We start from the raw sequence: 71,849 nt of genomic DNA on the forward strand, positions 1-71,849 counted from the left end.
AAGACTCCCTGGAAAAGACCCTGATGTTGGGAAAGATTGAGGGCACAAGGAGAAGGGTACGACAGAGGACGAGATGGTTGGACAGTGTTCTCGAACCCACAAACATGAGTCTGACCAAACTGCGGGAGGCAGTGGAAGACAGGAGTGCCTGGCGTGCTCTGGTCCATGGGGTCACGAAGAGTCGGACACGACTAAACGACTAAACAACAACAACACATGAAGTTGGGGCACATTTGTTAACTGTTGCTCCAGAGGCAAGAAGTAGAAATGATGGACAGAAGTTTCCGGAAGCAAATTTCAGCTAAGGATTAAGAGAAGCTTCTAATGGTATGAGCTGTTCAGCAATGGAACAGGCAACCTCAGGAGATGTAGGCCATTTTTTCTGGAGGTATTTAAGCAGAGGCTCAACAGCCACCTGTCTGGGAGTGCTGCAGTTGCATCCTGCATTGTGGATACTGGACTCAGTAGGGGGCTGGACAATGACTGCCAAGGTCCTTTCATGTTCTGTGGTCTTATGAATAGAGGGTGTGCCATAGGGGACTGCTGAGGGAAATTCCTAGATCGAACAGAGAGCTTCCTGGCCTTCCAGAGGGGATTTCAAGGGGGAAAGAAAGGGATGGGACATTTTCCCTCCTTGAATTTCCTTAACTAACTTAGGATCCAACCCTGTCTCTTCCTAGAATGGATTTATCATAGTTCTTCTGTTCCTTCCACATACCCCTATTTCTTGGTGTTCTCTATACTTGGTTATATGATTCTTAACAATACTTTCCATCAGTTTCCCCAGAAACATGAAACTAATTTCCAGGATCCTCCTGCCTCCCTTTTAAAAATTGCTGTTACATTGGCTACTATCCAGTCCTCAGATGTGCCATCTGATCTGAAGGACAAGTTATATATTTTCGTTAGAAAATCAGCTATCTCATATTTGAGTTCTTTGAGAACTCTTGCGTGGATGTCATCTGGACCCAGCAATTTTTTCAGTTTATATTTTCTCTGTTGATGCTACTGTATTTAAATAACTTTTTTTGGTCGGTTCTAATATTTTTAGCAATGTGTTCCTGTTCCACAAATTCTTTTTTTAGGATCCCTTACTGTCTGCTTACCATTTTGTGGCCTAATTTTGTGTTCCTTTTCATTCCCTTCATTTGAACAGTTTAAAACCTCCTTAGATTCCACTTCTTAACTGCACTGGCACCCTCTTGGTCTTCATGTTACCTTTGCTGATCTGTGGCTTGCACTCCAGTTGAGTTTCTAATATTGTTTTTAAACAACTCCCTAGCATTCTGGAGCGATTGTTTCAGTTTCTCATTGGGCATAGGATGTTAACTATGCTATGCAGTGTGAGCCCTGGTGTAGCAGCTGCTAATTTTGTAAATTGTAAATTTTCTTCCCGTCCCAACTGTTAGGATATTTCCGTTCCACCTTAAAAGGGAGCAGGATGTTTGTGTCACAGTCTGCGTATTTCCTGTTCACAGGATGTTTCTGTTGTGTCTTTGCTTTCGTTTCTCTGTGTGCCTGAACACGCAAGCAGGCAGTCATGTTTTTTCTTTGTTCTGATCAACGCTGAATAAACTTGGAAAAATGCTCTCCTGCTGTGCATCTTTCGCCGTGTGAATTCTGCTGATAGAGCGTGCATCAGCCCAGGAATGTGGGAAGCTATTTTCTGGAGCTCATGTCGCTAATTGCTGATACTGCGTGTCTACGGGAGATCGATGGACGTCCGGAGACGACGTGGGACCATGATGGGCTTTATCTCCCTGGCAGTATCCCAACACCAACTTCCAGTCCCACCTTACACAAAAAATACATCCATATATGCAAGATAATTTATTTTTCAATTTTAAAAGCATGTTTACAAATTTCATTTGGAAAAGATCATTAAAAGATGCTGAAGGTGAGTTTGTGGAGTTCAACGAAAATCATAAGTGCCAAAAGGAGACCTATTTTATTTCATTCTTACACAGGCAAGAAGCAGTGCAGTCTTTCAGCATGTTTGGTTTCGTACATCCTTCTGACTTCACTAAGTCAGGGCAGTTGGTGAACTTATCAGTATGTTTGCAAGGGTTGGCTGAAAGTGAAAAGAAGAACACACTACCATCAGTCTGGACATTAACAAAAGCAAAACATCCCCAATAGATTCAAACTCTAGGGACGCTTTCATTTTTAGTTCATATACTGGAGCTTAAGATCAAAACTGAAGATTATACAAAAGAAAAAAGAACACTGAACATATTATTTAACAGTTGTTCTAATGGATGTAATAATTAAATGCATAAACAGTTTAGCAACCCTGACCATAACTCAGAAGAAAAGGCCTGAAAAACAAGCCTTATGAGGAATGGTTGAGGGAGTTGGGCATGTTTAACCTGGAGAAGAGGAGACGGAGAGGTGATATAACAGCTAACTTCAAGTATCTGAAAGGCCGTCACATGTAAGATGGGGCAAGCGTGTTTCCTCCTGCTCCAGAGGATAGAACCTGAACCAATGGAGTCAAATTACAAGGAAGGAGATTCTGACTAAACATCAGGAAGAACTTCTGACAGGAGGAGCTGTTTGACAGGGGAATGGACTCCCTTGGGAGGTGGTGGACTCTCCTTGCTTGGAGGTTCTTAAGCAGAGGTTGAGTGGACACCTGCCCTGGCTGCTTTGGTTGAGATTCCTGCAATGCAGGAGGTTGGACTAGATGACACTTCCAACTCTACAATCCTGTGATGCTGTGAAATTGGGCAGGCTTTGATTGCCACATCTTATGAACATTATGTAGAAATCCCTACATTCACCTTAAAAATAAAAAAGGTTATTGTGACTTAGGAGGCAGAAGCCTTTCTGCAGGTGGTATGACCTCCCCACCATCGATGGAGAAGTGGTACTGCCATCAGTGCCAGTTTTGGGCAAGATGGTGTCCATTTGGGGCAAGATCTTTGGTGCTGATGGGAGCGCTGCTTCTCCGCCTTTGGCAGATGCGGCAGGGTGTGCGGTAGCGGCAGGAGCAATTAGGTGGTGGTGGGAGTGGTGGCAAGGCAAGGCAGAACTTCTCATTTCACCTCTAGTGGTGAAACGGGATGTGCTGCCTCGGCTTCCATCAAATTCAGTGGGATTTTCTTCTGAGTAACTAGGTTTGGAATATGCTGGTTTTAGCATTCAAATTTAGAATATAATTGGCGATATCCCTTCCATTCTACAAAAAACCTTGTAATCTTGGGGGAACAGAGATATCTATATATCTATATGGATCTTCATAAGCAGCAGTGGATCTCTGCCTGCCCATCTCCTGCTTTCTTCCTGGCTAAACTGTCCGGGCCGAGCATCTCTTTGGCAGTGCATTGTGCATGCAGCGCAGAAGTATCATATCTGGATGCAAGACTTCCACATCACACCAGCGCTGCTCCCAGTGCACATTGGGGCAGATCCAGAAGTAGGGCCTCTAAGCAGAAATCAGCACAGCTTTTCCTACTATCCCTTATACTAACTTGGTGACAGTTAACAGGCCCAATGAGTTCTGAATTCTAACTGAGTGCCCTTTCTAAAGAAAAGATGGAGAAGCTTTAATATTTGAAGTTATTTGTACGTACTGCATAATTTGTTGTCACAAGCATGACGGCAGTCCCCACAAGATGGTCCAGACTTATATGGGGTTTTAAGTAAGCCTTGTATGTTCCCTCTGGAATGAGAAATGCAAAAAAGTGCACAGGTTTTTTTATTAATTTCATGAAATTTATATAAATATTTTTTTTAAAAAAAACCCAAAGCAGCTCAGTCCTGGTATGCTGTAGCCGGTTGTTTGTATTCAGAGGGAGCAATCTAGTGGTGTCAGTTCAGTAATGCTGTGCTCTAGGTGCTAGTGGGAATGGAAATGAGGCTGGGATGCCTTGGCTGGAGAGTGAAGAAGTTTTGCCTGTAGAATTACTAGAAAGGCAGGACATCACATTGGGAGGGATAAAACACAACTCACTTTATTTTCCTATGTGCAACCTAAGCTGCTTGCACAACACCACATCCCTGTTTCTAAAGAGGGAAGGGTGACAACTCAACATCCAGAACAAGCCAATGCAAATGAACTTAATGAACACAGCATGTTGTAATTTGGATTATTCTAATGGTCTGTGAAGTTTATTCTGTCCGTTGACAATCTGCTATTAACTCCCTTTATCTTCTGCACCTCCCAGTGTTATGTAATCTCTCAGGAATGTTAATAGCTGGATACCTCTTCCAAAGGGCTGGGGCTGTATCATCGGTAAAGAGAATCTCACGGGCGTTATTCACAGACTGTATCATATGTGCTCACTAGCAATGCAACAAAATATGATCAAGGGGTCCCTGTATCTCAACACACTTTTCAAGAGAATCTTTTACCCTCCTGGGTAAAACTTCCTGGGTTCTGAACTTTTAAGAATTTGGTTCTGCATTGCTTGTCAAAGATGGCAGCTTTTGTTAAGCCCCTTTGAACAGGGCTTTGCAGCTGCCACTGGTCCGCCTAACAGAGGTGCCTGAAAATCTTTTTCAGCTGAGCCAGGTCTTTGTCTGCCCCCATCTGCTCCTATATGACATCAGGTGTAGGGCAGGCAGGTGTGGCTTGGCTTGGCTGAAATATCCTGGTGGGTCAAACAGGGAAGCCAGGTTGGAGGTTCCCAGCCCTTGTTTAGAGCAAACTTAATAAATATGTAAATGAATAAAAAAGAACATTCTTTTCTGAGGCACTGTGGCTCACTTAATGCTGAATATGCTGCTGGTGTGAATTGGTGGATGACGGAAGCTATGGGCACTAAGAGAGGAGGATTGCAAGGAGTGGGGGCACTGCCTTTTGTGCCTTTACACAGTATTAAAGCAAGGTTAAACCATAGCTAAGGGACTCGGGTGGCGCTGTGGTCTAAACCACAGAACCTAGGGCTTGCCAATCAGAAGGTCGGCGGTTCGAATCCCTGCAACGGGGTGAGTTCCCGTTGCTTGGTCCCTGCTCCTGCCAAACTAGCAGTTTGAAAGCATGTCAAGTGCAAGTAGATACATAGGTACCGCTCCGGCGGGAAGGTAAACGGCGTTTCCGTGCGCTGCTCTGGTTTGCCAGAAGCAGCTTAGACATGCTGGCCACATGACCTGGAAGCTGTACGCCGGCTCCCTCGGCCAGTAAAGCGAGATGAGCGCCGCAACCCCAGAGTCATCTGTGACTGGACTTAACGGTCAGGGGTCCCTTTACCTAAACCATAGCTAAACTGGTGCACCAAACCTTAACAGGACTAAAGGTCTCCAACTGTTGCCAGAAAATTCTTTTGGGATTTTGACTCAGCCAAACACAACACAACACAACACAACACCAGCTGCTGCCACCTGATTACCCAAGGTAATAGGAACAACCCGGCTGTTTTTGTTTACTAGTTGGCTAGCAACCATTGACATTCCGAGTTACTGCTTTACTAGTGTGCAAACTTCCTGTGGCTGTTATGAGAGTTGTTCCATTCCATTTTTATAGTCTAATGTATTTCATATTTATGTTTAAAATGTGTTGTTAAATCCCTTGAAGACGTTGTGTAACAAACAGCTAACAAGCTCAATAAATAATTAAATAGTACATACGCAGGACAGTAGTGGCAAAAGTAGAGGTATTTCAAGCGGTTTTGAGGGCAGTGGGCAGCATAACAACCCATTTTGTAAGACCTGTACCAAACCACCTGTAGATATAAAAACATCCACACAAGAAAATACGTTAGAATCTAACTGTTTTCATAATGAGCCAGAAAAACATACATTTAACATCAGCATTAAAAATAAAACAACCCCTAGATTTCATCACTTTGTGTTGTGTTATTAGGAGCACCTTGAAAAGGGGGTATGATACTAAAGAATTTAACAATTTCCAAGTAACAATTCCAATAATTTTCTTCCTCTGGGAGATGCAGCTCAGAAATGTATACAGCTGTGAATGTGAATGGCATCATGGGGGTCTGAAGAAACCACAGAAATAAACGCACAGCAAAGATAAAGACAATCCATTGTCTGGACTTATGTGTGAAAAATATGGAAAAAGTACTGGGTGGAACGCGAGGGAAAAACCCACCTCTTTTCGGTTTTCTTCCTTCCTTCTGTGAGGTCCCAGGCAGCAGCAAGCCAAGATGTGAGTGGGCTGTCAGGCATGGATTGACTAGCTGAACCATGCGCTTGAGAAAGATACAAAACGGTGTTTGAGTTACCTGAGTGTAATGGCCAATTACGGCCCCTGGACGGACTGCTCCAACACCGTACTTGAAATCTTTCACCTCGTTGTACCAAGCTTGAATCACGTCATTCCATGAAGTAGCATGAGATGATGCAAATATATTTTCGCCGCATGAAAAGCCATCTAGAAGTTGAGACGGGAAGCATTAACAAAACTCATGATTCCTGACCTAGGAAATTCTGTAAACAAGAGGAGTCATGCAATGCTTCAGAGGAACATTCTGCAACAGGTAAAAGCTTGTTTATTCAAGCAGAATTTGTTCACCCGCAAAGGAGAGATTTTATTTACCGTATGTAACCCATTTGAGCCAGTGCTTGAACAACACAGAATCTTTGCTTAATTGGGAATGATAAATCTTATAACTTCTTTGATACAGTTCTATTTGGGATACCTTTTGATGTTCCATGTTTCTTGCTTAGCGTTTAGGAGTTACCTATATCTGATTAAACTGGGAAGCAGCTGTTCAGTTTTAAACTATGGGGTGAAAGGGGGGATATAAAATATGAACTGGGCACACTAAGGGTGGTGATTGATGTATAATTGCCCAGGTATTTGTCTTTATATTAAATTTTTGTTATACAAAAATATCTTTATTTCAACCAATATTATAACCCCTCTTTAGAGACAGAAGTCTTTGTTTCAGTAGGGTACATTCTTAGCTAGAAGTGTTTCAGTTTAAAGCATTGTAACCACGTCAGTGGCACAATGTGATATCACATATACAGTGCATATAAATCACTTTTTCTTTACCAGTCTAGCTGAGTCCCAGATGTGGGCAGAATTTGTGGTTTACATTTGATATGGAAAACTGAGTTGCAATGAAAGGTAGAGGAAGAAAGAAGAGTCTGCATTTTGGTACAAGCAATAAATAATGAAGAATTAATTTTAATGAGTAAACTTATTCAAAGGTGTTACCAGAAAGAAACATTTGTCAGTTACTTTTAGTAAATGTTAAATGAGCTTCCTTTTTCATCTGATTCTGATTCTTTGGTGATTATCCATAGGCTTACTAGAGCAAATTAAAATATTCTGAATTTAGAACCTGTCAGCGTATAAGACATTAAACATATCTATTATACAGCCCAAAAAGGCTAATCTCAGCTGTGCTGTATAAATTGCCCAATAGCTGGCATCCTTTGATGAATTCCAAAGTAATACCTTCAGTGGAAGAAAGTGGAAGCTGAAAGGTCTTGTTTTAAAATGTTACCATTTCTGAATTGTTAGTGACTGCAAAAGATTTATTATTTTAGTGATTAACTACATACTTCCAGGATCCGGAATGAACATGTATGAACTGCTGTGTGGTGCTTTAAAAATTGTATGCATCTAAGGTGGATGCTGCATGTATAGAGGCAAAGGTATGCTGATTTCTGAGTTTGGATGTTAGAAAGAACTCGAACATTCCTCTGTATTATTCCCTTTTTGTGGCATTCTTCCAGTGTGTTTTTAAAAAAATATGCTTTATAAAATTATGCTCAGACTGACGACTGCAAGGTTGTTGAAGGAATAAGTGAATGCTGATTGAATGTGGATTATATTATAGATCTCTCTAAAACATTTCTACAGTGCTTACTGACAGCTCTACTTGCCAGCAATTCTTTGGTCTGGTGGGCTGTGGGCAAAACGACATTTCTTTGCCACGCGTTCGGCATTTGCTCTCGCAGCAGGACTCCATTCCTAAATGAAAAAAGATGTAGCAAAGGTGAGAATGGAGGCATACTGTAAAGATGGAGAAGATAATATCTGTCTGATCGCTTGTCACCTTTCAGCTTTCTTCAAAACCTTGATGTGTATGTCCATGTGTGCATGCTTGTTCCCCTTTAATGATAGTTATTTTGTGGCTGGGTCATGGCTTGAATATATGAAGGAAAAACAGAACTGCCGTCCTTTCCCATCACTCTTTCCAGTCCCAACCCAGCACTTGCCCAAGATATCTTGGCACCTGAGACAAACCACAAAATGGTGCCCCCCACTAGGAAAGAAGGGGGGGGGGAATGAGGTTCTACATCAGAAAAAATGGGGGGGGGATAAAGATCAACAATGGGAACAAGCAGGGAGTGAAGAACTACATTGGGAACAAGGGAGGGAATCAAATCAGCCTTACCTGATGGTTGAGCTGGTAATCACAGGCTCTCCTGGGGGGAAAGGGGCCATCTCTGAATCATGCCAGGTGGGTGCAGACCCCAGGAGACCCCAGAGGGCAGTCCCAGCTATTTCCTCCTTAGAAGTGGGAGGGGATGAGCAGTCCCTCCTATTTGCTGAGGGGGAAGCGGCATGGGGGGTACCAAGGTGGTAGCAGACCTGTCCTCCGAGGAAGGCACCACTGTGGCAACAGTGACAGGCAGCATGTTCCTTGCAGTCAGAACTGCTGCCCCTGTGGATTCTGCTGCCTGAGGCGGTTGCCTCAGTTTGCCTCATGGGAGGGCCGGTTCTGCCCCAACCCCAACGCCTGGATGATCTTAACCATGGTTTAGCATCACATCTGCCTGACTCCTGTCAGCCCTGCTTAATGGCAGTAACCATTATTCAAACCCTGATTAAGAGACTGATGCGGGTGGCACTGTGGTCTAAACCACTGAACCTCTTGGACTTGCCGATCAGAAGGTTGGCAGTTCGAATCCCCACAACGGGGTGAGCTCCCATTGCTCTCTCCCAGCTCCTGCCAACCTAACAGTTTGAAAGCATGCCAGTGCGAGTAGATGAATAGGTACCACTGTAGCGGGAAGGTAAACAGCATTTCTGTGCGCTCTGGTTTCCGTCACGGTGTTCGGTTGCACCAGAAGCAGTTTAGTCATGCTGGCCACATGACCCGGAAAGCTGTCTGTGGACAAACGCCAGTTCCATCGGCCTGAAGTGAGATGAGTACCACACCCCATAGTCGCCTTTGACTGGACTTAACCATCCAGGGGTCCTTTACCTTTTACCTAGGAGACTGAGTTAGGCACTCTCAGCTACTACTAAGTTACTACTGAGGTAAGTGCATATTCCTAGCCCACTACATGGACAAGTGGAGGAAGGGAAAGCATACATGGTGTTTTTTCTCCTGATTGGACAAGAACATGTAGGAAGTTAAAGCAAGCAAGGGCTGGATTATATCTGTCCAAGGGAACACAAAGCGCAGAGGTGAGAAGCGGCATCAATAGACTCTGAGCCTGCACTATTATTACTAATGATTACCACAACTCATTAAGCTGAACCTTGCTTGCTGAACATGAATCGGCATGAATTCCTTAAGCTGACTCTAATATCACAAGCTAAGAACACCCAGCCAGCCAACTGAGGAGGCACCAGGGGTAGCCTGGTTACAGTCTGGTTCCCCATTTGCATTGTATTTCTGTTGAAATCATACTGATTAGTTCTAAATTCGCACTTATACCTATGAATTAGCATATGCAAATATCATGTGCCTGCTTGTCCTTTTTAAATTAAAAAATGATGTTTAAATGGCATTCCCTTGTGAAATGCAAATCTGCTTGTGAGCCTCATTCTTGAAGTGATCAAGAACAAGTTTTCTGCCTGCAAGAAAGTGTAGTAAACATGCAAAACACTTGCCAATGCACCTGGAACTATGAATTTCTCCTCTTTCTATCTTACCATCTTCAGCATGTTGCTTGCAGTGGGCTTCACTTCTCTCCGCAGGGCATTGTGCTTGTCAAGAATTTGCTTTTGGTCACCTGGTCCAACCCCTAGTGCATGTGCCTAAAGTGAGAGAGTGATTAAATTCCTCTTGCATTTATTCATAATATATTACACCAATATAATTTTAGCACTGTTTCTGTAAGAATCATGGCCATGGTGAAAACATGCCATAAATGAAATCTGACATAAACAAAATCTCAGTTGTAAGCTGTTGTAAACTGTTGGGCAATGCCATGGCATTAACGTCTCTCTGACGTACTCTGGATAAATCCACAGTTATTGAAATCAACTTCCTCCATTAAGTATGATCTTCTTAAAATGTATTGTCTTTACAGATGAAGCAGTGAAGCACATTTTGGCTAATTAAAGAGAATGTTTAGGTTGACGAAGCTCCAATCCCGTATTTGAAAACAACCCCGCTAAATTTAGTAACTTTTCATGTCCCACTGCCTGAGATACGAGAGAGTTAAGCATCTCTCAGTATTGCTACACTACACGACGTAAAAAACAACAACACTTTACCCTTGAAGCAGGCTGTTGCAGCAGAGCAGCAAGACTCAGCAACACGATGAGCAGGATCATCTCTGAAAACAAAATAACACTGGAGATATTATCTTAGAGTTTCTGTTTAGATAAAGAACGTACTTATTGAAACATGGTGCCACTCTTCTGAGTAGTAGTTTAAATTTCAAAATGCTCATGTGGCACCAGCTGAGAAGTAGATTTGTGCCTCCTAGAACAGGGCAGGTGGCAGATCAGAACCTGCTGGAAGATCTCTGGATGCAATGGATGAATAAGGCTTGTTTAAGAGTGGCAATTTATTTTAGCAGATTTATACCACACCCTCCCAATGAATGCACAATGCTTAAAATAGCTTACAACTTGCTGAAACCCACCCCCACCCCAAAATCAGGCAGTTAGAAATAATTATTGACCTGTAGTAACTCGGATGCAGATTTGTATTTACACACACTGCATTTACACATACAACGCGGGTGGCGCTGCGGTCTAAACCACTGAGCCTCTTGAGCTTGCCAGTCAGAAGGTCGGCTGTTCGAATCTGTGTGACAGAGTGAGCTCCTATTGCTCTGTCCCAGCTCCTGCCAACCTAGCAGTTCGAAAGCAGACCGGTGCAAGTAGATAAATAGGTACCGCTGTGGCAGGAAGGTAAACGGCATTTCCATGCGCTCTGGTTTCCATCACAGTGTTCTGTTGTGCCAGAAGTGGTTGAGTCATGCTGGCTACATGACCTGGAACACCAGCTCCCTTAGCCTGAAGCTAGATGAGCACCACACCCCATAGTCACCTTTGACTGGACTTAACTGTCCAGGAGTCCTTTACCTTTACCTCCCACGAGAAAGCATGACAGTAAACTTTTGTAATACATACATTAGATACACCCCCAGCATTACAGCCAATGAAGACAGATGGCTTAAGTGCAGATTCTTCAGTAGGAATTTGATCAATAAGATGCATGCTCCTGAGCAATTATTTTTATACAATTTATCTTAACTCTCCTAGCAACCTTCATGTAGGTGGTTATGGGATACAGCGGGCTAATGTATAGGTTAACAAACACCCCCCCCCGCTTAAACCTTACCTTATTATTTCAAGGAAGACTTGAAGTACCTTCTTTGTAGCTTCAAAGAGGTTATGGAAATCAACGGGCGATGTTATGCTTATATACCTCTCCTGTTTCCTGCTTTGCAGAATGACTCAGTGTCCAACCGTAAATTACACACCTCATTGACCAGTCAGAAGTTTGAATCTGTCACATGTCTTTTTAACACTGTTTTATTTCCTGAAAAATTCCAACCAGCATCTTATGATGGATTGATATCTGTGCCTTTTCTTTATCCTGTGGCATCATTTTATCGCTGGTAGATCTAAACACATCATTGACTCAATATACATTGCAATGAGAGGAATTCACAAGCTATTGCTGCTACCAAAGAGGTTTCTTCCTTCCTTCTTTCTGTGTATGAAGTAATGCACTGGTGGTGCCATAATCTAGTAAACAAGGATGTACGGTAAGTGTTTTTAACCTGTTACTGCAGATGTTGAAGTGATAGGAAATCTTCTTGTTTTGAAAGTTGGACCCATTCCCTCCCTCCCCTGCCCCACTCATTTGCTGTTTCCCGCATCTATTGAGGCATTGATGCCACTCAGCTGGTATTCCTGGAGATGATGTTATCACACGCCAACGGCCATTTAAATCTTCAGTATTTGCTTATGTTCAATTAGCATCACAGTGGAGATATAATTTCTGCAAATACTTCCTGTTGCACGTGCTCAGTTCTGGATTACCCAATAAGCAGACTAAGAATGTCCTTACGGAATCAGCAAAGCAGAGGCACCATAAAATAAATAATAAACGAGAGGATTTTTTTGTTGTTGAAAACTTTAATACAGTGGTACCTCGGGTTACAGACACTTCAGGTTACAGACGCTTCAGGTTACAGACTCCGCTAACCCAGAAATAGTACCTCGGGTTAAGAACTTTGCTTCAGGATGAGAACAGATATCGCGTGGTGGTGGTGCGGCAGCAGCAGGAGGCCCCATTAGCTAAAGTGGTGCTTCAGGTTAAGAACAGTTTCAGGTTAAGAACGGACCTCCAGAACGAATTAAGTTCTTAACCCGAGGTACCACTGTATTTCATATTTTTTTAAAAACACTGAAGTAGTCACTGCGGGGAAAATGTTTGATAGACTTCCTTACACTCCACCCACTTTTCTCTTCCTTTTTTATTACTTCCCCCACCTAAACCACAGGGCGTCTTACTCAAGTAGATAGCGGTAATGTGACGAAATCAGATCCCCATCATGTGTTGTAACAAAACTATGTCTTATTATTGATATAGTCCTCTGAGTTATGGATATAATCTTATTGAGTATTTGAAGAAACAGAAAATCAAGTGCTACATTACCTGTGCTGAGTTTGCAGAGGTCAGTTTCACGCTATTCTCTGTGGCTGCCCCTAAGCACATGCCCCCGACCGGCACATTCATGATACAGAATGCTGAAGACACACCCCTTGACCCCGACTTATTTTTATGGTTGTAACACAAACAGGCCTAAAGTGGCTGGGAACAGAAGAGCAAAAATGTATTATCATTACAAAGTTTAACGCCACAGTGGTACCTCAGGTTAAGAACTTAATTCGTTCTGGAGGTCTGTTCTTAACCTGAAACTGTTCTTAACCTGAAGCACTACTTTAGCTAATGAGTCGATTTCTGTTCTCATCCTGAAGCAAAGTTCTTAACCCGAGGTACTATTTCTGGGTTAGCAGAGTCTGTAACCTGAAGCGTCTGTAACCTGAAGCGTCTGTAACCTGAGGCACCACTGTAATTCATTTCAAGACACAATATGACAATCCAGTTGATTTGTTTTGATGATACAGACATCCATTCATTGTAAATTAAACTTACAAAATTCTGAAATAGACTTTAAAAACAAATCACTTGATACCAGTTGGCTAATGCATATAAATCTGACTCTGGTTTTATAGATATGGGTACAGCCGCCCACAAACCTGACCAGGCTGTGACAGGTGTGGAGGAGATGTCTGAAGTTACTCCTTTCTCCTAAGATGGAGGGGACACACAGAGAGACACCTTGTTCCCCATATTGTTCTGTCACCAAATGTAACCCAGGTCCAACTGTACAGTGAAACACACCCTTGTAAACCCCTCCATGGCCTTCTAACATCTTTCTGTTCTTTTTAAAATCTGAAGCATTAATCAGGGCAATGCCTTTTCTCTTCCTGATGCAGAACTGCAGAGAGAAAGAAGCACTGAGGTGCTCATTAACATTTCAGACTCCGCCAGCAGATCACAGGGATCACACAGATACCGATCCAGGAGCCGGCTATTGAGCCTCTTCCCATAAGTGAGTCCTGGAGTTCCCGGATTGATAGTGCCAACTCTATGTCTCTTAGAAGGGAATTCCACAAGGTAGGAGGCTTTAAAAAAAATGGTTCCACTGAGAAAAGTGAGAAATTTTATGGCTACTGCCGACTTGCCTGCAGAAGACATATCAAAAGATATATTGCCTTATACTGACTGCAAAGAAAGCCCAGTACTGCGAGAAAATTATGAAAAAACAAGCCAATGGCAGTGCGATAGGAACAGCACTGCACTTCAAAGACAAATTTCTGATATCTATGCTGTAATTGAAGTTGAAGCTAATATGAAGAGTAGAGGTGAAGAAGCACCCGGTAGATTTTCTTTTCTAAAGCATATGCACTTATCTGATGAACAATATATTCTCACAATGATGCAATATGGAATGATGGAACACAGTGTGTATTTCTAAGTGTGCGGAGGGTGTACAATGTATTTTTCTAACAAGTGCTCTGCCCTTTTTCTCAGCTAAACAGAATAAAAAACTCTCAGGACGGACTTGATTCCCTTTCTGTGCTGTGTAGGGAAGCAGACATGCAGCGGCGGAACAAGCGGATCGGGTGCTTGGGGCGGTGGGTGGGGCCAGCTGCCCGTGGGGTGAGCCGGGGCAGGACGCTCCGCGGGGCCTCCAAGAGAAGAGTTTGGATTTGGTATCCCATTTTATCACTACCTTAGGGAGTCTCAAAGTGGCTCACAATCTCCTTTCCCTTCCTTCCCCGCAAAAAAACACTCTGTGAGGTGAGTGAGGCTGAGAGACTTCAGAGAAGTGTGACAGGCCCAAGGTTACCCAGCAGCTGCAGGTGGAGGAGCGGGGAAGCGAACCTGGTTCACCAGATTGTGAGTCTACTGCTCTTCCCACTGAGTGGAGGCAGAGGGGGAGGTGGCGGGAGGACCATTTAGGCATCGTGGAGCCTGCGCGAGCTTAAGCCACCATGTCTCTCCCAGGAGAGACGTGTGGCTCGGGTGCACTGCAGGCCCTGCATTGAGTGCCGCCCGACATTTTGTCACCCTGCTCCCAAGCGGTGGTCTGCCCCCACCGCACCCCCTTCCTCCGCCACTGGAGACGTGCTTCGTCAAGTCAGCTTCGATGAATTCATCCAGAATTTTGCAATCAGAAAATCTAGACAGAACAGTGATTTTAATTTCAGCACATGTAAGTTTCATGTCATTTGAAAAATATTATTTTATTTTATGGTTTCGTATTGCTTCTTTAAAAATCACATACAGCGTTGCTTAGGGCTTCTGTAGGTCTTAATCCAGCCCTTCCTGCGCTTCTCTAACCTATTTAGGTAGAGCATGACAATCGGGAAGCAAAACACAGTAAGTAATATTGTAAGTAATTTCTTGATTTTTACAAGCTGTACTGCTCAAAATCAAACATATGACTAGAACAAACTATATCTTGAATGCTTCTTGATAAGTTGTTGTTGGCACAGGGCCAATAATCTGTCATTCATACCTCACTTACTGGATTGAAGTTTTGCCTCTTGTTTTGGTTTTCTAACACAATATGGGTTGGTTTGTGCTGGGCTCCAATACTATGCCTGTCCTATGGAGTCAGGGGTCTGGAGGGTGGTCTCAGTTCTGCATTGGTAGGCTTTCTTTCATCCACTTCTCTTTAAAAAGAAGAACAATCCTTCCCACTTAAAAATCAGCGGCCAGGGTGTAGAATGAGGATTTATTGCTCAATTAAAGTACAATCATGGCCTTATATGCATATTAAATTCTTAGATGGTTAAGTCCACAAACCCATTGTCCATGAACTGGCCTATTGCAAACTGAGTCTGAGTGGTCCCATTGTGTTAATTTTGGCTATGAAAAATATTAGTCATTTCCATAAATATATTTCTAAAAAGAACACTTCCAAGTGTTCTTACAACTGAGGACCAGTGAAGGTGGCTTTTTGCATTTTTAGACCCAGAGACCTCCCCGCTAAATAAACACACAATTGACTCAAATTTTAGTTTTGGTTTTTGGCAGAATTTAGGCCACAACTTTATTGATTTACAGAAAAGTGAGTGGTTGCATAGGCTCTGGTTCGACTAGCTCCCTGCACCCTTGCAGGTAGCGCTGACCCAGAGCTCTATCATAGGTCAGCCAAGGGTGAACACCTGAGGAAGGTGAAAAGCCCAGGAACAGACTCTGTCCACTCCCCAGATGCTCCCCTGGACTCAGGCACGGGCACAACCCCCCCATTCCCCCATCCCTATCACCTGAACCAGTGCCTATCCACAACCTTACAAGTTGTGACGATTTGCTACCCAGCAGGCAAAACCCAAATGGCAACAGCCAACCAGCCAATTGGGGAAAATTCCTGCCCTGCCCCTGTCCCAACGACAGATGACACACAACAGCATAGCAAGGTCAATCACAAAATGGCCTAAAAGTAGGGAGAGGTGGGCGGGTGTTCCGATGCACGAGCCGAAAGAGGAAGCTCTGGGTCATGTGCATGGGTATAAATAGGTCCCTCGAACCATTTGGACTGCGTCCCATTGGCCAGATTGTACCCAGCAACGAGGGACCTACCACTCGGATGTTGTGGCTGTCCAATATACCCACCCACAACCAGGAGGTCAGTCTCCAGGTCTCACTGCAACACGTGCCCTCTTTTAAGGTGGACATGCTATATAATCATTTTCACCACTGTGAAATAATGTTTAAAATTCATCTTATAGCAGGTATCTATTTGCACTCCAATCTTGTGAATGGTTCAGCCTACAATATATGCTCAGGTTGCTATGACTAAAAGATTTTTTTAAAAGCAACCTATGTTTGGAACATTAAAAACATTGGCCTCTTCTCAGGCAAAATGTTATACTTCCCCCCACCTCATAATATAAGAGGAAACTTTGTCTAGGACTGCCTCCACTGATTGCAATTAATTATATTAAAGAGATTATTAAACATTGTTGGTTACTTGGTCATTATGGAAACAATATGGGCTGCTTGAATTAGCTAATAAATGAAAAGGCATCAAAAACATATCAGGAAATCAGAAATGAAACAGCAATCCCCAAGTAACCCCCCCCCATATTTGCAAAATAAAAATAAAAATATAGCCTTCAGATTATTTCAAAAACAGGGACAAATCTGGTGGAAAAACACCATTGAAACCTTAATGATTCAGGGTCATAAGAATTTACTTAGTAGGTTGGGCCTAGGTGGAAGTCAGATGTGTTTGGGGCATTAAAGTGTGCCCGGCAATTGTGGTTTCTTCGTGGCTCCTGCTCCAAGGGTCATCATAATCCATGGAGATGGGTTGGGAGCTGCAGAAGCTGGGCTGAGTGGCAGGTGTGGTGGCCTCATCAAGATCACCATGGTGTATGGCCTCTGGGAGCTGGGTGGGCATCCTGGCCAGCTTCCCCCACAACAGTGTGCTGTTTGGAGCCCCCTGAGAGGCAGCAGGGTTCAGTGGTTGCAGTGGTTGTGGGGGTTTCTCCTGGGTTCCCTACATTCCCCTTCTCCTCCCCCTATTGTGCAGCCCATCAGGGGGCAGTTTTCAGTCCTCCCTGCTCCATTCAGGGAATGCAGGGTGGTTTTTCTGTGGTGAAGGGGGGGGTAATTTTATCATACACACCCATTTGCTCTTTGGGGCAGGTTACTGTTAATGCTTGGGGCTCCTGTCAACATTTTTCAGCCTTTGACAGGCTAAGAAGTTCCATAAATTATGACGGAAGGTAGATGCAGTGTGACTTTCCCATAGCCCCCCCCAAGTTCCCCCCTTGCCCATTTGTTCTTGAGGGTTATTGTGTGCCCTAGTACTTTGCATGCTTCATACTCTCAGGGAAGAAGGCTTATCCCACTAGCTCCCTCCATACACCTCTCAGTTGTTTTATTGGAGCTACAGGAATTCCCCTACCAGTCAGTTGTTATACACCTACACTTTACAAGGATGCATACATACTGTACATGGTTACATGCACCACAAGTCATCCAATGGGGGCTGCGTGATGACAACCGTACATTTTTATGTATATAGGAAGAAAGGCAGCACACTTGGACAGTGAATGAAATAGTATGGACACAGAGGAAAGTGCTTAAACAAACACACTCCAGTATACAGTTAGATTGTCCTCCTCTGGCCAGTGTCAGGCTAGCAGCAGGTACAATAAGTTTGTTTGATTTATTCTGCTGACCTGGGAGCCCCTTACCTTCTTGAGTCCCTAGTGGGACTTGGATACAGACATGCCGTTGTTGCTAAGGGGGCTCAGCACCTGCTGCCATCTGATAAAATATCACCTTAATGTTTGGGCTTTCTAAATTTATAGATGCTTGGATTATCTTTCAAGTCAGTGAAGCCAGGGCTGAAGGCACTTCCCCAGACGGTGGTCACCCTATTTGATGCAAGTCTTAGGAACCCCTGCCTGGATTTAGCACGTGTCACTTCCAGTGGGTGGGCCGGAAGTGTTTAGATTGCCCCATGCCCAAGCCAAACCTCTTTCATCTGTATTCAATAAAACTGTGGCCTGTTTTGACCCCAAAACCAGTCTTATTTGTCTCTTATTTATATGGGTTGGGGAGCCCGACGCCTGGTCCCACAAGAGTCAGGGCCTCCCTCTTGTTTCTGGGCCCTTCTCTCTCCAACAACTCTAAATATACCTGCTTAGGGATCTTTCCTGTTTAGAGTAGCTGGCCCTCCAATATCTCACTGATGAAAATGGGTTACCAGTGTTATGCTCCCACAAAGGAACCAAATAAAACTAATGCCAACTCTTGTTTTTGTACTGCTTCACTGGGCTACAGCATCACACCAGAGAGACTTTTCTTGCCCGTTGCTGGGGAGAAGTTCAATACAAATGTGGGTCCGTGTGTGTGTGTATAAATACATAAATAATGTGATGTGAAGAAACTCATGACAAAGCCAAGAAAGCAAACATTTCCTCATCCTCTGTACTTTGGTTGCTACGTTCCACTCTTGGTACACAAGCCACTTCGCAGACCTTGATAAACTGCAACAAAATGCTCTGATCATGTGCAGTTTCACATTCTAAACTCAATTAACTCATCAATTTTATTCTCTTCCTGGCTTGAGAATTTTCACCTGTGTTATGTCAGGGTGGGCCCAGGTGTAGCAGCTGCTTATGCTGTGTTGATTTCATTTCGTTTGTCCACCTTCCATTCACATTTCATCAGCCATACATTGTGTCCTTCTTGGGATCTTTTGCATCTCGGTGTCTGTTATTTTTCCTGCGACTGTAAGAGCCTACTCCCAACTTCCATTCCTCCCCATTAGGCAAAATGAAAGAATGAAAACATCCATGCATGCAAGACTTTTTATGAGTTTTCCGATTCAAAAACAAATCAACAAATTTCATTTGGATGGGATTTGTCAGAAGATGCTAGAGGATGAAAATTAAATGAGAATGCAGAGTTCAGCGAAGATCACGTAGGGGAACCCCCTATTTTATTTCAGTGGGACAATAGCAAGAAGCAGCACAGTCATTCGCAAGGCTGCCCTTGCACCCTTGCGATTGCACGACCTCGCCACAGTTGCTGTACTTATTATCATGTTTGCAAGGATTGGCTGAAAATGAAAAAGGACAAGAACACATCAGAGTTAACAAAAGCAAAATGCCCCTGTGATTCAAACTTAAGAGATGCTTTCATTTTTAGTTGCTATAGTGGAGGTGATTTACAAGAAAAAGCCCCCCCCCCACTTAAAACATTATTTAGCAGTTGTTTTAATGAATGTAGGAACTAAATTAGTAATTAGTTTAGCAATCCTGGCTGTAACCCAGAATAAATTGGGCATGTTTTTAAGGGTGGATGTGCAGGTCATGAGAACATTTACATAGACATCCTGCAGCCACCTACAGAATAAGGAAGGTTATGGGGTCTACAATTTTGTGCACATCTACTCAGGAATAAGCTTCCATCAAATTTACTGTGATCCATTCTTATTAAGTGCCCTTTCTAAAGTACAAAAAGGCATTATGATAATATTTGAAGTTATTTCTACTCACTGCATAATCCATTGTCGCATGAGCCAGGGCAGTCCGCACAAGGTGACCCAGATTTATATGGGGTTTGAAGTGATCCTACTATGTTCCCTCTGGAATGATGAAAGTGAAAGAGTAAACAAGGATATATATATATATCTCAGTAAATGATTTTCTTAATTAGAAAAGTTCTATTCCATTTATTTAATCAATGAACTTATAGCACAAATATTGTGCAATGTGAGGAGTAGGGCTGTGAACTGGTTTCAGCTAAAGCCTTCAGCCTGAATTGAATTAAGGTTAATTCAGGTAGACCTGGGCTTTGGATGAGTTGGGTGGAGACAGCACTGATAGGATCACCCTCCCAGAGTGTTTGGGCTGTCAGGAGAAGGGACATTGTGTGGGAAGAAGGAACTTTGGCCGCACTCCTCTTCCCAGCAGGGGAGCACAGCCAGGTGGTCAAACTGAGCAGGAGTGAACACTTCTGTGCCTGCAGTGCAGCTGCAGGAGTGGGGGGGGGGGCGAGAGGAGGAGATGCAGTATCTTCTTTGCCTCCCAAATATATGTTCAATTAGGCCTATTACTATGAGTTGTTCTATTCAAGTCCAGGAAAATGTAGACCGGCCAACTAACTCTTCAAATGACAAAATCCAGCACCTGGTGGTTCTTGAATGGCTGGGAGCACGGCTAATTAGGTCTCTGGGTTGGTGGTTCCCACACCTGGTTTACAACAAGCTTAAAAAATTAGACTAAATGAGAACATTATTTTCTGAGGCACTGTGGCTCACTTAATGTTGAATATGCTGCAGGTGCGTATTGGCTGATGACAGAAGCCATGGGCACTAAGAGAGGAGAGCTGAAAGGAGTGGGAGCACAGCCCTTTGCTTCCTTCAGCAACAATATGAAGGTAAGGTTAAACTGGATTCACCAGTGCCCCAAACCGTAATGGGTGGTGAAATTAGGGAGGGCCTGTCACTGAATATTCACCAGAGGAGGAGTGAAAATCTCCAGCTGTTCAGAGGACCCAATAAATAAATAAAGTTTTCCATAGATTGCCAGAAAATTCTTTTCTGGGGTGTTTTGACTCAGCCCTTTAAAAAAAATCCACTGTTGTTTCCTGATTTCCTGGCAAATGGCTCAAAGCTAATAGGAACGACCTGGCTGTTTTTGTTTTCTAGTTGGTTGGCAACCATTGAAACGCAGAGTTAATACATTACTAGTGTGTTGCCCATGCATCCTGTGGTTCTTAATGAAGTTGTTTCATTCTGTTTTTATAGTATAATGCCTTTTTATTTATGTTTTAAATGTGTTGTAAGTCCCTTCGAGACCTTGGGTAAGAAATGACTAAGAGGTTTAGTGACGGACTGACTGAACGATACATACGCAGGGCAGTACTGGCAAACGTAGTAGTATTTTAGGGAATTTTGAGGGCACTGGTTCACAGAGCAACCGACTTTGTAAGACCTGTACCAAACCACCTGCAGATAGAAAAACATCCACACAAGAAAAACAGTTAGAATCTAACTGTTTTGAGCCAGGAAAACATTCATCTGACAATACCATTTAAACTCCCCCCGCAAAAATAAATCAATCACCACCTTGTGTTGTGTATAATTAGGAGCACCTTGAAAAGGAGTACGAGACTAAAGAAATAAACAATTTCCAGATAACAATTTCAATCATTTTCTTCCTCTGGCAGTAGCTGCTCAGAAATAGCTCATTTGGTAGATCATGAGAGTCTTGATCTCAGGGTGGTGGATTCAAGCCTCACCTTGGGCAAAAGATCCCTGCATTGCAGGGGATTAGACCAGGGGCCAACTCACAAGAGACTGCGATCAACTCACAGAGTTAAAAACTGGCAGTGATCTACCCCCGTTTTTGGGGTTCAAGTCAAAGTTGTCGAGCTTTTTCTAGAAGAGCCAAAGTTGTTGAGCTTCTGGGGGGAGCAGTGATCTACCAGTGATCTAACACAAACATCCAGTGATCTACTGGTGGGTCACGATCTATCTGTTGGACATGCCTGGACTAGATGATCCCCGCGGTCCCTTCCTACTCTACAGTTCTGTCAGTCTATGATTCTATATACAGCTGTGAATAGGAATGGCCTCATGGGTGCCTGAAGAACCCACAGAAGCAAAAGTGTAGGAGAGAGAACGATGATCCAGTACCTGAACTTCCTGTGTGAAAACTATGAATAGGAATATGTGCGAGAGGCCGACCCTGCCCAAAGTGACCCACCAAACCAAAAGCAGTCTGCCTGCCATGTGATGTGTCCCCTGTTGGGGGCACAAGAACCTTCCTTGGTTTCTTTATCTTTTCTTTTGCACAGTCTCAGTAGTGTGATGGGAGAGCTGAAAATAATGCCAATATATTTCACATCTGGCAACCAACACACCCTTTGGCTTCAGATAGTACATGGATAGACTGTACAGGGCGCCTCTCAGGTGCTATGCTAAGGGAGGTGTTCACGGTGAGTTCCAGCACCTCTCTTTCCAGAAAAATAGCACTACTGCAGACAAGTCTAAAAAGCCCAGGACACAAATTTTCACAGCCCACCAGCAACTATGGTGGCTCATTTACCAGAACTAATGCATTTAGTGTTAATTCTGAAGTCTATAGTTGATTCTGACCAAATTAAGCTTCCTAGGAGCCACTATAGCTGCCAGAGGGCCATGAAAATTTGTATCCCAGACATTTTAGATTTGTCTAAATATGGATTTCTTTTTTCCAGCTCTCGTACCCCATTACAGGCAGCAGCAAGCCAAGATGCAAGTGGGCTGTCAACATGGATTGACTAGATGAACCATGCACTTGACAAAGATACAAAACGGTGTTTGAGTTACCTGGGTAAAATGGCCAACTTTGGCTCCTGCAGGGACCGCTCCAACACCGTACTGAAAATCTTTCACCTCGTTGTACCACTCTTGAATTACTTTAGACCATGGCATAGGGCCACTTGACATGAGCAAATTTTCACCACATCGGAATCCATCTAGAAGTGGAGACGGTTAACATTAAGAAAAGTCATGATTAGTGATTCGGGGAATTCTATAAACAAGGGGAGCTCTTCAATGCTTTGGAGAAACATGCTACAACCGGTAAAACTTGCTTATTCCAAGCAGGATTTGTCCCCCCCCCCCACAGATCTGTCTGCTTAAGTAAATCTGTATACATTTGTATGTACAACAATAGTTCCAAAGCAAAAGGTATAGTGCGCTCTCTCTCTCTTCACCCCCATAACAGAGTATTTCAACAATTCAAGAAAGGGAGTAAACAACTGAGCATATTCAAGCATAAGTGAAGGAGATTATTCCTATTATTTATTAAATATGTTAGTTGCTTTATCTTACCCATGGCAACCTAAAGTGACTTCCAACCAACCAACCAACCAACCAACCAACCAACCAACCAATCAATCAGGCAGCCACACAGCTCCTACCCCACCATGACACTAGCTAAACCAGAAAACCAAGAAGAAAAAGAAATACATTAAAAAATCCCACCCATTTCTAAAAGGCCATAGATAGTTAAAGGCCAATTATAGTTAAAGAGGTAGGGGTTGGGGAGTAGAAATGTTAACCATTATTAGTAGCAGTGCAGTATTCCTGTTATTATTAACATTCCTCTTATTGTTTTTAAGTGTGTAATAGCTTCTTGCTAAACACAATAAACCAAACTGACTGATAGCGCTAAGGTTATAGAGGAAAGTTTTTGCCTGGCTCCTAAAGATATATAATGGTGGTTCCAGTTGAGCCTCTCTGCGTAGAGCAGTCCGCAAAATGGGGAGCCACTGCAAAAAAGGCCTAATCTCGAATTTACACCATCTAGACCTTTCATGGTGTGACACATGAAGAAGTGTCTCAAACGATGATCACAGGTATATAAAGAAAAATAAAGATATAGAGAAAAATATTAAAGAAACTTGTGCAAAAGAGGCAACACTGTACAGCAGTTTACCAAGATAAGGGAAAAATGGCCGATCAAAAGCCTCATAATCAAGAACAGCACAATATGAAAACACATTTGCCATCAGTTACTAAATAAGTTACATAAATCAACAGAGAGCCACAAAGTCCACTTCCCCTCTGAGAACCTGGAGTTGGTGGGTCAGTTTCTTTGATGTGGCCATAAATAATGCTTTAAAAAAAACAGATCATAATAGAGTATGTGGAAGCAGGGCTTTTTTCCAGCTGGAACTCAAGTGAGTCCCATTACCATTCTCAGAGAACGAGGGAGTATGCATCATTGGTGTAAAACAGTGGTGTCCAAACTTTTTTTAAAGAGGGCCAGATTTGATGAAGTGCAGGGCCGTGAGGGCTGTCCAAAGGGCCGTCCAAAGTTGTTGAGCTTTTTGGGGGATTTCCCCCCAGAAAGAAACTGCTACAGGGGCTGGATTAAACTGACCAGCGGGCGAGATTAGGCCCCCGAAACGGACTTTGGACACGTGTGGTGTAAAGTGTGTGTACAGACAAACGGTGGCGGAGCATATGCTAGTGCTGCCCAGGGCGGGACGCACTCCTGAGGGGTGTGGGGTGCGGAGGGTGCCCTCCCAGGCACAGGATAGCCACTCGGGCGCACGGAGTGGCACACGCACCCTGCAGCCGGGGGGTGGAGCGAGTCACCAATGGTGGACATTCAGTGTCCCGCCTGCCTGCGACTCCCAAGTCTCCCTTGAGCTGTCGAAACAAAGGGGAAGGGAGAAAGGACAATGGCAAAGCGGCGCAGCTCCCCCTTCCCCCTACGGCTCGGGGTAGGCTTGGGAGTTGCGGGCGGATGGCGTGCCAAATGTCACCCCCCTCAGCGAAGACACCACACCCTGGGTGGTCCGCCCCCACCACACACCCCTTCCTCCACTCCTGCAGACAAAGCTTAGCTGGTCAGAACTGAGTGTGGAATTCTGACCTCAAATTTTTGAAAGAACCAGAACATTCCACTGTTCCTCTTTTAGTGGCATTCCTCCAGTATTTTCAGTATTATCTGCAGAATGACAATAGCAGGGTTGCTGAAGAGTTAGTGAATGGTGACTAAATGTGGATTACATTTCAGATCTCTAAATTATTTCTACAATGCTTAGTGAAAGCTATACTTGCCAGCAGTTCTTTGTTCTGGTGGGCTGTGTTGATATTGACATCTACTTGCCCAGTTTCTGGCATTTGCTCCCGCAGCACCACTCCATTCCTATAAGAAAAATATATGTATTAAACATGAGACTGGATGCAAAATGTAAAAATGGAGAGGCTCATATTTGTCTGATCATTCTCACCTTTCAGCTCTCTTAAAAGAACTTGTGTGTCTTTTTAATGATAGTTATTCTCAGGCTATGTCATGGTTTGAATACATGAAGCAAAATCAAAGTGTGCAGTCTTTTCCCTCTTGGCCTTAGTATTACATCTGCCTGACTCATGTCAGTCATGGTTAATGGCAACAGCCAGCTTTCAAACATGCTGAGTTAGGTGCTCTCAGATACTACCTGGGTTGTGCGCACGTTTTTGTTTATTCTTCCTGACCCATGCCAACCATACGTAACAGTAGTTACCAGGATCCGTAAACCCACTTCAAACCAAGGTTAAAATGCTGAATTAGGTGCTCTTAGCTACTACTTAGCTTCTGAGAAAAATGCATATTCATTATCCATGTAGTGGACAATGAATGCTTTTAATCGTATATATGAATTAAATAAGTTAATGTTATTGTGTATTTTAATTATAGATTGGGTTTATCGTTGCAAATCATGTAGTAGCCACTAGGGAATATAAATTAATAAATAATAAAAGATATGTATAAACTAGCGCATGCAATTTTCTGCCAGCCAGAAAGCGTAGTAAACCTTTAAAACACTTACCATCTTCAGCATGTTGCTTGCTGGTGGCTGCACTCCTCTCCGCAGGGCATTGTGCTTGTCAAGAATTTCCTGTCGCTCACCTGGTCCAACCCCTTGTGCATGTGCCTAAAGTGAGAGAGTGAGTATTTTTTTCTTGTATTTATTTATATGATTATATTTTTCATTACACCAATGTAATTTTAGCATACTTTCACTAAGAATCATGGACATGCTTTAAAAGTGTGCACTTGCTTCTGTCAGGCTCTTCTGCCATAAATGAAACATCAGTTGTAAACTAAAATTGAAGGGATGTATTTTAAGTGTTCTGTGATAGTGTAGCTGACCATTTTTTTTTTTTTTGGTTTGGATTTGATATCCCGCCTTTCACTCCCTTTAAGGAGTCTCAAAGCGGCTAACATTCTCCTTTCCCTTCCTCCCCCACAACAAACACTCTGTGAGGTGAGTGGGGCTGAGAGACTTCAGAGAAGTGTGACTGGCGCAAGGTCACCCAGCAGCTGCAGGTGGAGGAGCGGAGACGCGAACCCAGTTCCCCAGATTACAAGTCTACCGCTCTTAACCACTACACCATACTGGCTCCATGGAGCAGATCAACAGGTCCTCCAGTTGGGTGATGCAGAGGCGTCAAGATGTCTCTGGACTCCTCTGGATAAATCCACTACTGAAAACTATGAGAAACTTAGCATTACTTTTAGTGGGATATGTAACTGGACCATCCTTCCATCATGTTTTTTTTTTTATAATAATATTTTATTAAGTTTAACAAAAGAAAAAGAAACAACCAAACAAAGAACAAGAAAAACACAAGAAAAATATAAAACACAACAATACAAAATTTCACAATACATAAAATACAAACATTTAACCTAACAAGGGAAAAAGAAAAATCAATCAACACACAAAAATGAAATAAGAAAAAACACATATCACTCTTTTCTAGTTGTTCATCTTTGATTAACTTATTTTCCTGACTTCCTCATGCCTCCCTTTTTTGTATCCCTTTTTAACAGTTAGTTCAACAAATTCATATCCTACTACTTTGTCCTTAAATATTTTACCTCCCAAATTTATAGTTTCAAATTTTTATCTCTTGTTACTAGAACCCCTTCATTTTATTTCAATGTCATCAGCATTCGTATATTTTACAATGCTTCTGTAAATAAATTTTAAATTTCCTCCAATCTTCTTCCACCAACTCTTCTCCCTGATCTCGGATTCTGCCAGTCATCTCAGCCATTTCCATATAGTCAATTACTTGCATCTGCCATTCTTCCAAGGTGGGTAGATCTTGTGTCTTCCAATGCTTTGTGATGAGTATTCTTGCTGCTGCTGTAGCATACATAAAGAAAGTTCTATCCTTCTTTGGCACCAATTGGCCAACTATGCCCAGGAGAAAGGCCTCTGGTTTCTTCACGAAAGTGTATTTAAGTACCTATTTTATTTCATTATAAATCATCTCCCAGAAAACCTCGGGCACGTCCACCAAAGGTGAAAGAATGTACCTTCCATCATGTTTTAAGGTTAACCCAAGTTAATTGCATTTGTTTGGACTTCCTGTTAAGTATGATCTTTTTTTCACTTCAGTGTGTTTATGGATGAAGCAGTCAAAAGCATTTTGGCTTATTAAAGTGAAGGTTTAGTTGGCCCAACTAAATCTTGTATTTGAAAACAATCCAGCTAACTTTAGTAACTTTTCATGTCCCACTGACTGAGACTGTTTAGCATCTCTCAGTATTGCTACACTACACAACGTAAAAAACTTACTCTTGAAGCAGGCTGTTGCAGCAGAGCAGCAAGACTCAGCAACACGATGAGCAGGATCATCTCTGAAAACAAAATAACACTGGAGAGATTATCTTAGAGTTTCTGTTTAGATAAAGAGTGTACTTATTGAAACATGGTGCCACTCTTCTGAGTAGTAGTTTAAATTTCAAATTGCTCATGTGGCACCAGCTGAGAAGTAGATTTGTACCTCCTGGAATAGGAGTGCCGCAGGCAAGTGTCTCCTCCAGAGTCACCACTTTGCATCTGACTCCACCCCACTAAACTATTTTGCTTCTGTCTCTGGTTAGTGGACACAGTGGCTGCACTGAAAAACACCACCTGAGCCCTTCAAATTTCCTTTATTATGACTTCCGGGTTAGCGCCATCGGCTAATGGCGGATTCCCTCCGAGCTCCGGAGGGAATCGGCTCCGCAGGATCCGGGTCTTGCCGCTGCGGCGACACGGGGACCCTTAGAAATCACAGGCGCTGAAGCCTGTGAACTTGGTGACTCGGCGGGCACCATTTGCGCCCCCCGACCCGTGAAGGAGCCTTTTTAAGGTTTCAGAACGGGGGACGGGGTGAGCGGCGCGGTGCTGAGAGTCGACTGCTTCTCCTGCGGAGTGAAGCCACATGCCATGGTCGGAGAGCGCTGACTTCTTCTTGTGAACAATTGGACTCTAAAAGCAACAACCCGTGAGTAATACGGAAATTGGATTTGTAAAGAAATTTTTTTTTTTTGAATTAGGCATGATTGGGGAAGGCGCAAACAGGAAGTCCGTCTCCCCGTCTTATAAATAATCTAAAGCAAGGACTAGCTAACTAAGGTCGAGAGAATTTCTTCTTCTTTATTGGGTAAAAGACATTAATTTCACGATTTGGCAGTATAAGTAATTTCATTGGAGGATAAGAGCTAATTTTGAGAGCTGAAATGCCACCCCCCCGGACCCGGGAGTGATCCGCGAGAGAGCCTGTTGAGGAGATATAGAAGAGTTTGACAGCTGTCAAATTAGCTGTCAAGAAGGAAAAAGAGAACTTCGTTTCTGCTATCTCTGCTGGATATATTTGCTACAATTTGGTTATATTTTGTTGAAAACAAGGAAGAACTGATACAAACTAACTTGATTTTTGGATTTGAACTGGAAGGAAGATAAAGTAACCAAAATCCCTCTAGAGGGGATTTTGGGACATTACAAGAATGGCTGAAGGAGGAAAAATTCAAGCTAAATTGGACAGAGTGTTTCTTCTCTTGGGAAAGTTACAAGGCCAAATTGATGTTTTGGCTACAAATGTTGCAACTCTGGACTTAACAGTAAACAAATCCATTGAATTTGATAAGGACTTGACTCATGAAGTCCATGCAGCTGGACAAGAAGAGAAACTTGAAAGATTTGAGAGTGTGGAGAAAGAGATATATGTTGTTTCTGAGGAAAAGGAAGGAGGAGATGTAATGTTGCAGATGACAAAGGAGAGCCAGAGGCCTGACATGATGGCTACAAAGGAAAATAAGTACTGGATGATGAAAATCTGTTTTGAATTGAAGATTGAAGAATGGAGAGATCTCCTTATGTGGAGATCTGAAGACCTATGGATTACAAATTTGATTAAGGTGAAAGTTGGAGCTTTTGGGACATTTGGACTTAAAAGGAGTAAGTAACAAGATTCAGGCTCCACTTTTAAGTATGGAGGTCTGGCTAGAAGAAATATGGACCCTATTGGGACAGAGCTTCTCCGAGATCTGGTGTTTAATATTAAGGACTACCAAAAAAACCGGCAGAGAGGAATTGAGAGAGAATTAAGAGCCTTGGACGTGAGGTCTCCAGGCTGATAGTAGACTAAGACTGATGGACATTTGTTGGGGATTGAAACCGGGAAAGGGTGGGGTGGGGTTTGGGAATCCAAAGGGTGCAGAATTATAATCTGTTTTTTAATTTTGTTTTGTTATTAGTATGAAAACTGGGGAATTCGTGGAAGGGAATTTGGGTCGACTTTAGAAAAAAGTTTTAAGAATGAGCACTGATGTTTAAATACTGATGTTTATAAGTTAAAATTGTTTTTTTTAAAAAATGAATTAAATATAAAAAGGTCAAAAATTGGGGACAAGAACTTGTTGAATTAACAATTTGAATTGGAATATAAGAAGGGGAGGTGTGGGGAAGTCAGGGAAATATGTTATTGAAAATACGGATTGTAAACTTTATGTGTTTTTAACTTTTTTGTTTTTTCTTTTTGATTTTTTAATGTATAAAGGTGGAAAAACTCAATAAATATCTTTAAAAAAATATCTTTCCTTTATTATGCAGCCATCCTTTCCTTTCTTTTCCCCTGCAGTTCACTGAATTGCTCCTCAATTTGCTCTGGAGGGGCTCCCATCACCCTGGAACAGATTCTGTAAGTATGGGGCTGCAGCAGGAGGAGAAGAAAGTGAACTCCCATTTTTTAAATCTGTTGTGCAACAGAAATCTCTTCCAGTACATGCTAAAATTCACAGGTGGTACAATCACAGGTTCTCAACTAGGTCCTTTCAGCCACACTGATATTGTGCTGGCACCTGATTAACGGCCTGTTTCTGTGCGCTGCTCTGGTTTCGGTGTTCTGTTGCACCAGAAGTGGCCTAGTCATGCTGGCCACCTGACCTGGAAAAACTGTCTGCGGACAAATGTCAGCTCCCTCAGCCTGTAAAGTGAGATGAGCACCACAACCCCAGAGTCATTTGTGACTGGACTTAACTATAAGGGGCCCTTTACCTTTTACCTTATATCCTGGATGTACTTGGCTATGAAGACTGCCTCTAGGGCGGAGCTTCTAAGCCATATTCGTTCCATTTCTCTTCACATCTATGGGCACTGGACCACTCTACAGTAATGGTAAATTCACTTAGGTCATTTTTATGGCACTAGCACAATACTTAGAGAGTCCTCGTCTTTGAGGGTGTGGAATTGTCCTCCCAGTTCTTGAACATCACATTGAGACTGCATGGTGTTTACAGGTCTTCTAGCTCCTTCTGTTTGATAGGAAGGAGTCTGGCTTCAAAGTATGTGGGCTATGCTTTTCTGTGGTTTACCTCTTTGCTATAGCACCCAACGGGGAAGACGCTGTCTGGATGACCCAGGAAGGACACAACCTTGTGCCAAAATGGTGTGACTGTGGTTCATCTCTGGACCAGGGTGCCAGAATGCATAGGATCACAAGTAGTAAAATAAAGTGGGAAATAGGGCACATGTTATGTGTTCACTAGCTGAACTCTTTTACTAGCTGAACCTCTTATGGAGAAGTATAGAAGGATTAGAATGAGTAGAATTGTCTAGAGGCAAAAAGAAAGGGAAACAAGGATATGTTTAAATGTGTGAAGGTGTAGCTATACTACGAATACAGTCCAGTGCAGTTCACTTCCAAGAAGGTTTCCTTGATACTCATACCTACTAATAGCAGGGTTACCGTACGTCTGGAATTTCCTGGACATACCCGGGATCCGGCTGTCGGGAACAGTGCCTGGGAGCAAATCACTCAACAACTTTGCCCCCTCCCCCCCCACAGCTCAACAACTTTGCCTAATAGAACTCCACACCTTTTGTGTCTGGATTTTCATGAAATATGGTAACCCTAGTATGTTTTATGAAATAAGTACATAAATAATAGAAATTTGATCAATAAGTTGTAACCTCCTGAGCTAACTTAAATTGTTTAACTCTGCTAATAAACTTCATATAGCAGACTATGGTATAAAACTGGCACCCTCCCTCCCAAAAACTTACCTTCCTCCTTGTTTCTAGTAAGACTGGAATAACCTTCTCTGTAGATTTAAGGAGGTTCTGGATGTCACTGGATGATATTATGCTTATATACCACTCCTGTTTCCTTCTTCGCAGAATGACTCAATGTCCAACAGTAAATCACACAATTTTGACCAGGGAGAACTTTGGATTTCTCTTACGTTGTTTAAAAAAAGATTATTTCCTGAAATTGATTAACCATCTTCTATGCAACAACAAAGCATCTCTTATTAGTGAGCTCTTTCATGCCAGCCAACTTCTTATGAAGGATTGATATCTGTGCTTGTTCTTTATCCTATGGCGGGGTCAGCAAGGTTTACCTCACTTGGGCCGGTTCACTCCAGTGGAGATCCCTCCGTGGGCCGGATTGTGTGTTTGTGTGTGTGTATGTGTGTGAGCCTGCCCGCGATTTCTGTTGCCTGTGCCTGCACAGACGCAATTTTCGGTGCTGCGGAAGCGAGTGCTCGTGCTGCGCTGCACTGGTTTAGCGCAGCACGTGGGGACTCACCGAGCGGGTGGCTCAGTTCGGGGACAGCTCGGGGGCCGGTTAAACAACCCCCATGGGCCGCCTGTAGCCCATGGGACTTAGGTTGCTGACCCCTGTCCTATGGCATCATTTCATCACCCATAGAGCCAAGCACATTTACTTAGAAGCAAGTCCCATTTCCCCCCAAAGCAGAATGTATTTGCAGCTGCAGCCTAAGACTCTAAACCAACTGCAAACCATCATGAATGGTTGAAGTTATGTGAAGTAATGAATAATATCCTGCAAGGAGGGAAGATACCGGACTCCTGGCAAGATGCTCACATAACGCTGATACCTAAAGCGGAATCAGACAAATTGAATATAAAAAACTATAGACCGATATCGCTTCTTAACAATGATTATAAAATATTTGCTGAAATAATGGCAAACAGACTTAAGAATTATCTAAAAAATGTAATACACACGGATCAAGCTGGATTCCTTCCTAATAGACAATTAAAAGACAATGTTAGGCATATAATAAATATCATCGAATACCTGGAAAAGAAGAATAAAATTCCTGCAGCATTAATTTTTATCGATGCAGAAAAAGCATTCGATAATGTATCATAGCGATTCCTACTAAAGTGTATGGAGATAGCAGGGATAGAAGGTGCTTTCATGGAGGGAATCAAAGCAATTTATTCAAATCAAAGAGCCAAACTGATTATTAATAACAATTTATCTGACACATTCGAAATTTCAAAGGGTACGAGACAAGGCTGCCCCCTGTCACCGCTTCTATTCATAATGGTATTGGAAGTAATCGCAAATAAGATAAGGAAAACACCAGAGATACGAGGAATTAGAATTGGGGTGAAAGAATTCAAACTGAAAGCATACGCTGATGACTTGGTAATATCAGTGGAGGACCCAAAACAGAGTATTGACAAAGTCCTGACATTTCTAGAGGAATTTGGGAAAGTAGCGGGCTTTAAGTTAAATAAAACTAAAACTAAAATGATGGTTAAGAACATGGGAGAAGATCTAAGGAGGCAGTTAGAATTTCAATCGGGAATCAAAGAAGCAAAAAAGGTAAAATACTTAGGAGTGTGGCTAACGATGAAAAATATAAATTTAATGGCTGATAACTACATAAAAACCTGGAAGGAAATCCAAAAGGAACTAGATATTTGGAATAGGATAAAACTCTCCTGGTCAGGTAGAATGGCAGCAATTAAGATGTGCATACTGCCGAAACTATTATTCTTATTTCAAAATGTCCCGGTGATTAGAGGAAGTGTAATATTCAAAAACTGGCAAAAAAATCTCTCTAAATTCATATGGCAAGGCAAAAGACCGAGAATTAGACTTAAATTGTTAACGGATAGAAAAGACAGAGGAGGATTCTCGGTCCCAAATCTGAGATTGTATTATGAAGCCTCGTGCCTTTGCTGGTTTAGAGAATGGGTTACCTTAAAAAATACAGATCTGCTAGATTTAGAAGGCTTCGATTTAAGATTTGGTTGGCATGCTTATCTCTGGCAGAATAAGGAAAAGGTGCATAAAGGCTTCTCAAACCACATTATCAGAGGAACACTGTTAGAAGCGTGGGAAAAGAATAGAAAAATATTGGAAAAAAATACCCCCTGGTGGCTATCGCCTATTGATATATTAACTATTAAAAAAACAAACATGGAAGGTGAGAGATTGACCTATGAAGATCTCCTGGAAAGATCGGAAAGAGGATGGAAAATTAGACCATACGAAGAGTTAAAAAGCAAATTAACAGGTTGGTTGCAGTATCATCAAATTAACGCCTTATGGAAGGAAGACAAAAAGATTGGAATGAATGAGAAAAAATCTAAGTTCCAGGTAGAGATAATAGAAAGTAAAATTAAACTGCTATCTAAAATGTATAATCAGCTATTAGATTGGGACACCAAGGACGAAGAGGTCAAGGAGGTTATGGTAAAATGGGCAATAGACATTGGATATAATTTGGATTTTGACAAATGGACGAGGTTGTGGACTAAAGGAATGAAATTGACAGCCTGTACTACCCTTAGAGAAAATATGAAAAAGATGATGTACCGTTGGTACATCACCCCTGTGAAATTGCAAAAAATGTATAAGACTGGTGATAAAAGGTGTTGGAAGTGTAAATCTAAAGAGGGAAGTTTCTACCACATGTGGTGGAAATGTGAAGAAGTTAAAAAATTTTGGGAATCCATATACAATGAACTGAAAAAAATACTTAAATACACTTTCGTTAAAAAGCCTGAAGCCTTCCTTCTGGGAATGATCAGAGATGAGATTAAGAAAGAAGATCATATAATGCTTCAATACGCAACTGTAGCTGCCAGGATTCTGTTAGCACAAAATTGGAAAACCCCAAATATCCCGACCGTTAAAGATTGGCAAATTAAATTATTTGAATATATGGATTTGGCAAAAATGACGCAGAACATCAGACAGCAAAAAGGTACAAAGTTTATTGACGATTGGACCAAATTCATAACATATATGGAAACAAATTCTAGAGATATAAAAATCACAGTAGGTTTAATATAACCCTTGCGATGTGTAGACAATATAAAATTAAAAACTGCAGAATGGATTTAATATTTACATAACCCAAAACCGAGATGGAGGGAAGTCAACCGTTATTTGTTGTTAATTAATGTTTGTCTTCTGGTTTGTTCATGTGTTTTGTTTTGGTTGATGTTTTCTTTTTTCTTTGGTGTGTGTTGTTTATTTTTGGTTTTCTTTTTTTGTGGTTTGGTTATAGAAAATGAATAAAAAGAAGTAAAAAAAAAAAGAATGGTTGAAGGCACTGAGTCATAATAATAATAATAATAAAAAATTTTATTTATATCCCGCCCTCCCCAGCCAAAGCCGGGCTCAGGGCTGCTAACAACAATCAAATAATCAAACAATCAAATAATCCAACATTCTAAAAACATTTCATTATAAAAATTAATTAAAATCAAATTAATGGCAACCGTTAAGCAAAATTCTGTGCAGGTTGCCAGAGGAGGGGGTCAGGCTGCGCTCTGACCAAAGGCCTGGTGGAACAGCTCTGTCTTGCAGGCCCTGCGGAAAGATGTCAGGTCCTGCAGGGCCCTAGTCTCTTGCGACAGAGCGTTCCACCAGATTGGAGCCATGGCTGAGAAAGCCCTGGCTCTAGTTGAGGCCAGCCTAACCTCTCTGAGGCCTGGGACCTTCAGGATGTTTTTATTTGCAGACCGTAGGTTCCTCTGTGGGGCATACCAGGAGAGGCGGTCCCGTAGGTACGAGGGTCCTAGGCCGTATAGGGCTTTAAAGGTTAAAACCAGCACCTTAAACCTGATCCTGTACTCCACCGGGAGCCAGTGCAGCTGGTATAGCACCGGGTGAATGTGATCTCGCAGCGAAGACCTCGTAAGGAGTCTCGCTGCAGCATTCTGCACCCGCTGGAGTTTCTGGGTCAGTCTCAAGGGCAGCCCCACGTAGAGTGAGTTACAATACAGTGGTGCCTCGCAAGACGAACACCTCGCAAAACGAAAAACTCACAAGACGAAAGAGTTTTCCGTTTTTGAGTCGTTCCGCAAGACGAATTTCCCTATGGGCTTGCTTCGCAAGAAGAAAGCCCATAGGGAAATCTCCAGGGACCTCTATTAAATGCTGGCGGTGGGGAGCAAAGCCTTTCACGCCCCTTCGGCCTTCAGAAGAGGTCCAGGAAGGCCGGCGGGGGCCGAAAGGCTTTGCTCCCCACCGCCAGCATTTTAAAAGCGGTGTGGGATAGCAGGGAAGCGCGCTGCGCTTTCCCGCTGTCTCGGACCGCTTTTAAAATGTTGGCCGTCGGGAGCAAAGACTTTCGCCCACCGCCGGCCTTCAGAAGAGGTCCTGCCTTCCCGGGATAGCGGAGAAGCGCAGCGCGTTTCTCCGCTATCCCGGACGGCTTTTGAAGGCAGGCGGGGGGGGGGGAGCAAAGACTTTGGCCCACTGCCTGCCTTCAGAAGACCTCCGCTGTCCCGGGGGCTTTTAAAATGCTGGCGGTCGGCAGCAAAGCCCTCCTGTCCCCAGAGCTTGCGGGGCGGGAGGTGGGGAGAAGGGCTTTTCTTCCCACCGCCAGCCTTCAGAACAGCCTTCTGAAGGCTGGCGGTGGGAAGAAAAGCCCTTGTCCCCCCCCAGCCTTCAGAAGAGGTCAGGGGACAGACTGTCCCCAGACCTGGTCTGAAGGCGGTTTCCATAGGAACGCATTGATTGATTTTCAATGCATTCCTATGGGAAACCGTGCTTCACAAGACGAAAAACTCGCAAGAAGAAAAAACTTGCGGAACGAATTAATTTCGTCTTGCGAGGCACCACTGTAATCCAGTCTGGAGGTGACCGTCGCGTGGATCACAGTGGCTAGGTCAGGGCGAGAGAGGTAAGGAGCCAACTGCTTAGCTTGGCGGAGATGGAAAAATGCCGCCTTTGTTATAGCTGTAATCTGAATGGTTGAAGGCACTGCGTCATTACAGATTGCACAGATTGCGGTATGTAACCACAAGCTGTTTAGAAAACCCAATGTATCAACACCCCATTTCATTTGCATAGGTTACAAAAGTTAAGGGGTGTGGTTGAATCAGATAACTGGTGTGCCTGCCTTTACTCTTGATTTAGAAGATCTGAGGATTTTTAATGTTGGATGTGTTAACATTCATGGATAAAGTCTTTTTAGGTAGCATTGCATAATAATGGCTACCATTTCTTTTGATACAAAATTGTGTACTTCCTATAACAGACAAATTTTTCTTGAAAAGCTAAGAAAACTCTATAAAGAACCAGTGCTTTTTTCCTTAAAAATGTTTAGGGGTACTCTCATTTTCCTACTCATATCGAAATAGTGCCCCTCAAAGAAGCCAAGCTTAAATTCACAAAATGTTTAGGGGTATGCATACCCCTGCACCCCTCCCCCTGGAAAAAGCACTGTAAATAACTAAATATGAACTGTTCTTTTCAGGGATGCAGATTAACCATAAAATTCTGCTGCTATCTGTAAAGGTTGCTAACAGCCTGGAATCACACATTTTTTTCCAAGAGGAGATGAGACAACAATTAACGCATCAAATATTAATGGTTTTCTGTCAAAATATGCTAAAACATTTGCCACAGGATTAATACAGAATTGAATCTCCCCTTCGCCCACAATATGATTTGAAGACATTCTTTGTACTTGAAGGAGGAAGAGGAGGATGTGATTAGATCACAGGAGCATCATGATGGTGGGCAAATGTCATTTCATGTATTTTTTTCAGTACCTGAAAATTCAGTGTGGATACTAATCACTATGATGATGATGATGATGATGATGACGACGACGACGATGATTTTAAGTACTTTATTATGGTCATAGACCAGCATAAGCAAAACATCTAAATAAATAGCATAACAGTATGAATCTAAATGAATAATTATTAAATAAATCTGAGCAAGAACCGAATGTAGATTTAAACAAATACATAGAATACTTAATTAAGCAAAGATAATGGGTGTGTAAAAGTTTATAAGAAAAATTAAAAGATCAGTTTACAGTTATATGGGATGGGCTTCAGAAGTGCGGATCTAACAATATGGGCCTTCAGTTTAGGATTTAATTGTAGCATAGACCATTCTTCATTGAATAATCATTATTACCTGTGTGTCTAGAAAAATGTGCAATTCTTTACATTACCTTTTGACATGGTTTTCTTCTGAAATAATAATTGTCTCTATTCCCCAGCACTCCTATGACATGCAGAAATTAGTTTTATTGCCTATTTCCGGTCATGAATGTACGGTTTCAGTGCTAAGCACCAATTTGAGAGTAAACCACATTGAGCATAGCGGATCTTGCTTCTCAGTCACAATTGTCTGCATAGGTTGCAGTCCTGGGACTCTCCAGAGCAGTTTCTCCTATGTCTGTCTGATATTTCCTGGTCTGCAGTAGAACACAGGTGACACCACAGATTAAACTAGCTGGTTTGGTTGTTTCTTTAATGGCATCATTGTTCCCTGGTGCCTGCTAATTATATTGGAAGTAAAGCTCCCATTTGAGCCAATGGAAGCAGGTGTCAGTCACCCAATCTGGATCAGGACTGTAGCAAGGGAAGGGTTAAGGCTCTCCTGATAATAGTTGGACTCTGCTTGCTGTTAACTACTTAAACTATTTATGCACTGCTGAAGTGATAGGAAATGTTCTGGTGTCCCTCATTTGCTGATCATAGAATCATAGAATCGTAGAGGTGGAAGAGACCACAAGGGCCATCGAGTCCAACCCCCTGCCAAGCAGGAAACACCATCAGAGCACTCCTGACATATGGTTGTCAAGCCTCTGCTTAAAGACCTCCAAAGAAGGAGACTCCACCACACTCCTTGGCAGCAAATCCCACTGTCAAACAGCTCTTACTGTCAGGAAGTTCTTCCTAATGTTTAGGTGGAATCTTCTTTCCTGCAGTTTGGATCCATTGCTCCGTGTCCGCTTCTCTGGAGCAGCAGAAAACAACCTTTCTCCCTCCTCTATGTGACATCCTTTTATATATTTGAACATGGCTATCATATCACCCCTTAACCTCCTCTTCTCCAGGCTAAACATGCCCAGCTCCCTTAGCAGCTCGTATCTCTTTATGCAGTGATGTCACACAGCTGATTTTTCCAGAGGTGGTGTTGATGATGGCATACTGAGTGGCATTCCAGCATTCAGTGATTGCTTCTGTCCACTTAGCATCCTGACATAATTGCTGCACATACGTTCTGCTGCATGTGCTTCTGGAATCTGCTGAAGCAGAGTAGGGATTCATGGGAGCATGAGGATGTATCAGGAAAAGCAAAATACAGTGACTTATACTGTGTTACATGTCCTTTCTGGATTGTGGCAAGTCATAATGTTCAAAACTAAATGTTCCTATTCAAATGTTCTTCTAGAACAAGGGATGCCATGACTTTCTTTGTGCTGGATTTTTTTTTTAAAGCACTGAGCCAATAATATGTCGTAATACGTTTTCATATCTCGCATATTATCTTAAGGTTTGGCCTCTCATTCTGGTTTTCTTACACAAGATGCATTGGTGTGGGAAATGGGTAGAAAATGGGAGCAGGCTCAAATACTTTGTCAGTGTGATGGAGTCATGGCTCTGGTTGGTGGTCTCATTGCCCACAGACCTTCATCTTTCCCTCCTTCAGAAGAATAACCTGGCCACTGACAAGTGAGTGGGGAAATGGAGGTTATTGTAGAGGTGAAGTACAATTGTGGCCTTGTGTGCATATTATATCCCTGGATGGGTGAGTCTATGAACCAGCCCATTGTCTGTGAACTGGCCCATTGTGAATTGAGTCCACATAGTGGCCCATTGTGTTACTTTTGGTTATGACAGATATTAGCAATGAACTTTTCAGTGCAAATTAAGTTGTTCCCATAAATATGTTTCTAAGAAGGGCTCTTCCCAATGTTCTAGCATCTCGAATTCAGGGTTAATTAAGGTGACTTACACAACCACTTTCTCCACCATGAATTGATTATTTAAATGCATCTTATAGCAGATATCCATATGTATCCCAGTCTTGTGAGTGGTCCAGCTTTCTTACCTGAAAGATTTTAGAACAGCTGTATTTGGAAAGTTAAACCAAAATCTCTTCTTTTCTTAGTGGTATTTCAGCTTGGATGAATATTTTCTAGCTTGCCCACCAGAGTGGCAACTCAGTTTGGGTGGAAAGTAGAAGAGAAGAAGAGGAGTTTGGATTTGATATTCTGCTTTATCACACCCTGGGGAGTCTCAAAGCAGCTAACAATCTCCTTCCCTTCCTCTCCCACAACAAACACTCTGTGAGGCTGAGAGACTTCAGAGAAGTGTGACTGGCCCAAGGTCACCCAGCAGCTTCATGTGGAGGAGCAGGGACGCGAACCTGGTTCACCAGATTACAAGTCTACCGCTCCTAACCACTGCACCAGACTGGTAATGTATTATAGAATGATTCTAAGCCTCTCACTCCCTCTGGGAACAAGTGGTCCTGGGGTCATATTGGCAGACCCACACTGGATTTATTTCTATTTCTATTTCAGAGAAACAGACCAGACAAGAAAGGAGGAGGAGTGGCGTTATATGTCAGGGATGTGTATACCTGTGAAGAGATCCAAGATTTAGAACCTCAAAGCCAAAGTGAGAGCATTTGGGTCAAAATTAAGGGAGAGAAGAATAACAGTGACCTCATTGTGGGAGTTTACTATAGATCCCCAAGCCAAACGGAGGACATAGATGATGCCTTCCTGGAACAGATGGCCAAGCATGCAAAAGGAAGGGAGATAGTAGTAATGGGGGACTTCAATTACCCGGATATTTGTTGGATGTCAAACTCAGCCAAGAGCATAAGGTCAAACAGATTCCTCACTGGCCTTGCAGACAACTTCATTGTCCAGAAAGTGGGAGAAGCTACAAGAGGAACAGCCATTTTAGATCTGGTCCTAACCAATGTTGATGACCTGGTTAGTGGGGTAGAAGTGGAAGGATCATTAGGCGCGAGTGATCATGCTCTTCTGAAGTTTACTATACAGCGGAAAGGAGCAGCCAAGCATACTAGGACTCAATTTCTCGACTTTAAGAAAGCCGACTTCATAAAACTTAGGGAAGTGCTGGGTGAGATCCCATGGACAGTAATACTAAAAGGAAAGGGAGTTCATGATGGCTGGGAGTTTGTTAAGAGGGAGATAGTAAAAGCACAACTTCAGGCAATACCAATGAGACGGAAACATGGAAGGTGCCTAAAGAAGCCAGGGTGGCTATCTAAAGAACTTTTAACTGAGCTAAGATTAAAAAAGGATGTGTACAAAAAATGGAAAAGGGGGGAAACCACCAAAGAGGAATTCAAACAAATAGCCAGCACGTGTAGACACAAAGTCAGAAAAGCTAAAGCACAGAATGAACTCAGGCTTGCTAGAGAGGTTAAAAGCAACAAAAAAGGCTTTTATGGGTATGTTCGTAGCAAAAGGAAGAACAAAGAAACAGTGGGGTCACTCAGAGGAGAAGATGGTGAAATGCAAACAGGGGACACAGAAAGGGCTGAACTCCTCAATGCCTTCTTTGCCTCAGTCTTCTCCGATAAAGAAAACAATGCCCGACCTGAAGAATTTGGAGCAAATGATTCAGCAGAGGAAACACAGCCCAGAATAACTAAGGAGATAGTACAAGAATACTTGGCTAGTCTAGATGTATTCAAGTCTCCAGGGCCAGATGAACTGCATCCAAGAGTATTAAAAGAACTGGCAGATGTGATTTCAGAACCACTGGCAGTCATCTTTGAGAATTCCTGGAGAACAGGCGAAGTCCCGGCAGACTGGAGGAGGGCAAATGTTGTCCCTATTTTTAAAAAGGGGAAAAGAGAGGACCCAAATAATTACCGCCCAGTCAGTCTGACATCAATACCAGGGAAGATTCTGGAGCAGATCATTAAGCAAACAGTCTGTGAGCACCTGGAAAGGAATGCTGTGATCACCAATAGTCAGCATGGATTTCTGAAAAATAAGTCATGTCAGACTAACCTGATCTCGTTTTTTGACAGAATTACAAGCCTGGTAGATGAAGGGAACGCAGTGGATGTAGCCTACCTTGATTTCAGCAAGGCATTTGACAAGGTGCCCCATGATATTCTTGTAAAGAAGCTGGTAAAATGCGGTCTTGACTATGCTACCACTCAGTGGATTTGTAACTGGCTGACTGACCGAACCCAAAGGGTGCTCATCAATGGTTCCTCTTCATCCTGGAGAAGAGTGACTAGTGGGGTGCCACAGGGTTCTGTCTTGGGCCCGGTCTTATTCAACATCTTTATCAACGACTTGGATGATGGACTCAAGGGCATCCTGATCAAATTTGCAGATGACACCAAACTGGGAGGGGTGGCTAACACCCCAGAGGACAGGAACACACTTCAAAACGACCTTGACAGATTAGAGAACTGGGCCAAAACAAACAAGATGAATTTTAACAGGGAGAAATGTAAAGTATTGCACTTGGGCAAAAAAAATGAGAGGCACAAATACAAGATGGGTGACACCTGGCTTGAGAGCACTACATGTGAAAAGGATCTAGGAGTCTTGGTTGACCACAAACTTGACATGAGCCAACAGTGTGACGCGGCAGCTAAAAAAGCCAATGCAATTCTGGGCTGCATCAATAGGAGTATAGCATCTAGATCAAGGGAAGTAATAGTGCCACTGTATTCTGCTCTGGTCAGACCTCACCTGGAGTACTGTGTCCAGTTCTGGGCACCACAGTTCAAGAAGGACATTGACAAACTGGAACGTGTCCAGAGGAGGGCAACCAAAATGGTCAAAGGCCTGGAAACGATGCCTTATGAGGAACGGCTAAGGGAGCTGGGCATGTTTAGCCTGGAGAAGAGGAGGCTAAGGGGTGATATGATAGCCATGTTCAAATATATAAAAGGATGTCACATAGAGGAGGGAGAAAGGTTGTTTTCTGCTGCTCCAGAGAAGCGGACACGGAGCAATGGATCCAAACTACAAGAAAGAAGATTCCACCTAAACATTAGGAAGAACTTCCTGACAATAAGAGCTGTTCGACAGTGGAATTTGCTGCCAAGGAGTGTGGTGGAGTCTCCTTCTTTGGAGGTCTTTAAGCAAAGGCTTGACAACCATATGTCAGGAGTGCTCTGATGGTGTTTCCTGCTTGGCAGGGGGTTGGACTCGATGGCCCTTGTGGTCTCTTCCAACTCTATGATTCTATGATTCTATGATTCTATGATTCTATGGATTTAGAGTAAGTTTACTCTTGTCAGCACTGTTTACAGGGTTTTTGGGAGGGCACTTTGCACCTCTCTGGCTTCCTGGTATCTATTGTGACTCATAGGCAGCCAGAGCAGGCTGGAAGGGCAATGTCAAGGTCCCTAAAGCCACAGCCAAGCACCACTTTCAATGCCCACCTTGTCTTCAGCTGAAGAAAGGCCTCGATGGTCAGCTAATTCAGGCTTGCTTTGGCAGGCTGGAGAATGCTGAGGCTGAGAAGGTGGCCCTCGAAGAAGGCCAAGTCTACTGTGTATGGCCCTTGGATTCAGGGAAGCTGGCCTAGCATGGAATCTCCAACTCTGTTGACACCTGCCAGGGCTTGAAATGCTAGTCCAGCCTCTGATTCAGGTGTGGGTCCCTTCCCTGGAGAAGTTTCCCCATTTCAGAAATGGGATTGCCCTGTCTGGGGTCCCTAACCACATGGAGTTTTCCACATTGGGGGCCCAGCCAGTCTTCTGTGGTTGCTAGACAGACTTCACTGTTTTTGTGTTTTTGTGGACCCTTTCTCCTTTCTTGGAAGGGAGTATGGGCAGAAGGAGATGATGTGGACCTGATATTGGAATATTGTGTACAGAGCCTATTCTGAGTTTGTGGGCAGAGAATGGCTGGAATATGAAGAGGCTTTTTGTATTAGGGCTGCCTTTGAGTGTTTCCTACTATGGCATAAGGAGGAGGTGGGGATGTGGGTGGCGTTGTGGTCTAAACCACCGAGCCTCTTGGACTTGCCGATCAGAAGATTGGCAGGTCAAATCCCCGTAACGGAGTGAGCTCCCGTTGCTCTGTCGCAGCTCCTGCCAACCCAGCAGTTCAAAAGCACACGAGTGCAAGTAGGTACCGCTGTGGCGGGAAGGTAAATGCCATTTCTGTGCACTCTGGTTTTTGTCACGGTGTTCCGTTGCACCAGAAGTGGTTTAGTCATGCTGGCCACATGACCCAGAAAGCGGTTCCCGAGGCCTGAAAGCAAGATCAGGGCTTTTTTGGCCATGGCCCTGATCTGGTGGAACGTTCTGTCACAAAAGACTAGGGCCCTGCGGGACTTGACATCTTTCCGCAGGGCCTGCAAGACAGAGCTGTTCCACCAGGCCTTTGGCCAAGGCACAGCCTGACTCCCTCCTTTGGCAATCCTCACAGAACTTCTAGCCCAATGGTTTCCATTAATTTGATTGGAATTAATTTTATAATGAAATGATTTTAGAATGTTTTATCGTTTTACTGTTGTTAGCCGCTCTGAGCCTGGCTTCGGCTGGGGAGGGCGGGATATAAATAAATTTATGATCATGATGATGATGAGTGCTGCAACCCCATAGTTGCCTTTGACTGGACTTAACCGTCCAGGGGTCCTTTACCTTTTTTTACCTTTAAGAAGGAGGTGGACCTATGGCTCACTCTTATCTGATCTGTAGGGACAGGACTGATAATGGCCATCTTCTGGCTAGGCAGGTTGCTCTTCCTTCACGTTCCCACAGGGTAGGAGGGGGGTTCAACCTTGTTTGCTTTGCTGGGAGTACAGTTAATGTGGTATCTGCTGAATCCATGATGGTTCATACCACTCAGTTTCCCCAAATTAATCTGGACATCACAAATTCACAGAAACCTGCCCAGAGGTTGTTTGAAATCTGTGATGTTCTGATTGTGCGACCTAGCCACCGCCACCTCTTCCAGGGTGGCCGGAGCAGCCTCCATCATAGGCTCCTCCACCGCTGTGGCTGATATCTGCCGCATCCATATTCATAGAAGTGGGCGCAACACATCCAAAAGCACACTTCTGGACGTAGGTGTCTCACTTCTGGTCGCCGTGTCAAGGCTGAGTAGGCTGCAAGAAGCCTGAGGCCCAGCCACCGCGGCACTGGAGAAAGAGCCAGCAGAGCGAAGTGTTGCGGTGGTGGGGGAGAGCATGTGGTTGGGGGGGGGAGCGGGAGAAAGAGTGTGTGGATGTTGCGCTTTCCCTCCCAAGCTCCATCTCGGCATGGGGGGGGGGTGGTCCTCATCCCTTCACGACTTGTCCCTGAGAAAGGTTCTGCTAAGGTGGTTTCTGGGATTCCCAGGGTAAGACGCTGGGACCATCAAGCACTATTCCTGGGAAAGGGCCCCAGCTCAATCAGTGCACCAGCTTTGTGACATCTGATGGAAAATTACCCCCCTCCCCAAAGACAGACACCCTATATCTTAAGGAAGGGTTTTTTAAAGTTTTGCATCCCCTGTGTTGGTCCATACTCCCCCCTTACTTTCACTCGTGATTCAAAGTTAATGGTGGGGAGGAAGTCGTTAGTGTCTTAGCCTTTGTTTTTGACAGATCACTGAATTGGATCAGAGTGGGCACATATCATGGTATATGGCCTAGTGTGGGATTCTAGGCAGATCACCAAGTGGCAAAGCCAAACATTGGGACCAAGCTGTGCCTTAGGCAGTGGGCTTCGGCTGGATTGCCATGGCATGCATTGGGACAGGTTGCTCCCGACCCTGTTCCAGCAAGGGTGTGTGTGCCCCCCATGCATGTTTTGGTTGCCCATCTGGGCTTGTGGGATCACCAGCCTCATAGAACCAACATGCTTAAGTCCACTTGATGCATGAAGGGGTTAATGGCATAGAGTAAGCTGTCCTGCCAGGCTTAGCTAGGCCACTCCTCACCTTGGGAGGAGGGGAATCAAACCTATTGTTGTACCTCAGTCTATCTGAGAAGCTCAGTGTGTAAAGAGGTCTGAGCTAGTTGCTCCAAGCACCGATCTTGTCTTCAATGCTATTCAACACCCATACGGTCACTATGCGTTTTTGGAGCTGTGCCTGGATGCAGTGGTGAACGAGGATCTATAAATTGACCTTGAATCCTGGAAAGATGGACTTAGCAATGTCACCTTAGCAACAAAAGAAACCTAAGAACACCATTTGCTTCTCATCTCCCATTCCTGGTAATGTAACAACTAATATTTTTATTTTAAAAACTGCGGAATGCTATAAGTCTGAGAGTCCCCCTACAGAGCACTGGGTGGAGGGACTGAGCGTAAAGAGGAATGAGAAATCGTCCCACTCCCAAATTAACTTAATTCACCCATAGTTCATCCAGCAATTATGGTAGCAACTTTCTGCGGTCATTCAGAGATTTTTGTTCAAATGCACTAGTTGATTCCAAGCACTGGGGATACCAGGACCATTGTGCACATGTGTTGCTGCGGAGGTTTTTGGGTTGCTATGTATTGCAAAATTGCTTCAGCTGCAGGATGAGCCTAGGATCCAAACTGTGTTATGTCAGTGTGAGCCCAGGTGGAGCAGCTGTGGGTTAGTTGCACTTCATTTCATTACGTTTGTCCCCCTTCCATTCCAGGCTTCCTGTATCCGCATTTACTCAGCCATACATTGCATCCCTCTTGAGATCTTTTGCAGGTGTGCATCTGTGTGCCTTCTATTTCTCCTGTGACTCTTTAGACCCTACCCCCCAACTCCCCACCCCCCCATTAGGCAAAAAGAAAGAATGAAAACATCCATACATGCAAGACTTTTTATGAGTTTTCAGTTTCAAAAACATGTTAAAAAAATTCATTTAGACGGGATCTGTCAGAAGAAACTGGAGGATTGTATGATTTAAGTGAGAATGCAGAGTTCAGCGAAGATGATGAACGCCCCAAGAGGGACCTCCTATGTTATTTCGGAGGGGGGGGGGCACTTGCAAGAAGCGACACACTCTTGCATAATTTCCTATTTATTGCATCCTTGTGATTTCACTACAGCTTCACAGGTGATGTTCTTATCTCTATATTTTCAATGATTGGCTAAAAATGAAAAGGACAAGAACACATCAGAGTTAACACCTCCAAGGATTCAAACTCCAGGGACTTTTTCATTTTTAGTTGACATAGTGGAGTTTAAGATCAAAACTGAAAGTGATTTAAAAGAAAAAGAAGAACATGTAAAACATTATTTAGCAGTTTGTTTTAATGAATGTAGGAACTGAATTAGTAATTAGTTTAGCAATCCTGGCTGTAACCCAGAATAAATTGGGCATGTTTTTAAGGGTGGATGTGCAGGTCATGAGAACATTTACATAGACATCCTGCAGCCACCTACAGAATAAGGAAGGTTATGGGGTCTACAATCTTGTGCACATCTACTCAGGAATAACCTCCCATCAAATTTACTGGGACCCATTCTTATTGAATGCCCTTTCTAAAGTGCAAAAAGGCATTATGATAATATTTGAAGTTATTTCTACTCACTGCATAATCCATTGTCGCATGAGCCACGGCAGTCCCCACAAGGTGACCCAGACTTATATGGGGTTTGAAGTGATCCCATCATGTTCCCTCTGGAATGATAAATAAGATAAATAAGAAGTAAACAAACAGGGATACATTTGTGCTTTCTGTTCTCAATTAGAAAAGTATTTGTGCATATTTTTTAGAAAGTTCCTTTAGTCTACTGTTGTATTAACCTTTTGTGTGCTGTAAGTTGTTCTTAATTTTTCCTTAATTTTATTGTTCAAACTGCTTGGATGTTTTTTGACAAGCACTGCATACATTTTTGAAATGAATGTGAGGAATAGGGTTGCACGCTGGATTTTGCTGAAGCTCCAAGCCTAAAATGAATTGAGCTCATTCAGGTGGATTGGGGCTTTGGCTGAGTCGGGTGGAGACAAGGCCAAACAGGGTCAGCCTCCCAGAGCGACTGGGAAGCTGGGAGAAGGAGACCTCTTCCCTGCAAGGTAAGACAGCCATGCGGTGAAGCTGAGCAGGACTGAACCCTCCTGCCTCTGCAATGCAGCTGCCAGGGTGTGATGCAGAGAGAAGGAGGGGCAGCAGCTCCTTCTGCCCCCCAAATATATTGGCTTATTGTTCTAGTCAGATGCAGGAAAAAGGAGACTGGCCAACTCACTCTTCAACTGAAAAAGTCTGGGCAAACTTGGAAGCAGGTTTATGTAACAATGATGAGAAATTAGTTTCTAACACATACAAATCATTGTTAGGCTAGGAAATAAAGGATGAAATGGTTGAACTAACAATGACTAATTGTGCTAAGGATGTTGGACATAATATAGATATGGCTGCCTGGGAAGAGCTTTGGAAAACAGGAATGAAATTTACAGCATGTTATGGCTTAAAAGAAAATTATTACAATATGATATACAGATAATATTTAACACCAAATAAACTAGTTCAAATGTACAAAAATGTATCAAATAAGTGTTGGAAATGTAATAACTGTGAGGGGTCATTTTATTATATGTGGTGGACTTGCAGGGAGGCGAAGGCCTTTTGGGACGTGATATATAATGAAATTCCTGCCAACCTAGCAGTTCGAAAGCACGTCAAACTGCAAATAGATAAATAGGTACCGCTCCGGCGGGAAGGTAAACAGTGTTTCCGTGCGCTGCTCTGGTTCGCCAGAAGCAGCTTTGTCATGCTGGCCACATGACCCGGAAGCTGTCTGCGGACAAACGCTGGCTCCCTCGGCCAATAAAGCGAGATGAGCGCCGCAAACCCAGAGTCGGTCACGACTGGACCTAATGGTCAGGGGTCCCTTTACCTTTATATAATGAAATTAAGAAAAATAAATAAATTGGCTTTTCCCAAGAGGCTAGAATCCTTCCTACTGGGGATACTAGACAGAAAAATCCAGAAGGAAGCCTCAATGGTATTTATGTATGTGACTACAATGGCAAGGATTCTCAATGCACAGAAATGGAAGGAGGAGGGAACACCCTCAAAGGAAGAATGGTTGATGAAAATCTGGGAATACGCAGAGATGGCAAAACTGACAGCACTGATAAGAGGCACAGATTTCAAATCCTTAAAGAAGACTGGAAACCCTTTCTAGTCTACAGTGGTACCTTGGGTTACATACGCTTCAGGTTACAGACAGAAATAGTACCTCGGGTTAAGAACTTTGCTTCAGGATGAGAACAGAAATTGTGCTCCAGCGGTACAGCAGCAGCAGGAGGCCCCATTAGCTAAAGTGGTGCTTCAGGTTAAGAACAGTTTTAGGTTAAGAACAGACCTCCAGAACGAATTAAGTACTTAACCCGAGGTACCACTGTATTAAAAAAGTTATTCCCCATATGCAAAGACCACATTGGGGTTTGAAGTGTCAGAAAATAGCCGAATATATTAAGAAACATGTTAAAGAGGATGAAATTATATAAGACGGAACCTTAAAATGCAATTGCATGTAATTTGGGTTACAAACATCTATGTGGGGTGAACGAGAAGTCACTAGTTTTGTGACTTCCCTGCCTATACTCCTGAGGAATATAACTGTGACTGCTCCTATGAACGAGGAAAAAATTGGGCTGAATGAAGTAAGCCTCCCAGAATTCTCTACACTAGTTGTGGGTGCACATGGAGGTTTTCTGCCAAATATTTTCTGGAGTGGCACGGGATTTCCCCAGGATTTAGAGCTGGCATAAGGAACTTGATATGGTAAAAAATACAGAGATCAAACCTGACACCTTGACGTTATCAGCACCACACTCTAACCAACCAGGCATGTTCCCTGTGCAAAGGGCTTCTCAACAGCTGACAATCAGCTGAAGGAAAGGCACTTTGTGGGCTCTGCATTTCAAAGTGGTCACCTGATGTAACTGGGCTGTCAGGTAACTGACAGGTGGGCTGCCAGACCCATCATATGAGGTCTGACTGCATCCTCCCAGATGGTGAAGAATATTTCACTGAATATTCAGCGCAATGAACATTCCGGAATGAAAGTCTCCAACTGTTTAGGAGGATCCAAAGGGGGCGGCGGGGGGTGGGGGGCAGTTTTCCATAAAAGTTTTTGACTTTGTCATTAAAAAATAAATCCACTGCTGCGTCCTTATTTTTTAGGCAAATAGCCCAAAGGTAATAAGAAGGACTTTGTTGTTTTTGTTTTATGGTTGGTTGGCAGCCATTGAAATGCAGAGTTAATACAGTACTAGCGTGCTGCCCAAGTGTCTTGTGGCTCTTATGAGGGTTCTTTTATTCAGGTTTGTTTTTTTTGTAATATATAAAAGGAAAACGGATATGAAACACAAATCCTTTGGAGACTATGGGTAACAAATGACAAACAAACAAACAAACAAACAAACAAACAGATAAATAAAGAATACATACGCAGGACAGTACTGGCAAACGTAGAGGTACTTCATGCTGTTTTGAGGACAATGGGCATCATAACAACCAATTAGGTGAGACTTGTGCCAAACCACCTGTAAGTATAAGAACATCCACACAAGAAAACATATTGGAATCTGTTTCCATGCCGAGCAAGGAAAACATACCGTACATTTAACAGCTTTTTAAAAAAAACAACCAAAATATCATCACTTTGTGTTGTGTCTAATTGAAGCACCCTCATTTTTCCCCTCAGGGAAAGGAAGTTTGAATAAGCTGTGAATGAGAATGGCATCCGAAGAAAAAACAGAAAGAAAGGCACAGCAGAGATAAGGACTATCCATTATCTGAAGTTCTGTGTGAAAAATATGGAAAAAGTACTGGGTGGAACGCGAGGGAAAAACCCACCTCTTTTCGGTTTTCTTTCTTCCTTCTGTGAGGTCCCAGGCAGCAGCAAGCCAAGATGTGAGTGGGCTGTCAGGCATGGATTGACTAGCTGAACCATGCGCTTGAGAAAGATACAAAACGGTGTTTGAGTTACCTGAGTGTAATGACCAGTTACGGCCCCTGGACGGACTGCTCCAACACCGTACTTGAAATCTTTCACCTCGTTGTACCAAGCTTGAATCACGTCATTCCATGGAGTAGCGTGAGATGATGCATATATATTTTCACCACATGAGATGCCATCTAGAAGTGGAGACGGGAAGCATTAACAAAACTCATGATTCCTGACCTAGGAAATTCTGTAAACAAGAGGAGTCATGCAATGCTTCAGAGGAACATTCTGCAACAGGTAAACGCTTGTTTATTCCAAGCAGAATTTGTCCCCCCACTCACAAATCTGTCTGGTTAGCTAGCTGGTTAAAGCTACTCACATTTGAATGCAAAATAATTATTCTAAAGCAAAAGGTACACCTGTTTTGTTGTTAGCACATGTATGTTTGCCTGTAAATGTCTTTTCTAAAAGGCACTCGCTCTCTGGGGGTTTTAGAATTACTGCAGTGGTGTGTGGTCAGTGGACTAGGCAAGTCCCCATAAGAGTTCAAGAGCCCTCCTGACACCTTTCCAAAGCCCACCTGGCATCTTGTCAGAGGCCTGGCGCCTCCTTCTCAAAGCCCAGGAAGCTTCTGCCCAGCTTAGGGATGGAGGCGCAATGCTCATGTGTGTGACATTGTGGCGTTGTAATGTCACACATGCAACATCACCCCAATTCCCCTTGCAAGCTGTCACCTCTTACCTTAACTTTCCCTATGAAAAATTTCACTGCTTGCCACTGAATTATTGTATTGATCTCTCTCTCTCTCTCTAGTCTCCAATCTCCATCTCCATCTCCATCTCCCTCCATTACTGTGATTAACAAGGCAGAGATATTGAAGTTCAAAAGCAAAATGTTTCAGGTTTTACCTTCTTTAGAACACCTGAGGGAGGAGGAAGCTGCAGTGTACTGGTCCTCTGTGCTTAAAAAGTTATATGTATCACAGGTGGACACAGTGTGTGTCGAGGCAAAGCTTAGCTGGTGAGAATGGCATGTGGAATTCTGACTTCAGATGTTAGGGAGAATTGGAACATTCCTCTCCATTGTTCCTCTTTCTGTGGGATTCCTCAAGTATTTTTAATATTATGCTCAGAATGACAATTGCGGAGTCAGTGCAACAATAGTGAATGTATATTAGATATGGGTTAGATTTTAGATCACCCTCAATTTTTTGCACAGTGCTTACTGACAGATGTACTTGCCGGCAACTCTTTGGTTACTTGGGCTGTGAGCAAATCGACAGTTGCTTGCCCAGCGTTTTGCATTCGCTTCAGCAGCTGAATTCCATCTCTAAATGAAAAAAAAAATAGTAAATGTGTGAATGGACACATTCTCTAAAAATGGAGAACATCATATACCTCTGATTTCTTCAAAATTTCATGTGTTCTGTTCTAGAGTCAGTCACCAACCTCAGTCCCTGGATGATCTTAAGCATTGTTTAGCATTACCTTTGCCTGACTCATGCCAGCCATGCTTAACGATAGTAAGGTAGAAAAGGTAAAGGACCCCTGGACAGTTAAGTCCAGTCAAAGGTGAATATGGGGTTGCGGCGTTGATCTCACTTTCAGGCTGAGGGAACCGGCATTTGTCCGCAGACAGCTTTCTGGGTCATGTGGCCAGCATGACTAACTGCTTTTGGTGCAACGGAACTCCGTGATGGAAACCAGAGCACATGGAAACGCCGTTTACCTTCCCGCCGCAGTGGTACCTGTTTATCTACTTGCACTGGCATGCTTTTGAACTGCTAGGCTGGGCAGAAGCTGGGACAGAGCAATGGGAGCTCACCCTGTTGCATGGATTCAAACTGCTGACCTTCAGATTGGCAAGCCCAAGGGGCTCAGTGGTTTAGACCACAACGCCGTCCACATACCTAGCCAGCTTTTAAACCCTGGTTAAGATGGTGAGTTAGGTGCTCTCAGCTACTCATTGGGATGTGCACACATTACCATTTACTTGGGTTCCAGTGCACCCCAACCACTGGGCTTTGAATCTATGGGTGCACAATGTTATTCATATTCCAAACATATGCTGCCATTTCTTGTGCTTTGGTGTGTTTCCCTCCAAGTCAAATTTTGCCTGACGCGAGCATTGTAGCCTTGTCCCACTTCTAGTGAAGCCCTGGTGTGTACATTAGAGACACTGATGTTTACTTCTGGGGTGGTGGCCCTACATGTCTGACATCAGAGTTCCCCCGTCTCCCTCCTCCCACACCTCTCTTGCCAGGAGCACCCCTTCCTTTTCACAGAAGACAGCCTCCATTCCACAGCTGCTTGCTGGGGGAGAAAAGTCTGTATGTTTAGGCAAAGTTGTGGTGGTGAGGCTTGGGCCACAGAACTCAGGACACATTGGACTCAGCTACATTAGTACAGAAAAAGCGTTTTAAATGTGTTATAACACTGTGACCCCAGATGACCCTGTAGAATTCCATCTTTCGCCAACATGATTTCCCATTATGAGGTTTACAACACGTTTTCCTGAAATGCTTTTTTGAGGTGTGTAGATCCAGCCATTATATAGCATACCCTCGAACGTCTTCTAGCCTAAATCCGGGGCACCCACCCCACCCACCCAGGCCCACCATCACCACTGCCACCCCCACGCGACTTCCCTGCTCACCCCACACCCACTCAGGCCACTTCAGCACGCCATTGCTGCCCCCCCGGCTGCCTTAACTTGGCTGCTTGGGTTTTCTCTCCACCACCTCAGCTGCCACCACCGTGAGGGTTTTTTTGCATGCTTATTCTTAGATCTTATTAGGACTTATGTGGGGAATATTTAATTTTGTTGTATATGTCTGGATGTGTTTTATTCTTTGCTTATGACAAATTTTGTTATATTTATCTAATTATGTAAATTGCATTGAGCATGGCTTGAACGATGGAATAGTGACATGTGCATAAATGATGATATGCAAATCTGTGCCCACTTTTTGTCCTCTTCTGTCTTTTCTAAAATGATGTGTAAGTGGCATTCAAGCTGTTGTTGAATCTAGTCCTATCCTTGAAGATTACTACCAGAGGGTGAAGAACAAAGGTTTTCTGCCTGCAAGGAGGTGTAGTATCCCTGGAAAGCCTTTGCAAGGCCCCTGACCTACAAGGCCTCTTCCTTGCTTACCATCTTCAGCATGTTGCTTGCCGGTGGCTGCACTCCTCTCCGCAGGGCATTGTGCTTGTCAACAATCTGATTTCGCTCAGCTGGTCCAATTCCTACTGCATGTGCCTGAAGTAAGAGAACGAGTAATATTCCTCTTGTCTTTATTTATAGGATTATTTTTCATTATGCTAATATAATTTTACCACTGTTTCTCTAAGAATCATGAAAAAGTGCTTTGTAGGCCCCATTTGCCTCTGTCAGGCTGCTCTGACCTAAATGAAATCTGAATTGTAAACTGTTGGATAATGCAGTGCCACCAAACTCTCTTGGGCGTATTCTGGATCAGTGGTGCCGGCTTGCGCCTGCAACTGTGGGTGCCTGAGGCTGTGCACTGTCATCACGCCCTTCTGGTGTGTGAGCTCTATGTCACCCCCCCTGCATGCTGACGTCACTCATACGCGTAATGCGGGTGCAGTGAGGTAGTGCACACACACCAGGGGTATGACGACATAGTGCACATGTCCCCCGCAGCATGCATGCGCAACCGAGCCTGGCTCCCTCATTTAAAATGTTGTGGGAGCCATGGCACCAGGGCCCTGGGCACCCGACACCTATGCTTTGGATAAGTCTACAGTTACTGAAAGAAAAAAGAGACTTGCCATTTTGTTTTTTTAAAAAATACAGTTACATTTGTTTGGACTTCCCCTTAAGTATGATATTTTTCAAGTTCATTGTGTTCCTGGATGAAGCAGTAAAACACATTTTGACTGATTAAAGAGAATATTTTGGTTGGCCCAATCCAATCTTAGATTTGAAAACAACCCAACCAATTTTAGTAACACTTTCCCCCCTACTGATTTAAATGGGAGAGAGTTAGGCATGGATGCCTGTGTAGCTAAGAAACTTACTTTTGAAGCAGGTTGTTGTAACACAGCAGCAAAACTCAGCAACACAGTGAGAATGATCATCTCTGAAAACAAAATAACAGCAGGGGTTTTTCCTTACATTTGCTTTTTGTATATAGAATGTACTTATTAAGACATGGCACCCCTCTCCTGAGTGCTGGTTTAGATTCCAAACTGCTCACGTGGCAGCAGTTGAGAAGTCGATTTCTGCTTCCAGGAACAGGGCTGGTCAGGTGGCAGATCAGGATTTGCTGGAAGATCTCTGGATGTTTGCAGAAGATGGATGAGGGTTTTGGACTCCCGGTTGTTTAACAGTGGCAATTCATTGCTGAATTGTACAATGTAAATGCAATGTTTAATATAGATTACAGCATACTAATCCCCCACAAAGGAAAACACCAGGCTGTTAGAAGGAATAACTGACCTGTAGTAACTTGGATGTACATGTTCCTTAAAAGTCATTCCCACTGAAATGGGAATCCCCAAGTAAATGCTCATAGAACGGCAGCCTTGAAATTGCTTTAATCACCAATCTCCTTCTCCCTGGGGGCTCTGGGTCTTTTAGTTCTGTCTGTGATCTCCAGACTGAATTGTGAGCACCTGCTGAAAAGTATAGTTCCCAGGATTCTTCTCGGGGAAGGTATAAATGTGAAATTTGTAAAATATACATTAGATATATCCCTAGCATTATATCCATTGAAGACTATGGTAATGCTCTTGCATATTACGATCCCAAGACCTCCCCCAATAAATAAAGACAAAATTTACACAGAATTTAGTTTAAGGTTATTGGCATAATTTTGGCCACAACTTTATTTATTACAGATCATGAGTGGTTTGCTTAGGTATTGGTTCCTGACTAGCTGCACCTGACCTTGGCAGGGCAGCACTGACGACTGGACACCGGCAGAGGTCAGTAAGGGAAAACATTCTGGGGGAGCGTTGGACCAGGCTCAGACTCAAGCTCACCCCAAATGCTCCCAGGGGCTCTGGTGTGGCCCTAACCCCTGGAAGGGGATCGGCAAAAGCAAGGCGAGCCCCTGGATTCCTTTAATGGAATACCCTTTCGCGCATTGGAGGGGCAGGTGTGACAACCTCCCCTCCACTCCACATTGAACCAATGCCTAACCGCCAAACCTTACAAAATTGTGATGATTTGCTATGCGGCAGGCGAAACCCAAGTGGCACCAGCCAATCAGCCAAATGGGAAAATTCCTACTGGGCCCCTGTCCCAAGAACAGACGACCCACGATGGCATAGCAAGGTCATAATGGACCATAAATATAGGGAGGGTGATCTGATGCACGAGGCGAAAAGAGGAAGCTCAAGGCAACGTGCAGTGGTATATATAGGTCCCTCGGTTAATGCATGATCAATCCCAATGGCCAGATTTACCCCAGCAACCGAGGGACCACCAATCGGGTTATTGTGGCTATCCAATCACTCCCACCCACACAAGCAATGAGGTCAGTCCTGATGATCTCACCGCAACACATGCTATCTGGGAGGAGGACACGATTTATCAGCTGGCTTAAGTGCAGAGTCTTCAGTAGAAGAGTTTTGTAAACTGCTTTCAGGGTGGTGGTGGTTGTTTTTTTAACCATGAAGTGGTGTATAAATTTTATGAAATAAATGAATGAATAATAGAAACGTGAACATTAAGATGTCTCCTCCTGAGGTAACCTAACGTGTTTAACTAGGGCTGCCATACATCCAGATTTTCCCAGACATTTCAAAGGTGGAATTGACATCCAGGTGGAATCTCTGAAAGGTGGTGCTTTGTCCTGAATCTTAGGCAAGTCAATTGAAATATTGGTTCAACCTCAAAAAGCTCAGCAATTTTGGGGTTTCCTGGTTTTACTTTTTGAAATATGGCAACTCTAGTTGCAAATAACCTTCATATGGCAGGCTACATGATATTGCAGGCTATGGTATAAACCGGCTACCCCCCATCCCCCCCAAAATCTTACCTTCTTGTTTCCAGTGAGACCAGAATAACCTCCTTTGCAGATTTAAGGAGGTTCTGGATGTCACTGGATGATGTTATGCTTATATACCTCTCCTGTTTCCTTCTTCGCAGAATGACTCAATGTCCAACAGTGAATCACACAGTTTTGTTGAGGGAGAACTTTGGATTTCTCTCATGTTGTTTAAAAAAAGATTTATTTCCTTAAATTGATTAACCATCTTCTATGCAACAACAAAGCATTTCTTATTAGTGAGCTCTTTCATGCCAGCCAACTTCTTATGAAGGATTGATATCTGCGCTTGTTCTTTATCCCATGGCATCCTTTCATCACCCATAGAGCCAAGCACATTTATTTAGAAGCAAGACCCATTTCCCCCCAAAGCAGAATGTGTTCGCAGCTGCAGCCTAAGACTCTAAACCAACTGCAAACCATCATGAATGGTTGAAGGCACTGAATCATTACAGATTGCACAGGTTGCAGTATGTGATCACAAGCTGTTTAGAAAACCCAATGTATCAACACCCCGTTTCATTTGCATAGGTGTGTAGTTAAATCAGATCACTGATGTGCCTTCCTTTACTTTTCATTTAGAATATGTGAGGATTTTAAATGTTGGATGTGTTAACATTCATAGATAAATGCTTTTAGGTAGCATTGCATAATAATGGCTACCCTTTCTTTTGTGCTTCCTATAGCAGAAGAATTTCCCCCTTTGTTGTTGTTGTTCAGTCGTTTAGTTGTGTCCGACTCTTCGTGACCCCCTGGACCAGAGCACGCCAGGCACTCCAAGGGATGCCATGACTTTCTTTGTGCTGGAATTTTTTTTTTTAAGCACTGAGCCAATAATATGTCGTAATACGTTTTCATATCTTGCATATTATCTTAAGGTTTAGCCTCTCATTCTGGTTTTCTTACACAAGATGCATTGGTGTGGGAAATGGGTAGAAAATGGGAGCAGGCTCAAATACTTTGTCAGTGTGATGGAGTCATGGCTCTGGTTGGTGGTCTCATTGCCCACAGACCTTCATCCTTCCCTCCTTCAGAAGAATAACCTGGCCACTGACAAGTGAGTGGGGAAATGGAGGTTATTGCAGAGGTGAAGTACAATTGTGGCCTTGTATGCATATTATATCCCTGGATGGGTGAGTCTATGAACCAGCCCATTGTCTGTGAACTGGCCCATTGTGAATTGAGTCCACATAGTGGTGCATTGTGTTACTTTTGGTTATGACAGATATTAGCAATGAACTTTTCAGTGCAAATTAAGTTGTTCCCATAAATATTCTAGCATCTCGAATTCAGGGTTACTTAAGGTGATTTACACAACCACTTTCTCCACCATGAATTGATTATTTAAATGCATCTTATAGCAGATATCCATATGTATCCCAGTCTTGTGAGTGGTCCAGCCTTCAATACATCTCTTATCTGAAAGATTTAAGAACAGCTATATTTGGGAAGTCAAACCAAGATCTCTTCTTTTCTTAGTGGGATTTCAGCTTGGATGATTTTTTTCTAGCTTGCCCACCAGAGTGGCAACTCAGTTTGGATGGAGAGTAATATGTTATAGAATGATGCTAAGCCTCTCACTTCCTCTGGGAACAAGGGGTCCTGAGATCAGCTTGGTAGACACACACCTGCTTAAGAGTGAGTTTAGCTATTTCTGTTGAGCCCTTGATCACACGCTTGTGTTCCTGGCTGGAAAATGGATCCAATGACCTGCAATGATATCTTCACTAAGAAGCTATGAAGTCTGCTTGTCTCAGATCAGCATATAATGGCCTGATCCTGTTAAGCTCCACCAAAGCCAATGGATGAAGTTACTCAATGGGTAAGTCTGGTTATGAGTTACATTTACCACAGAAGCAGCCATGCATACACCAGGTTCTGACTGCAAGGCAGGGGTTTCAGCCCAAGGTCCACATATAACCTCCTGGGCAACTGTCTGAGGGCCACAGTCAGGGGTGACACTTCAGATTGCCAACAACTTCCACTCCCCCCCATTAGACAAGCAATAAAATAAAGAAATCCACACTTGCAAGGTAATTTATGACTTTTCAATTTAAAAAGTCTGTTAACAAGTTTTATTTGGAAGGGGTCATCCAGAAGGTCCTGACGGATGGCCTGATTTGAATGAGAATGCAGAATTCAACAGAGAGGACGAATGCCCCCAAGGAAACCTCCTATTTTATTTCATTGGTATGCAGGCAAGAAGCAGGACAATCTGCCTCAAAGCTTTCTTCTTGCATCTGCCTTACTTCGCTACATCAGCTCAGTTGCTGTAATTATCTACACGTTTGCAAGGATTGTCTGAAAGTGAAAAGAACATGAAACAACCACCATCAGACTAGACATCAACAAAAGCAGAATGCCTCCAATGGATTCCAATTTCAGGGACTCCTTAATTCAGTGGTTCTCAAAGGGTGTGGCAGGAGAGGATGGCGAGCCTGGTGCGAAGATTCAAGGGCAACCCAAAAACATTTAAACATTTCATTTGTGTTGATGAGGAGATGAAGTGGAAGCGTTTCTGCTTGCCCAATACAACAATCTCCTTAAGAGCTGCTGTGAGTACACCCCATCATGCTGAAATTCTCCATCCACCTCAGAAATATGGAAGGTTATTGATACTGCAGTTCTGTGCATACCTGCTTGGGAACAGCTTCCTTCAAACTCAGAGGGGTTTTCTTCTGAACAATTATGCTTAGGATGTGGCAGTTTTAGCATCCCAACTGGCAGGGGTGGCAACTTGAATAAATATTGGGAGGGCTCAGGTAAGCCCCACCCTGCATAACTGACCACAAGATGCAGCACATGCACACCATTTGAATGGCAATGCCCATCACCTACGGGGGACCTTGGCTCCCTCAAATATTTTGTAAGGGGCGGGGGCAAAGGGACCTCGGCCCCTAGGAGTTGGCTGCTATGCAAACTGGAAATATTATTGGCGATGCCCCTCACACAAAGGCTATTTCACATAAAGAATGCTTCATTTTCTATGTAATCTTGGACGCAAATGATATTTATTTATTTATCACATTTATAGCCCTCAAGGAGCTCAAGGTGGTGTACTTAAGTTTGCCTCCTCCCTCTTTTATCCCCACAACCATCTTGCATGGTAGGTCAGGCTGAGAGAGTGTGACTGACCCAAGGAACCAGTGACCTTCATGGCCGACCGAGGAGTCGAACTCTGATCTCCCAGCTGATGGCATGGCTCCCCAAATCAACACAGACTGTGGAAACTTCACATTGGACTTCAAGCATCTGGCATTGTTGCCTCCCCATTCTTCCACCAGCCTCTGGGTCCTTGGTTTCCAAATGAGATGCAAAAGCTGCTCTCATCAGAAAAGAGATTTGGGGAGCCATGTCATCAGCTGGTGTTGGTCCACTGTGCTTCATTAAGTCCAGGGTCAATGTAGCCATCTACCAGGAGATTTTGGAGCACTTCGTGCTTCCTACAGCAGACGAGCTTTATGGGGATGCTGATTTCATTTTCCAGTAGGACTTTGTCACCTGCCCACACTGCCAAAAGTACCAAAACCTGATTCAATGGACATGGGATTACTGTGCTTGATTGGCCAGCAAACCCGCCTGACCTGAACCCCATAGAGAATCTATGGGGCATTGCCAAGAGAAAGATGAGAGACATGAGACTGAGCAATGCAGGAGAGCTGAAGGCTGCTATTGAAGCTTCCTGGTCTTCCATAACACCTCAGCAGTGCCAAAGACTGATAGCATCCATGCCACGCCGCATTGAGGCAGTAATTGATGCAAAAGGGGCCCAAACCAAGTACTGAGTACATATGCATGCTTCTACTTCTCAGAGGTGCAATATTGCTCTATTTGCAGCCCTTGTTTTGCTGATTTCATTTAATATTCTAATTTTCTGAGATTGTTAATTTGGGGTTTTCATCAGCTGTACACCATAAACATCACAATTATAACAAATAAAGGCTTGACATATCTCGCTTTGCATGTCATGAGTCTATCTCATATATTAGTTTCACCTTTTAAGTTGAATTACTGAAATAAATGAACTTTCCCACAATATTCTAATTTTTTGAGTTTCACTATGAAACCAGTGCTGGGAGAGGCACCACTTGCCAATGCAACAATTACGTGGTCTCCATGGAGATCACTTCTGATTTGCCCCAGATCAAGAAGGGCATAGTTGCGCTTTGGCGGCGCATCAACTAAATGATTGGGGACACATGCCTGCGCTGTCTAATGAAAAAGTGCGGCTGCAGCCAACACCCAAAGAAACAAAGAAGGCTTAAGTCCTGGGCTACAACCATCGCCCCTTCAAAAATAAAAACAAAACAAAACCTTAAGGCTTGAGGAACTTGTTTTACTGCACATTCATTCCGATTTGTTTCCAGGGAGGTTAGACGGCAGTTGCATCTACACCATACATTGATGTATGCATGTATGCATTTCATACAAGTTTATATGCTGTTTGATTCTTAAAAAAACACAAAATCCCTCAAAGGGGTTTATACAAAGAATACAACAATAAAATCATTAGTAAAAACAATGAAAACATTCAGTAAATTAAAACCAGCAGGAAACAGAAACACGTCAGTATTTCAGACAGAGGAGGAGGCTTGTCTAAACAAAAATGCTTTAAGTGGGTGCCAAAAAGAGTACAGTGAAGCTGCCTGCAAGATATCAATTGGCAGGGAGTTCCAAAGTGTAGGGGCCACCACATTAAAAGATCAGTTTCTTACAGATGCAGAACGGGTATTATGTGCCCCCTCCACAGATCAAAGCAGTCTGAGAGGGCATGTATGGGGTAAGACAATCTCACAGACAAATCTGTAGTTTGTTTAGGATCCTGGGAATTGTAGCGCTGTGAGGAGTAAACTACAGCTCTCTAGGTTCTTTGGAGGAGGCCATGTGCTTTAAATGTATGCTGTGCATGTGAGCGATGTTGCATCAAGCCAGCATTATCCCACACGTTCCAGTGCACTTTCTCCTCTCTTACACTTTGGGGGGGAGTGGGTTTGTTGTGCAAGGCCTCCCAACTGCACAACCACCATTTGCTGGGATGTGGCTTAATTTGCTTTCTCTGACTCATTGTAGGATGTTGAACTAGATGACCCTCTAGCCCCCTTCTAGCTCTATGGTTCTTTGATTCTGTGACTTCATAATCCTACAATGCAGTTGCCATGGTCGGAACTGGGGAAAGCCAGAAGCGAAGTTGAATGAAAGGCCAAGGCAAAGGAGTTTGGCGAGAGATCTGGCCGTGGTGGCTTTTGCTTCCCTCCTGAGTCACCCAGAGAGCAAACAGGTTGCTGTGAGTATGGCTGTTAGAACAGGGGGAAGGAAGGGCCCAATTCTCAATCCTCAATCCAAAATGGATCAACACAAGAGAGAAAGCAAATTGAGAGCAAAGCAAAGAGTACCTCCAGACCATCGCTAGTCTTGGGTGGGATTCAGCCACATAATACCCATTCTGCATCTGTAAGAAACTGATTGTTTAATGTGGTGGCCCCTACACTTTGGAATTCCTTGCCGATTGATATCTTGCAGGCAGCTTCACTGTACTCTTTTTGAAGAAGAAGAAGAAGAAGAAGAAGAAGAAGAAGAAGAGGAGGAGGAGGAGGAGTTTGGATTTGATATCCCGCTTTATCACAACCCGAAGGAGTCTCAAAGTGGCTCACATTCTCCTTTCCCTTCTTCCCCACAACAAACACTCTGTGAGGTTAGTGGGGCTGAGAGACTTCAAAGAAGTGTGACTGGCCCAAGGTCACCCAGCAGCTATATGTGGAGGAGCGGAGACGCGAACCCGGTTCCCCAGATTACGAGACTACCGCTCTTAACCACTACACCACACTGGCTCTTTAGAGAGAAAACATTTTAAGTAAGCACCTTTTTTGGCACCTACCGTATTTTATGCTCCATAAGACACACTTTTTTCCTCCTAAAAAGTAAGGGGAAATGTCTATGCGGCTTATGGAGCAAATGCCTATGGATGGCGGGGGGATCCTGCTGCAGTCGCGAGCAGAGGATCCATGGTTCCCCTTCCTTCCCTCCTCCATGGCTCACTTTGAAGCAGCAAAGCAACCTGTCTGGTTGGCTGCTTTAAAGGAACCGTGCTCTCTTTCCCTCCCTCCTCCCTGCTCAGTTCGCTGAAAAGCTCCTTCTCCACACACCCCATGTGTGCTCTTTGTCCCTTCAGTACTTAAACCCTTCTCCTGCGCAGCCTCCTTCCCCACACACTCCACACGTGCTCCTTGTCCCTCCAGTGTTTTTCCTTCCCTCCCCACTTAAAACGTGGTTAGAAAGCACAAGTCCACATGGATCCTCAGGATTTTTGCATTGGGTCACCCCAAATTCACCATCAGATCACATAGCATGTCCATGGCTACAGCCTGCACCAAAAAAATCACGCACCCACTGTCGCCTGGGGCCACAGTGGTGCAAAAACATGGTTACAAAGCACGGATCCACATGGATTCTCAGGATTTTTGCATTGGGCTACCCCAAACTCACTGTCAAATCACATGTCTGTGGCCACAGCATGAACCACAAAAATTATACATCCACTGTTTCGTTCAGAATTTTTTTTTCTTTTCCTCCTCTAAAAACAAGGTGTGTCTTATGGTTCTGAAGGATGAAATGAAGGATGGTACAAAATATGCCCCCTGTGGGGAAAGCTGATAGTTTTCTAGGACTTCTGAATTTCTGTAATACACTATGGAAATAAGAGAGAGCTGGAGACGCCTGTCCTTGTTGTCCGTTGCTCTCCCGCCATAGTTACATTCGCCTAGGGATTGAAACAACGCATTAGGATGAAAATGGTAAGGTGTTTATGGAGCATGCAGAGATACCTTCTGTTTAAAACAGGAGACCAGACTCTGCTCACAAGGCGACCGGAGCCCACATACTGCAGGCTCAGGAGGGAATTGGAACCTACAGGTGGGACATCTTTAATAAGCAGCCATATGTTAGCTGGCCTGGCATTACAGGGATGATGGAGTTTGGTCAGAATTGGACTCCCGTCACAAATCCCCATATGCTGTGGGCTAGTCCTGGATGCACCTTGGAAGGGTGGTATGTTGGGGGTGGGGGTGGCTATTTGACTGTGGCCCAGATGTAATAGGAAACCATGTTTTGGGGAGGATTCTAGATTCAATCGCCGCCATATCCTGGTAAGGCTGGGAGAAATCCTTGCCTGTGGCAAAGGAAGGTATCAGCCAGGCAGAGCAGACGATACTGAATTAGATGGACCAATCAACTGACTTTGTATAAGGCAGCGAGCATCACATGAGCTGCAGTGTGCCTTGCATGCTCCTCTCTCCCCCCTCCTCTTTTCCAGCTGTTTTGCTATGGCCACACCGAGGAATGGCGAGATGAAGTGTGCAAGCCTTGGGGGCTCATTTTCATAATATTTGTAGTATGCTCAAGTTCGTAATGATAAACCATGGTTTAGCTAAATCACGCTAAACTCGTTTTCATGATGCGAAACCAGCATTATGTCTGAATGTAGGCATAATGTCCATACCTGTAAGATATGTGAGAGCTTCAAATGAGATTTCTTCATATTCATTCAGAAACATCTGAATCTGCTGCATGCTGATTCTCAGATCAGATTCTTTTAATTCATAAGGAATGTCCCAACCTGTCCAGGTCAGAGTGGGGGAAAGTGAGTCTGCAATACAGCAAGCTTTCTTCTTCTGATGGCAAACAATAAAATGCCATTCAATGCTAATAGGCTACGCTGTAAAAAAAACTATAGTGATGGCTGAAAGAATGGCTGCTTCTTGAAAACACAGACATTTTGGACTTAGAAGGTTTTAACAATGTTTTTGGGTGGCATGCATATTTGTGGTACGACAAGGTTAAAGCTCATAAGGCATTTAAAAATCATATTGTCAGGAAAGCATTGTTTAATGTCTGGTTAAGATATAAAGACTTACTGGAGAATAAAACCCCAAGGTGGCTGTCACCAATGGAAGCAAAGGCATTGAAAAAGTCCAATATGGAGGCCAAATGGCCGAAATATTGGGAAATATTGGAACAAGAAGGAGATAAACTGAAACTGCAGAGTTTTGAGAAATTAAAAGATAAGGTGCGAGATTGGCTGCACTATTTTCAAATAAGAGAAGCCTATAACTTGGATAAAAAAATAGGCTTCCAGGTGGAAAAATCTAAATTGGAAACTGAGTTGTTAGAATCCAAAACTAAAACACTCTCAAGAATGTATAACTTGCTGCTAAAATGGAATACGCAGGATGAAACAGTTAAATCTGCTATGATTAAATGGGCACAAGATGTTGGTCATAACATCATGTTTGCTGACTGGGAATGCTTGTGGACCACAGGTATGAAATTTACGGCATGTAATGCCCTAAGAGAGAATATTATGAAAATGATATACAGGTGGTACATGACACCAGTCAAGCTTGCAAAAATCTACCACTTGCCTGACAATAAATGTTGGAAGTGTAAAGAAAGTGAAGGAACATTCTTTCACCTGTGGTGGACATGCCCAAAGATTAAGGCTTTCTGGGAGATGATATATAATGAAATGAAAAAAATATTTAAATATACATTCCTTAAGAAGCCAGAGGCCTTTCTCTTGGGCATGGTGGGCCAATTGGTGCCAAAGAAAGACAGAAATTTCTTTATGTACGCAACAACAGCGGCAAGAATTCTCATCGCAAAGTATTGGAAGACACAAGAGCTACCCACCCTGGAAGAGTGGCAGATGAAGTTGATAGAGTATATGGAACTGGCGGAAATGACTGGCAGAATCCAAGACCTGGGAGAAGAGTTGGTGGAAGAAGACTGGAAGAAATTCAAAGACTATCTTCAGAAATACTATAAAATTAATGAATGCTAAAACTGTGCTTGGATTGGCAATAAGTGGTAATTAGTGATAAAAGTTAATAAGATTATGCAAAAAAAAAGGTATTGATATGCTTGAAAATATGGATATAGTATATGTTATGGTATAAAGTTTAACATTTGAAAAAGGGTAAGAATTTGCTGAATTAAATATTTGAATGGGAATACAAAAGGGGGGAGGTGTGAGGAGGTCAAGAACATAAGCATATGAAATTGAGGTTATTGGAAAAATGGATTGGTTTTAACTTTTCTATGTTTAAATTTAATTTTTCTTAATTAGTTGTGCTTTCTTTTTGTATTTTTGGTGTTTCTTTCTTTCTTTCTTTTTTGTAATCTAGGGTTTTTTATTCTGTGAATTTTTATTTTTCTTTTCTGTAAAACTCCAATAAAAATCTTTTTTTAAAAAAAAAAACTATAGTGAAGCCCAGGCATATGTCTCAATATTGGATGCAAGAGGGAGATATTTATCTTTAATTAACTTCCTTTACAGTGCACCAGTGTGTTCCAGGTCTTACATTAATTTGAGCCGCTAATGTTAAATATTATTTATGTGCCCTTCAGCTGTCATTTGAAAACTGCTGAGCTCAAAACTGAACAGCTGCATTCTGATGGACACAGAAAAGCCACAAGTGCCTCTGGTTAATTTGAACAGAAGCTGCCTATACTGTATGGCTGCCTAGGAAATCTGAGCAAAATAGACCCAAGTTTGTAACCACATAGAAATACTCCCATTTGTTATTTGGGGTGCTTTGGGCAGCAAAAACGGCCCAGTGAGTGACATACCGAGGAAATCTTCAATAAATCTAAGCCCCCGCTTAATCGCACAGACTGACACAATGATTGGTGCAATGGTTGTGCCATTACTGGCATGGGGTCAAAAGCTGTTGCCAGTGCCTGTTTAATCCATGCTGTGGTGTTCCCTAGTTTAGAGGTGCAGCACATATAATAATAATAATAATAATAATAATAATAATAATAATAATAATTTATTATTTATACCCCGCCCATCTGGCTGGGCCTCCCCAGCCACTCTGGGCGGCTTCCATAAAAACCAAAAATACAGTAAAATATCACACGTTAAAAACTTCCCTGAACAGGGCTGCCTTAAGATGTCTTCTGAATGTAAGGTAGTTGTTTATCGCTTTGACATCTGCTGGAAGGGCATTCCACAGGGCGGGCGCCACTACTGAGAAGGCCCTCTGCCTGGTTCCCTGTAGCTTTGCTTCTCGCAATGAGGGAACCGCCAGAAGGCCCTCGGCGCTGGACCTCAGCGTCCGGGCAGAATGATGGGGGTGGAGACGCTCCTTCAGGTATACTGGACCGAGGCCGTTTAGGGCTTTAAAGGTCAGCACCAACACTTTGAATTGTGCTCGGAAACGTACTGGGAGCCAATGTAGGTCTTTCAAGACCGGTGTTATATGGTCTCGGCGGCCGCCCCCAGTCACCAGTCTAGCTGCCGCATTCTGGATTAGTTGTAGTTTCCGAGTCACCTTCAAAGGTAGCCCCACGTAGAGTGCATTGCAGTAGTCCAAGCGGGAGATAACCAGAGCATGCACCACTCTGGCGAGACAGTCCACAGGCAGATAGGGTCTCAGCCTACGTACCAGATGGAGCTGGTAAACAGCTGCCCTGGACACAGATTTGACCTGTGCCTCCATGGACAGCTGTGAGTCCAAAATGACTCCCAGGCTGCGCACCTGGTCTTTCAGGGGCACAATTACCCCATTCAGGACCAGGGAATCCTCCACACCTGCCCGCCTCCTGTCCCCCAAAAACAGTACTTCTGTCTTGTCAGGATTCAACCTCAATCTGTTAGCCGCCATCCATCCTCCAACCGCCTCCAGGCACTCACACAGGACCTTCACCGCCCTCACTGGTTCTGATTTAAAAGAGAGGTAGAGCTGGGTATCATCCGCATACTGATGAACACCCAGCCCAAACCTCCTGATGATCTCTCCCAGCGGCTGCATGTAAATGTTGAAAAGCATGGGGGAGAGGACAGAACCCTGAGGCACCCCACAAGTGAGAGCCCAGGGGTCTGAACACTCATCCCCCACCACCACTTTCTGAACACGGCCCAGGAGGAAGGAGCGGAACCACTGTATGACAGTGCCTCCAGCTCCCAGCCCCTGAAGACGGTCCAGAAGGATGTTATGGTCGATGGTATCAAACGCCGCTGAGAGATCCAGCAGAACTAGGAAACAGCTCTCACCTTTGTCCCTAGCCCGGCGGAGATCATCAACCAGTGCGACCAAGGCAGTTTCATGATGAGGCCTGAATCCCGACTGGAAGGGATCCAAATGGTCCGCTTCTTCCAGGCGTGCCTGGAGTTGTTCGGCAACCGCTCGCTCAATCACCTTGCCCAAGAATGGGAGATTTGAGACTGGGCGATAGTTGGCCATCGTGGCCGCATCTAAAGATGGTTTTTTAAGAAGCGGTTTAATAACCGCCTCTTTCAGCGGATCTGGGAAGGCTCCCTCACGGAGGGAAGCATTCACCACCCCACGAAGCCCATCGCCCAGTCCTTCCCGGCTAGCTTTTATAAGCCAGGATGGGCAAGGATCCAGGAGACAGGTGGTTGGTTTCACTCGTCCAAGCAGCCTGTCCACATCCTCGGAGGTAACAGATTGGAATTGATCCCACTCAACTTGACTAGACAGAACTCTGGCACTCTCCCGCCCCGGCCCTGCTCCCACGGTGGAGTCTACTTCTTCCTGAATCTGAGCGATTTTATCTGCAAAAAACTTTGCAAAATCATTGCAGGAGAACATGTTGCCCGTACTGGGCCCCGATGTTGCAGGTGGTTCCGCTAAATTGTGAACCACCTGAAAAAGTCTCCTGCTGCTGTTTTCTGCAGATGCAATAGAGGCGGCGAAGAAATTCTTCGCCGTCGCTATCGCCACTTGGTAGGCTCGACGTTGAGCTCTAACCTGTGTCCGGTCAGATTCGGAATGAGTTATCCGCCACCGGCGCTCTAGCCGTCTCAACGATTGTTTCATTGCCCTCAGATCCGTGGAAAACCACGAAGATGTCCGGGCTCCATGCAATCGGAGAGGGCGCTTCGGAGCCAAACAGTCAATAGCCCTGGTTAACTCCACATTCCAGCGGGCCACCAGGGAATCGGCTGAGAGGCCATCAACATGGGATAAAGCATCCCCTACCACTCTCTGGAAACCATTTGGATCCATTAAGTGGCGGGGGCGGACCATCCGAATTGGTCCCACCTCCCTGCAGAGGGGATGGGTCGCAGAGAAGTCCAGTTGCATCAGGAGCAACTATATGTTGAGAGCATCAGTGTTGTGGACAGCGCAGTAGATCAGGGAGATCCACTTTAAATTCCCCACTCGGGAATACGGATGGGTGAATCTGTCCCTTTAGGTTTCTAATATTTCCATTGTTAAATGCAGTTCTTCACTGTCTCTAGGAATCCCAGTTTGGGGGCCTCACAAGAGCCTAAGAAGAGCCTGCTGGACCAGCCAATGGCCTATCTAGTCCAGAATCCTGTTCTCATAATGGTCAACCAGATGCCTGAGCGCAACTCGCAAGTAAGACTTGAACACAACTCTTGCCTTCTGTGGTTTCCAGCAACTGGCCTTGTGAGGCATTACTGCCTCTGACCATGGAATCTCTGGCTCAGGTTTAGAATTGGGGACCCGGGTCTGGGCCCAGCACCTTATCTGCTTGCACTGCCATTTTTTTTAAAAAAAACCTGGCTGTACACTCCTCCTCTGGGTCAGAATATGAGCTGCTGCTCAGGGTGTGGATGGTGAAAGATGCAAATTACCGCCTTGTTCAACTGAAAGGCAGTTGTTTAAGAAACCTCACCTGCCATGGGATCAGCACCTGGTGACAGGACAAGAATGAGAGCAGCGCAGCAATTGGATTCATGGCAACTTCTAACAAGGTCAAATGTTGGGGGTTCAATATATATCTTCCCCGTGTTGTCTACGATGAACCGCTGGGTGGCCGGGGTGATTTTAAGAGACTGGATGTAGATGTTAATAATCTTGACTGGCTCCCCTAAAGTGTTACTCAGGCTGAAATCAGTAGAGCATGGGACTTTCTCCTCCTGCACAAAGCCAGCCATTTCTTCTGACATTCTGTACAGTAATCAACGGTAAAGGCTCCCCAAGAAGCCACCACCGTCCCTGAAGATAAGAAGACATCCCCAATGAGGTCAGTGTATCGAATTCCTGGCAAGCATGCTGCTTCCGTCCACCTATCCTTCTTGCCTCCTAAGCCACTGACCAGCTTTTCAGCCCTGTCCAGCTTCTGAGAGCATACCTCAATGCTGTTCTCGAGTTCTTTCTTCTGGTTACAGTGGCACCTTGGGTTACATATGCTTCAGGTTACAGACTCCGCTAACCCAGAAATAGTGCTTCAGGTTAAGAACTTTGCTTCAGGATGAGAACAGAAATCATGCTCCGGTGGCGCAGCGGCAGCAGGAGGCCCCATTAGCTAAAGTCTTCAGGTTAAGAACAGTTTCAGGTTAAGTACGGACCTCCGGAACGAATTAAGTACTTAACCCAAGGTACCACTGTATTCAGTTCTTCCAGCTCATCATTTAGCTTCTGGAGACGGTCAATCACCTTCTTGAGTTCTGCTCATTTTGTATTGAGCTCCTGCATTTGAACAGCAAGCAAACCTTCAGCCTCCTGAGTCGTTCACGTTTTGGGGCCACCACCTTTGCGACACGGCCGTACACTTCCACGGCTCTCACTTCTTTGCACAAGCCTTCGCCGAGGATGAGACATTCTTTATGACAGCTGGCTGGAAGTCCGAATGGTGCTCATTGGACTTTGGGGGCAGAATGCAGGAGAGTCAAGAGGAGTGGGGAGTTAGAGCCAATGATATGCAAAGTCTATAACAGCAACCCTGGGGCTAAAGAGGAGCAGGAGCAGGTGGGGGCTGGCTAAGGACAGGCTTCGCTTGGTAGGACGGTGCCCCACTTGCCCAGATGAACTAAACTCTACTGCTTGAATGACTTGCTATACAGTGTTACCTCGGGTTACATACGCTTCAGGTTACATATGCTTCAGGTTACACACTCCGCTAAACTAGAAATAGTGCTTCAGGTTAAGAACTTTGCTTCAGGATAAGAACAGAAATTGTGCTCCGGCGGCGCGGCGGCTGCAGGAGGCCCCATTAGCTAAAGTGGTGCTTCAGGTTAAGAACAGTTTCAGGTTAAGAACAGAGCTCTGGAATGAATTAAGTACTTAACCCGAGGTACCACTGTATTGTAAAGGACAATGCTCAATATCAACAAAGAAGCACATGACAACACCTCCCAATAAAGGGTTTTTGGTTGTTGTTGTTGATTTACCCCATCAAGGCTTTCCCATCATCATAGTTCCAGCCCTACATCTGCTAAAACTTCATTGTTTTTCCTGGTCATGCCTGAAAGTGTGACGGAATGTTGAGAACAAGGTCTTACATTCATTGATTTGGGATTGGAAAAGATATACATATTGTTCTTTAACCAGTCTTTCAAAAGTGGGACAGAAAAATCCCAAATCTAAACTGTCCAATTCAACTTTATTAAACAAAGCCACAGGCATATGATTAACAAAGGCATCAAGAATCATTTCTCCCTCTTCTTTTTTAATTAAAGAAGGGAGGTTTCATTTATTTATTTATTTAAACAAATTATTCACACATTACGAGGCCATAAATGCAATGGATTACCTTGACTCCAGGAGGAATGCTTGGCTCCTCCTTTGCTTTCGGCATTTTCCCTGGTTCGCTGGCTAAGGAAATGGCGCCTTTCGGAGGAATGCTTGGCTCCTCCTTTCTGCTTTGCATGTTCCCTGGTTCGCTGGCTAAGGAAATGGCGAATGCTTGGCTCCTCCTTTCCCTTCCGCATGTTCTATTGCTCACTGGCTAAGGAAATGGTCCACACCGTGGCCAATAGAAACAGACCCTGCAGCCACAGCATCATCTGCAGACTGCACAACGTCATCTATTTTTTAAAAAAGAGCAGATGAAGATTGAGAACGCTGGATGACAGAGCACTTTCGTCCACTTTAACTCCACCCACCTAAATCTCCCTCCCACCAAACACTAACAAGGGGGTGGCCAGAGAGAATGGCATCTTACCCAGACACAGCTTACCCATTGTGCCAGGCTCTGACCCCCAGGAAACAAGGCTGCGACTAGGCGGCCGGCAGCTGGGGAATTTCCATGCCAGCCGCTTGGATTAGCCGGCTTTCCATCTCTTTCTTTGAATTCTGGCCAATACGGATTTGGCCCAAGCCAAATCCAACCTACACCTGCAATCAATAAAGTTGTGGCCTAAATTAAATCCCATAACATCCAATTTGTTCACCTAATAACTTACCCCTTTTTCCTGTTGATTCACATCAACCGAAATACCCTCTTTTTTTTAAAAGATATTTATTAAAATTTTCAATTTTTTATGCAAACAAAAAACAAACAAAAAAATTAAAAACACATATAGTTCATAATACTTAATTTTCAATAACATATTTCTCTGACCTCCTCATACCTCCCCTTCTTGTATTCCAATTCAAATTATTTGTTCAGCAAATCCTTAACTCAAAGCGTTACAGCTTATAAAAACACCTTATTTTCTATCCAACATCTTATTATAACCTTAAATTTTTACTTATAAAGAACCATTTTTTCGTATTCCTTTATACCATTACAGCTAGAAACCACTCAATTTCAATCCAGCATCATTCAACATTCCTTAATTTTACAATATTTCTGTAAGTAGTCCTTAAATTTTTTCCATTCTTCTTCTGCCGACTCTTCTCCCTGGTCGCGGATTCTGCCAGTCATTTCTGCCAATCCCATACAGTCAGTTTCATCTGCCATTCTTCCAGAGTAGGTAAATCTTGCATCTTCCAATACTTTGCGATGAGTATTCTTGCTGCTGTTGTAGCATACATAAAGAAAGTTCTATCCTTCTTTGACACCAATTTGACACCTTCATGTAGGATTGCGATGTGAGCTGACACCCCTGGCTTGAATCCGTATCTGAGCAACCAAACAGCAGAGGAGAGGGAGTTGAAAGTTTTGGCAGCGGGGGGGGGGGGGGCGCAGCGGCAGGTAAGTGGTCCACGCACA

At 43.7% G+C, this 71,849-nt stretch overlaps 2 protein-coding genes across 2 annotated transcripts; both read right to left on the minus strand.

The window, feature by feature from the left end:
- Positions 1-1,817: 1,817 nt before the first annotated feature.
- LOC128410916 (peptidase inhibitor 16-like) lies at positions 1,818-31,084 on the minus strand. Its single transcript, XM_053382770.1, has 16 exons — positions 31,047-31,084; positions 27,294-27,353; positions 25,533-25,637; positions 24,781-24,868; positions 22,534-22,682; positions 21,074-21,168; positions 19,715-19,803; positions 19,154-19,275; positions 13,382-13,433; positions 10,373-10,434; positions 9,806-9,910; positions 7,801-7,888; positions 6,186-6,334; positions 5,572-5,666; positions 3,576-3,664; positions 1,818-2,071 (listed from the first exon to the last, which is right to left on the minus strand). The coding sequence occupies exons 2-16, from the start codon at positions 27,351-27,353 to the stop codon at positions 1,944-1,946; spliced, it is 1,476 nt and encodes a 491-aa protein (XP_053238745.1). The 5' UTR covers positions 31,047-31,084; the 3' UTR covers positions 1,818-1,943.
- Positions 31,085-45,809: 14,725 nt separating this feature from the next.
- LOC128409874 (cysteine-rich venom protein pseudechetoxin-like) lies at positions 45,810-54,003 on the minus strand. Its single transcript, XM_053380377.1, has 7 exons — positions 53,944-54,003; positions 53,057-53,161; positions 51,145-51,232; positions 49,946-50,094; positions 49,405-49,499; positions 46,537-46,625; positions 45,810-46,092 (listed from the first exon to the last, which is right to left on the minus strand). The coding sequence occupies exons 1-7, from the start codon at positions 54,001-54,003 to the stop codon at positions 46,082-46,084; spliced, it is 597 nt and encodes a 198-aa protein (XP_053236352.1). The 3' UTR covers positions 45,810-46,081.
- Between the last annotated feature and the right edge of the window lie 17,846 nt (positions 54,004-71,849).

The sequence above is a fragment of the Podarcis raffonei genome, chromosome 3, assembly GCF_027172205.1.
Source record: "Podarcis raffonei isolate rPodRaf1 chromosome 3, rPodRaf1.pri, whole genome shotgun sequence".
Classification (NCBI taxonomy): Eukaryota; Metazoa; Chordata; class Lepidosauria; order Squamata; family Lacertidae; genus Podarcis; species Podarcis raffonei.

What these genes read in the sequence shown, in the direction of transcription:
- LOC128410916 (XM_053382770.1), bottom strand. Translation starts at nt 27,353, where the DNA reads ATGATCCTGCTCATCGTGTTGCTGAGTCTTGCTGCTCTGCTGCAACAG. An exon ending in ATTGTCCCACTGAAATAAAA is followed by an intron (nt 13,434 to 19,153) that starts TAGGGGGTTCCC and finishes CCTCCATCTTAG; the next exon opens with GAGAAAGGAGTAACTTCAGA. An exon ending in ACCAGACCAAAGAATTGCTG is followed by an intron (nt 6,335 to 7,800) that starts GCAAGTAGAGCT and finishes CTCAACTTCTAG; the next exon opens with ATGGCTTTTCATGCGGCGAA.
- LOC128409874 (XM_053380377.1), bottom strand. Translation starts at nt 54,003, where the DNA reads ATGATCATTCTCACTGTGTTGCTGAGTTTTGCTGCTGTGTTACAACAA. An exon ending in CAAGCAACATGCTGAAGATG is followed by an intron (nt 51,233 to 53,056) that starts GTAAGCAAGGAA and finishes TTTTTCATTTAG; the next exon opens with AGATGGAATTCAGCTGCTGA. An exon ending in AAGTAACCAAAGAGTTGCCG is followed by an intron (nt 50,095 to 51,144) that starts GCAAGTACATCT and finishes CTCCACTTCTAG; the next exon opens with ATGGCATCTCATGTGGTGAA.